Source organism: Jaculus jaculus, chromosome 7 (genome assembly GCF_020740685.1).
Source record: "Jaculus jaculus isolate mJacJac1 chromosome 7, mJacJac1.mat.Y.cur, whole genome shotgun sequence".
In the NCBI taxonomy this organism is placed as follows: Eukaryota; Metazoa; Chordata; class Mammalia; order Rodentia; family Dipodidae; genus Jaculus; species Jaculus jaculus.
Window position 1 is genome coordinate 67,749,302 of NC_059108.1, and position 72,089 is coordinate 67,821,390.

At 39.8% G+C, this 72,089-nt stretch overlaps 1 non-coding gene and 2 pseudogenes across 1 annotated transcript; 2 read left to right on the forward strand and 1 right to left on the reverse strand.

Annotated features, from left to right (window-relative positions):
• Positions 1–9,629: 9,629 nt before the first annotated feature.
• LOC123462379 lies at positions 9,630–9,820 on the forward strand. The gene has a single exon (XR_006638208.1). It is a non-coding gene; the product is annotated as a U2 spliceosomal RNA (small nuclear RNA).
• Positions 9,821–20,790: 10,970 nt separating this feature from the next.
• Positions 20,791–21,903, reverse strand: LOC101600447 (annotated as a pseudogene).
• A 10,615-nt stretch (positions 21,904–32,518) lies between these two features.
• Positions 32,519–33,195, forward strand: LOC101600745 (annotated as a pseudogene).
• The last annotated feature ends 38,894 nt before the right edge of the window (positions 33,196–72,089 follow it).

Genomic DNA, 72,089 nt, shown 5'->3' on the forward strand with positions numbered 1-72,089 from the left:
TTGGACAATGGAGCACTCAGGAGATGTAGATTGTTGCTAGAAAATTTTCAGTGCCAGAAATGTGATACATTCCAGAAAGTTGTTGGCCAGAGAGGTCCCTGATGCCACCATAACATTACATGCCATTGCTGAGGCCTCACCAGGAATAGATGGTAAGACCCTATTGCTGGAGACTCCACATATTTGGGCTGCAAGGACACTGAGAAAACCTGCTGGAAGTGAGCTGATAACCTCCTCCATGTAGACCAGCTGACAGAAACCTGGAAGAAGCCATTCTACATGCAGTTCAATGGGAGAAAGAGATATCACCAGTGAAGATACTCAACAGTGGACACTACAAGCCTTATAATTTGCCAGCCATGGCAAATGAGCCAATGGGTTCAATAGTGGCACGTCTATCATGGTCGAAACCAACTACCCTCTAATTAGAATGGAGGCCTGCTCCATGGGAGGAAACACATCCCTGATACTGAAAACTTAAAACAGGGGTAGTCATGAGCCCTAGGGGTGTAATATCTGCTGATGTCTGCATGAGTGTATATACTATGCTTATCAAACGGCCCAGTAAGCAGTTCTCTTAATATTCATACCCTTGTATTAATGCTACTCTCACTTTGGGTAGAGAATCTTCTCTTTTCAGATGGCAGTGACTTTGGAACAACTCAGAAGGTATCATGATGCTGGAAAGAAGTGACTAGAGTACTGAGTAGCATCTTGATCACAACTTCCAAAGCTCATGGTCTAATGCGGAAGAGGTGGCAGAAAGAATGTAAGAGCCAAAGGAAGGGTAGGACTCCTTACAACCTGGTCCCTCCAGACATAAAATGGCCTCGATATCCATGACCTCATAGTGCCTGACACTACCTACACAAGACCATCATAAAAGGAGGGAAAGCTCATGACATCAAAATAAAAGAGAGTGATTGAGATGGGGAGGGGATATGATGGAGAATGGAATTGCAAAGGGGGAGTGGGGGAGAGGGAGGATATTACCATGGGATATTTTTTATAATCATGGAAAATGTTTTAAAAATTTGAGAAAAAATAAAATTAAAAAAAAAGAACTTCAAGATCAGTTGTATCATTTCTTAAAATCAGAAATTATGAAAAATTCTTTTGGCAGTTTTACTTATACCAAGATACCCTGACATAACTTGAAATTATGCTACTTGAAAATGAAATTGCCAAAATAATTAATTTTGAAAAGCTAATAAGTTAACCTGCAGAACAGCAAGCCAGGCAAATGTCATCATTAATTAAGGTATCATAGTCACAAAGCAATATATTTTTACAAAATCTAATGATGCTAAAGTTCATTTAAAGTTTTTATATTTATGATGTCACTTGTGTAATAGTGTTAAATATTTTATAAGCAATAAAATTTTTGTGGAGAGTTTTATATTGTATTACTTAAATGTAATTTTCCACTTCTAAATGGTATTTGAAATTTTCATTTTGCAGAGACTAACAAATTTTTTTATTTAAATTTTTTATTTTTATTCATTTATTCGAGAACGACAGGCATAGAGAGAAAGAGGCAGATAGAGAGAGAGGAGAATGGGTGCACCAGAGCCTCCAGCCACTGCAAATGAACTCCAGATGCATGCACCCCCTTGTGCATCTGGCTAACGTGGGTCCTGGGGAATTGAGCCTTGAACCGGGGTCCTTAGTCTTCACAGGCAAGTGCTTAAGCACTAAGCCATCTATCCAGCCCAGACTAACAAATATTATAGCATGCCTTTTGGGGAATATTGAACCCCTAGACTATAGGTAGGAAGGAGCTTGATGTCAGAAAGCAATAAATATGTTTAAGAATGTACATTTTACTTTATATATTAGTAATTCATCCACCTGACCCAGCTTCTCCAAGTTGCTGTTGTTGTTTTCTCTCTCCCTTCTTTCTCTCCTTTCTTCCTTTCATTTATTGGATGGTATGAATATGTGAAGTGTATGGTGATTGCATGTGTATGTGCTGGTGCCAAGCTTTGCGCACTTATCTGGAGCAGATAGAGGAAAATATCAGGTAGCCCCCTCCATCACACACTCACCCATCTGTGTTTCTTCCCATACATGGTCTTAAATAAACATTTTTAAATGTAATATACAGAATACATAAAGGACTCAAATAATTAAACACTAAAAATGTACAAACAAAAGTTAGCAAATTAAATGAACAGATGGTTCTTCAAAACATGAAATACAAATGGAAAGAAGAAGGAAAATTCATATCGCAGCCCACATTAAAATTCTATCTAAGTCCAGTAAACAGCTATTATCAGTGAATAAAATTAAAACAACAAAGGTGCTGAGGCTAGAGAAGACATGCATTTGTGCAGCTACTGTGGAATAAGTATGGAGTTCTTTTAAAAACAAGGAACAAATCTTCCATATAATATGTGTATACCATCTCTGGGAATGTATCCAAAGCAGAACTTAGCATACTACACAGAGATTTGCACATGCATATTTATTGTAGCACAATAGTCAAGGTATGGAATCATCCTGAGTGTTCATTAACAGATGAAATGACAAAGAATGTATTGAATGAACACTCCAATCTTTAATTTTGCTATGAAGTAGAATAAAATAATCCCAGTTGTAGGAAAAGGGATAGAAATAGAGATCATCCTACTAACTAAAGAAAGTCAGACTTGGAAATAATATCTTAAACTGCCTTACAGACCTAGATTTTATGTGTGGGCATTCATGTATGCATGATATGACATGAAAGTAGAAAGGAGACTTTTTGAAAAAAGGAAGAGGAATAGTGGGAGGGAGGAAAGGGTAATGAGGATTATATTGACTTGAATGAAAATTTCATTGAACCCATCACTTTGTACATGCATATATATATGCTAATAACATTTTTAAAGTAGTGAACCATTGATTGCACATTCACTTTAAGAAAGGCAAAAACCATATTTATGATTAACATAAGACAATTAACTAGTGAGTTAATAGAAATGGAACAAAACTATTTTTCCTCACTTTCTCCTTAGTGTTCTGTCCCTGTCTCATTCCTGTAGGACCATGTTGCTCAGCCTCATGGAAAGCCTACTACTTTGAGCTCTGAAATTTGAGTCTGGAAAGGATATGGTCCAATTAGTTTAATAATCTTTATACACAGACTCAATTTGTATAAACATTGGACCCTTTGGGCAGGAAAGAAGAATCAAGAAGACATTCTATTCCACCAACAACTCAGTCCTCCATTCACTGGCTGCTGTGTTGATGTGCCAAAGGGCTAGTACCATCTCAATACACATATGTGACTTCTAAAAACTTTCCTAAAATTAGTAATTGTCTCAGAAAGTCATCCCTTAAAGGCAACATACCAATATAGTGAGTATCATACAATCATTGTCAGCAAAATAACTATCAAAACTGAAGGTCTAAAGGGAACATTGCTTGCAACTGAGGGCCCAAGAAAGTACCAAAAGCAATTCTTTTCCTGGATGTCATAATTCAAAGGAGCAAATATTTACCTAATGTATCATCTACAAGATAGGGGGAATTAAACCAATGAATGAACTTAGGATTCTCTTAATTAAGAAATAAAGAATATTATATAAATAGAATATATATACATATGCATATACAGAATGAATATATGTTAATATATATGCAAAAACATACTCATATATGTTTATATATGAGGTTGAGATTTATCATTACAGCTATTTTCAGGTATTTAAAGGAGAGTTTATGATGTGAATTGCCATGCATGGTGGTGCATGCATTAAATCCCAGCACTTGAAAGGCTGAGGTAGAAGGATCACTGTGAGTTCAAGGCCAGCCTGAGACTATATAGTGAAGTCCAGGTCAACCTGAGGTAGAGCAAAACCATACCTTGAAAAACCAAAACCGAAACCAAACAAACAAGAATGTGAATGAAAGATTACATTTACTCTTCAGACTCTGGGATTCTTGTAGGTACAATTCACTGGAAAGTGGCTTCCACTTCTGGAAATGATGTCACCTGAATTGACAGAAATCTCAAAATTGATTTCCATAGTGGTTGCACAAGTTTACATTACCATGACCAATGGATGGATTCCTCTTTTCCCACATCCTCACCAACATTTGTTGTAAGATTATTTAATGAATGCCATCCATATTGGAGTAAGGTGGAATCTCATCATGGTTGTTTTAATTTGCATTTCTCTAATGGTTAGGGATGCTGAACATTTCCATAAATGTGTATTAGCCATTTATAATTCTTCCTCTGAGAACTTAATATTCAGTTCCCTGCCCCATTTTTAGAGCAGTTTTTTTTAATTTAGTTTTTTTCACTTATTTATAGATGATAGATATTAGGCTTCTATTAGTGGTATAGTTGGTGAAGATTTTCTCCCTTACAGTGGGTAATCTATTGGCTATGCTTACAGTGTGTTTGTCTGTGCAAAAGCTTTTAAGCTTGATGATATTCCATTGGTTGAGTGACTCTTTAATATTCTGGAATAATGGGGTTTTGTTCAGGAAGTCTTTCTCCATTACTATATCATGGAGAATGCCTCCTAGTTTTTCTTCCAGTAAGAAAAGAGTTTCTGATCTTATATTGAGGTCTTTAATACCTTTGGAAATGATTTTGTGTATGGAGAGACGAGTGGGCCAAGTTTCACTTTTCTGCATATGCTCATCCAATTCATTCAGCACCATTTGTTGGGGATGCTTTCTTTCCTCCAGTCTACATTATCAGCACCTTTGTCAAAGATCAAGTAGCTGTCGTTACTTGACCTAAGATTTGAGTCTTCAATCCTGTTCCATTGGTTTTTGTTTCTGTTCTTACTCCAGTAACACACTTTTCTTTTATTACTGTGGCTTTGTAATATAGCTTTAGATCCAGTATGGTAATACCTTCAGAGGTGTTTTGTTTTTGTTTTGCTGAGAATATGTTTGAATATCCTAGGCCTGTTGCCATTCCATATGAATTCTGAAATCATTTTTTTCTATCTATGGATAGCATGAAGCTGGAATTCTATTGGTATTGCTTTAAATCTGTATATTGCATTTAGTATAATTGCCATTTTCACAAATTTAATTCTACTTATGCAGGAGCATGGGAAATTTTCCATCTTTTCAAGACCTCCTCCTCAATTTATTTCTTGAGTTTTTTTATGTTTTCATTATATAGGTCATTCACATCCTTGGTTAGTGTTATTCCAAGGAATTTAATTTTGTTTAAATTTTATTTTTTATTGACAACTTCCATAATTGTAAACAGTATCCCATGGCAATTCCTTCCCTCCCCCCAGTTTCCCCTTTGAAACTCCACTCTCCATCATATATATCCCTTCCCCCTCTCAATCGGTATCTTTTATTTTGATGTCATGATCTTTCACCTCCTGTTATGATGGTCTTGTGTAGGTAGTGTCAGGAATTGTGAAGTCATTAATATGCAGGTCATTTTGTGTCTGGAGGACCATATTGTAAGAAGACCTACCCTCCCACTCGCTCTTACATTCTTTCTGCCACCTCTTCTGCAATGGACCCTGAGCCTTGGAAGGTGTGATAGAGATTTCAGTGCTGAACAATCCTCTGTCACTTCTTCTCAGCACCCTGGTGCCTTCTGAATCATCCCAACGTCACTGACATTTGAAAAGAGAAGCTTCTCTAACCAAAAGCGAGAGTATTATTAACATATGGGTAGGAACATTAAGAGAAATGCTTACTGGGCAATTTAGTGAGCATAGTATATACATTTAGACAGACAGCAGCAGCTGTTACACCCCTAAGGCTCATGAATAGCCCTGTTGTAGGTTTTCAGTATAAGTGATGTATTCCCTGCCATGGAGAAGGCCTCTAGTCAAATTAGAGCTAGTTTGTTTCCCCTATAACAGGCATGCTACTATTGCACCCATTGGCTCATTTGGCCTGAATTGCCAAATTTAAGGCTTGCAGTGTCCACTGTTGAGTATTTACACTAGTGATTTTTCTCTCTCCCCTTGAACTGGATGCAGCATCACTTGTTGCTATTGAAAATGAGAAGGCCTCACTGATTGCTTTCTCTGTATATTTGTCCTTTGCATATAGAAAGGCTACTGATTGGGCTGGAGAGATGGCTTAGTGGTTAAACGCTTGCTTGTGAAGCCTAAGAACCCTGGTTTGAGGCTCGACTCCCCAGGACCCACGTTAGCCATATGCACAAGGGGGAGCACACATCTGGAGTTCCTTTGCAGTGGCTGGAGGTCCTGCATGCCCATTCTCTCTCTCTCTCTCCCTCTCTCTATCTGCACCTTTCTCTCTGTCTGTCATTCTTAAATAAATAAATTAATTAATTTTAAAAAATTAAGAAAAAGAAAGGCTACTTATTGCTGTGCATTGATTTTGTATCCAGCTACTTTACTGAAAAAATTAACCATTTTTAGAAGTTTTTGAGATGGAGACTTTCAGGTCTCTTTTGTATAGCATCATGTCATCTGCAAAAGGGCTAACTTGACTTCTTTCTTTCTGATTCAAATCGCCTTCATTTCTTTCTTCTGTTTTATTGCTTGGGCCAGTACTTCTCATACTATTTTGAAAGAGCAGTGGTGTCAGTGGATGCCCTGTTGTTGGGAGCTAGGAAACAAACCTCGGCCATGTTAACAGAGACTGCCATATAGCAAGTTAAGCTTTTACTTCCTCACCTAATTGTCAACTACCACAAACAAAGACTGCCATATAGCAAATTAAATTTCTACTTCCTCGCCTAATATTCACCTACCAGAAACAATGGGATTTTACACCTGGCTAAACACTCCCCCATCCTGCTGGTAGCTAATGAAGAAACAAAGGCATTGTGGTTTAACCAGTAACTCTGTGATCTTTGCCCTAACTATGTCCCCTTCCCCCTACAACTCCTTGCCCTGACCATGTCCTGTTCCCCCTACAGCCCTATATAAACCTACATGTAAGAATAAACTCTCGAGGCTGTGACTAACACCTATCATGGTCTCCTTCTTGTGTCTGTTTGCCTTCTTTCACCGAGGTTAGCTTCTCCTTCAGTCCTTGTTCAACTCCCCACTGGCTGGGGCAAGTGGCACACAAGAATGTGGAGCCCGGGGTAGAAGCGTGACCTGGGCGTTGCTCAAGTGGACGACCATCCCAGCCATTAGACCACTGCTGCGGACTGACTCTCAGGGAGATCAGGACCGAGGGAGAACAAGGGCGAAGGCTCAAGGAGAACTCAGGATTCGGTGAGGAAATGACAGACAGACACACTCTAAGTTGAATATGCTGCTGCGATTTACTAAAGTTTTCATCAAGGTTTCATACAGATTGAACAAGTGATCTCAAGAATTATTAATCTAAACAATCTTAAGTATTGTTCTACTCTAAGCATACGTGCAGTGTTTATCAGGCAGGAAATGTACCCATTTTCTGAGAAGCACGTCTCGCACCATTGACCACAACATTATATGAACAGAAACTAGGGTAAAAGGTGTAAGGTGAATAACAGGTTATTGATTTCTTATAAGCCGAGCACAGAGCCATCTCTTTCCACTTATTAGATTATTTATATAATCCTCATATTCATTATAAAAGTGTTTCTATCCAAAAGACCACCAATATTTTAAGGCTGGTTTAATGCTTTCCAGGAATTCTTTTCTTTCTTATCTAGAGTATAAGCACCAAGGCTTACATGTCCTTGCTAAGTGTTCCATAAATGGAAGAGAATGCCATAGCCTCCTTTTTTCTTCATAATTCACCCATCTATTACCGAATTCATCATATCCTCCCTCATAGGGGAGTGGAACTAAGTAGATTCCAGCTCTAGGAGTCCACCATCTGCCCTTGATCAAGTACTGAACATATCCCCCAGGAAGTTTCCTGGTGGGAATGCCTAAGTTTTACAACTCCTTTTCTGCAGAACTGTCATGCTTCTTATGAACACTACCGATCAACATTTCTACTTTCATATTCTCAGGCTCAGTATCGTTCTCAAACATCATAAGCTGTTTTTGTTCTACACCATCAAAAAATTGTCCTAAAGTTAATTTTTTATTCTTAGTAGAGTTATACATTCCCTCCATTGCCCTAATCATAGGAGGGGCACATTCAATGCTTAGATTGTTTCTTGTACTCTGATTGAGTGCATGATTACTAATAAGTGTTGAATTAGCTGTTCTTAGACAAACAGCTAGAAGAAAGCAGGAAAGAAACAGAGCGCAGAAAACAGCACATTGGTGCCAGCAATTGGGTCTTTGTGACTTCTTATGGGCAGCAGGAACCATTACAGTAACTGACTGCCAAGGGGTCACTGGGGGCATTCCTCCGAGGAGTACTGGCCCTCAGTCCTCAGCTCTCTTCCAGTGTAGAGGCATCTTTGCTACACAGGCGAGGTCTCCGTTGATGTAGCAGACCACCACCCAACCGGAGGGGTGAGTGAAGGTCTGCATAGAGGTCACTACAGGCAATACACCTGTAAAAAAGACCCGCACCACAATCGATGCAGAAAAGCCCACCTATGAAACTGATCCATTTGAGGTAAGCGACAAATTTTAGGCAATTAATGTAAAGACTATCGAGACAATGTTTTTTCAAGGCACAAGAACTGCGGGACTTCCTTTTTGCACTTCTTTTCCTACTTTTAGTTTTGGTTGGTGTCATTGTGTGGAATTGCAACATAGCGACAGGGCAACTGAAGCCTCTTGGCCAGGGCTACCCTCTGGCATTGGCTGAAGGCCCCTAGCTCCCTGTGCGAATCCCAACAGCCTGTTTGGGTGTTAGCACAGACCTCCTATCTAGCCTCTCTTCCTATGAACAAAACTAGGTATGCAACAGCCAGTAAATACTCTTAGAGCAGCTGCCAGTTCTCAAAATTGTGGTCAGGCCCATCGGAGAACCCTCCCATGCTGGTTCTCCAACCTGGAATGTTGTCCTCTGGTCTTGCCGTTTCTCCTCTTTCCTTTTCTATCATGGGACAGACCCTAAGTAAGCATAAATTGTTGAAAGGCTTAAAACTTCTCTCAAGGCACAAGGAACACAGGTTAAAGAAAAAAAAAAAAGATTTAACAAAGAGTAAAAAGTAGCTAATTGCCATAGTAAAAGATATTTTAAAACACAAAGAATTGAGATTGCTTCAAATTCTTTTTGATTTTATCAGGAGGATATGTTCTTTCTATATGTGTGTGTGTATATGTGTTTATGTGTGCTCATTGTGCTTGCTAGTCATGTCATGTTTGTGACTGTTTGTAACTAAAGAGATGAGACAGATGCAGGTCACATTCCTTTCTCCTCTAGAAAATCATTTCAAGGAAATCAAAGACCTAAGCATAGAAATTAAAAAGGAAAGGTTAAATGTCTTTTACAGGGGTGAATTTGCCAGATATTTGTTCTAGATCAAGTTCACCTTACATAGAGGATTATTAAAAACAACAAAACTTCCTCTAAAAAGGTAACTTATAATTTGCCAGATATTTTCAAAAAGATTGTAATGTCCTGTTACTTAAAGGAGGAGGCAACTGATCTGACTTCTGAGCCAGCCTGCCTCAAGATAACAACACAATTTGCCTTAGCTACTCCTAATAAAATCATTCCCAAGTGTGTTATTGGTATTAATGATATAAAATTGTATTAAGACTGCTTTCTTTTTAGTAATAGGATTAATCAATTTGGTGTAATTTTTTAATAGCCTTATAAGAAAGATCATCACTTCCCGGCCTTTGGGCTAAGATCAAGTGTAGTATCTGTTCTTATCAGTTTAATATCTGATACATCCTCTATCTGAGGACAATATATTAAATGGATTTTTGTAGCTTAGAGTTGGAATAGGAGCTTGCTCTGTCCACTCCACGCCTTGCCCTGGTATTGCAGTACTTCCAGGAATAGTGCACACCTTCTGGGGAATAAAAAAAAAAAAAAAAAGATAATTAATAATGGGGTGAGATGAATTGATTGAAGGAACTGGAAAAGAATTTTTCAATGTTGGGACATAGAATGCTCATTAAAAATGCTTTTTGAGTGGTACTGAGAATGTTAAAGTATGTGGATAAATATGTGCGTATGTAGGAAAGAATTTTCAGGCTAAACCTAAATGCCATGCCTAAAGTTAGAGATTCTTCAACTGTTTACAGACTCTTAAGGATACTCTAAAAGTTTTATATAGGGACATAGTCTTAATCTAAATTCATCTTACATTAGACACAGGTGATGCCTATGTTAGGTGGGTCACAAAGTCATAAGTACAGATGTAATTGGAGGTTTAACCAGGTTAAACATACACAAAAGTCTATCACCTTGTGTTTTGCAAATGGGTAAATTTGCTATGTAAAAACAAACAACTTCAGAATAGGAAAGAAATGTCAGGATGCTTATCTCTCTGCTCTGTAATTTCATTTTGCTCTTGTTTCCACCATATGCTACTTAAATTCATGGAAAGCTGGACTCTGAAATAAAAAACAAAACAAAACAAAAAAACACAGATGGAACCCCCTTTATCTCAAACCCCATGCAAGTTTAAACCATGTGTCCCCCAGACTCTGACTAGAGACAAAAATGGCCAATTGCCTCTGACAAGGAAAAAGGAATACAGCATATAACTGTGGTTCTCTTTAGTTCATCTCTTATGAACACCTAAAGTCACATCTGTTAGATAAAGTCTCTCACTAGACAAAATGTTAAATAGATAAACTGAGTCTTATGATAAGGCCTCACTCATTAACAGGTCACTGATGCTAATTTGTTATGATTTAAGGGTTATAAAACTGGCTTTAAGACTCTCTCAGTAAAGGTTCCTCTTTTCATCAAGGTTTTAACTATTCTAAAGATAAAGGCTCACATAGAAATGGTTAATTTCCAAAGGTGAAGTACTCATACCTAAAGACATTGTGACTTTACAGATAGATTCTGTATTATTTATGCTAATTTTATTAAATGGATATAACTAGGTTTAATCACTTAGGTTTAAGTGATTTAATTTCAGTAATAATAACTTTCATTTTCCTGGGATCTGTTGGAATAGCTTACTTAAACGTTATCAAATTAATGTCATGGGTAGAACATAAAATTGTTTTATGTTAATAAAAATTTCTGTGGTACATAAAAATCAGTAGCTATCAAGTTTAAGCCAAAATCATTTGTTGTCAATATGTTTTTTCTTTCAAAAATATATAAAGGGCTGTTTTGGCTCAAAAAAGACCAAATTCTACTGTATTGTATGTAAAGTAACTGTCTCAATTTTGGCACCATGATAACATTTTGTTAGATTTGGTTAACTTACATTCAAAAATTCTAACTATACCATACAGTCATCTTGATTTTGATGCTACTAAGGCTGCTAATGATTTATTTACTACAATTAAGTCTGTGTTGCCTGGTTGGGACTCTCTAATTCCTGGATAGGCAGCTTTACAGCTGTGGGAGTTTGCCTTCTGCTTCTCTTATGCCTATTGCCTCCTTTCTTCGAGTGTTTAATAAAGTCTATTGTAAATGTTCACACAGAGGTATAAGCTATACACTATAGGACAGGCCCTTGGCTCTCTCAGACTTTATCCTAGTTCTCTCTGAATTTTGTCCAGCTGATGGCCAGAGATGGATAAGAAGGGAGAAGGAGAATCTAAAACAGAGAAACCTACTGGGTCAAAAAAAACACTGAGGATAAGGTAATCACTGTGATGGGCTAAGCAAACAATGGTACTTTGAGACTTTTAAAATGATAGGTTTATCTAAACAGGTGGTCGGAGGCCAGAAGCCCCTGCAGTGGAGTGTTTCTGGAATGCCCTTGAAATGGAGATTGCTCTAGAACCTTAGAAAAATTAATAAGGCCATGGTACCTATGGGAGCCCTACAACCAGGCCTCACCACTCCAGTAGCAGGATATTGTAAAATCATTATTGACCTAAAAGATTACTTTTTCCCTTATACCCTGAGAATTGTCAGCATTTTACATTTAGTTTACCTGTGGTAAATTTTAGAGGTCCTAAAGTGAGTGTGATATGGGCACCAACGTGGGTGCGAGGCAAAGCAAGGGAAGGTCCCTTTCTGACTGCTTCTGAATTCCCTGAGAGGTATACCTGGCTAGCATGGAGGTTGGTACCATAACTGTTATCACTAAGGCCTTGCCTTGCTCTCCAGCCACATAGGCCCTGCCTCCCCTCCCCAAAACGTACCAAGAGCCAAAGATTGTGGGAAAAAGACATGCCATGGGAGGAGTCGGGTCCCTACTCCCCCATTTGGCTAATGCCCACCACTGCAAAGCGGGCCTAACCCCCTTTTTGTATAAAAGAAGGGAAGAGATGTTGGGAGCTATGAACCAAACCTTGGCCATGTTAACAGAGACTGCCATATAGCAAGTTAAGTTTTTACTTCCTCACCTAATAGTCAACTACCACAAACAAAGACTGCCATATAGCATGTTAAGTTTCTACTTCCTCACCTAATATTCAACTACCAGAAACAATGGGATCATACACCTGGCTAAACACTCCCCCATCCTACAGGTAGCTGATGAAGAAACAAAGGCATTGTGGTTTAACCAGTAACTCTGTGATCTTTGCCCTAACCATGTCCCCTTCCCCCTACAATTCCTTGCCCTGACCATGTCCCCTTCCCCCTACAACCCTATATAAACATACATGTATGTACACTTGGCTGAATACTCCCCCATGCTGTTGGTAGCTGAGAAGAAACAAAGGCATTGCAACCCACCACTGAATAGTGGGCCTCCCCATCTTTTGTGTAAAAGAAGGGAGGAGATGTCGGGAGCCATAGAGCAAAAGCCTCTCCATTTTGCCTAGGCCTGCTCATAAACTGACTCATTACTCAGAAAGCTGGTCCATCCAGCTTTCTGTTAGGTACTTCTGGAACTGGTCAGCAGGCTGCTTACAGAATCTTATCTTTTGCTAAAGGCCAGTTTATGGTCAGGATGTGAAGCCTGGTGCAGTCAGAATATTAAGCCAGTGAGGCAAGATTAGATGAACAGCTAATTACATCCCCTCTAGGTTTCCTGACAACTCCTTGTCCTGGCCACATCCCCTTTGCCTACAACTCCTTGCCCTGACCATGTCCCCTTCCCCCTACAACTCCATATAAACCTACATGTAAGAATAAACTCTCGAGGCCATGACAAGCATCTAGCATGGTCTCCTTATTGTGTCTGTTTGCCTTCTTTCATTCAAGTTATTTTTCCCCTTGCTTCTTTGTTCGACTCCCTGCTGGCTGGGACATGATCTGATATGACAAAGGAAGTTATCTAAATTTTCCTGAGTTTATGGAGTCATGCCTTATGGCATAATATATGGTCCATTTTGGAGAAGGTTCTATGGGCTGTTGAGAAGAATGTGTGTTCTGTAGAGTTCAGGTTGAAAGTTTTATAGATGTCTGTTATATGTAGTTGATCTATGGTATTATTAAGCTCTGTTATTTTCCTGTTGATTTTCTTCTTGTGTGATCTATTAATGATGGTAGAGTATTGAAGTCTTTGACTATGAAGATGTTAGCATTTGTTTCTGTTTTGTTGTCAAGTAGGTTATGTTTTATAAAGTGTGGTGCATCTGTGTTTGGTGTATATAGATGTATGATTGTATGTTCTCATGTTGGATCATTCCCTTGATGCGTAAGAAGTGGCTTTCTTTGTCCTTTTTGATGATTAATTTTTTGAAGTCTATTTTATCAGATATTAGTATAGTAACACCCACTTGTTTCTTATTTCCATTTGCTTGAAAGATCATTTTCCATCCTTTCACCTGAGGAAGTGTCTTTCTGTAGTGTTGAGGTAGGTTTCTTGAAGCTAGCATTTTTTTTTTATATACTCTGTTAACTTGTGGCTTTTAGTGGGTGAGCTAAAACCATTAATATTTAGGTTTATAACTGTAAGGTTTTATTTATTCCCTGCCATGATGAGGTGTTTTATGGGGTTTGGTATTTTCTTATATTTTGTACTATGTAGATCTTGGTTTATTTTGCTTATTGTGATCTTCTTGTTGGCTCTTGAGATTGGTTGTTTGACTGTTTTGGGTGGAGTATACCCTGAAGTATTCTCTATAGGCTTAGCTTTGTGTTCATAAAATCATATAGTTGACTCTTTTCATGGAATGTTTTCCTTTTCCCATCTATTATGAGGGATAATTTTGTTGGGTACAGTAGCTTGGGTTGGAAGACAATTTTTTCAAATGTGAAGTGCTCCATTTCAGGCCCTTCTGGCTTTCAGGGTTTCCATTGAGAAATCTGAGGTAATTTTGATGGGATTGCCTTTGTTTGTAGTGAGTTGTTTCTCTCTTACTGCTTTTATCACTCTGTTTTACTTGTTATGAGTTTTAACTATGATGTGCCTTGGAGAGTTTCATTTTTGGTCATGCCTGTTTGGAATTCTGTGGGCTTCTTGTGCTTTGATGGGCTTCTCTTTTGAGAGATTGGGAAAAATTTCTTCAATAATTTTGTTGAATAGGTTTCTTCTATTTCTGGTATACCCATGATTCGGATGTTTAGTCATATCAGGATATCCTACAGTTCCTTCATATTCTCTTTGCATGTTTTCTTGAACCCAGCAAAGTTTTTGGACTCCCAATCAATATCTCTTGTCTTCAGATCAGAGGTTCTGTCTTCCACATGAGTAACTCTGTTAGTGAGGTGTTGTAGAGAGGTTTTTATAAACTCTATTTAATTTTCATTTTCTGTTCTGTTATTTTGAATAGTGTCCATATCTTTTTTGAGGTACAGTTTCAGTGTAAGTTCTGATTTTTCTTTATGCTTCCTGGAATTCATTCTTGCATTTGATCAAGCCTTCATTAAGCTTAATCTGGCACCAAGTTCTGGGGGCTAAACTTGACCAACGAAAATGTTTAAATCCTATGAAAGACCTTCCTCCCAGGAGGGGTCCTGACTGTTTGTGAAAAAAAATAGGTCTGAGCCCTAGGCAAGAGATAAGAAGTCAGATCATCTTCAATTTCTAGGAAGCGCAAACTTTCCTGCACTTTTCACCTTCTCTCATTAGAACACACTCTAACTACTGCTAGAGGGCATGGGCAATGATGTCAGATCATGAACTATTTCCTGCTGAATGGGGCACAAAGTTGTTTGAGGCAGTTAGAGAGTCTCTCTCATATAGGGGAACTACTCTATAGGAGCCAGAAAGTATATTGATGGAGTGCAGGAAGATAGTCTTAGAGGATAGTGTTGGGGAGATAGAATAAAAGTAAGGAGTTAATGGTAAGTGAGCTCACAACAAACTGGTCATCTTTAGGGTTGTCCTTCTTGTGGACTTGTAGGCCTTGGGGAATATTTGAGGGAACCCAGATAGAGTTGGATTGTTTCAGGACCATCTGAGCATGAGCTGGCTGAGATTTTCTTCCAGAACTGTTCATTGAATGGCTTGTAAAGCACATGAAATATTAGCAGAGTTATCAGGAACATATACACAACATTTAACTTTGATAATGGTGAATATACCATATTTTGTATAGTACCTTTGTATAGTACCATAGTGTGCCTTTTAAAATTTGTCCTGGTGGTGTCCAGGGCCAAAGGTTTGTACCATAGAACCATTGAGTGTCATTAAAGTCTGTAAAAATATATTTGTCTTAGAACTTACTTAAGAATGTCCTGGCACAAGTTTGAAAAGATTTACCATTGTTTCTAGTAAAAATAAGTCTTTGGGATTAAGTAACCCTTGGTCAAAGTCACCCATATATATTTCCTAGATTTGAAAATAACCCTTTTGACATCTATGGTTGCTTTTTCCTTATTTAATTAGAATGATTAGAGATAGGGATAACATGTCAAGGCCGTGTTTGTTTCCCCTCTTGAAAAGCTCTTGTTGTGTTACTTAACAGGCCATTCATATCTTTGAGGTGTCCCTTTATCTTTGGCTATACTTTTCTCTCTTTGAGTATTTAAGACCAAGCAGATAGCCAAATTTTAATCAAGGATTAATTTTTGAGGTCAGTAATGTCTCTCCAAAGAGATTTTAGGGACCCATGAGTAGCCCTATAGCTTCTCCAATACTTGTGTTTTCTGTCTGTTAGAATGAGTCAGGGTCATGCTGGCCAAGTAGTTTTCTCTTCTTTGGGAAGCCAGGAGGATTGGTTGCTTCTCGATTGTGAAATCTCTATTTCAGATTGTACACTTATTGTTTGTTTTTGGAACCTTGTACCCTCCCTGATCAGGAAGACAGATGACTTACCAGGGGGCAGTGTAGAAGTGTTTTGTCATCTCCAGCAGCCTCATGACCTGGGATCATAGGCCCCCTTCTTTTACCAAAAGTAAGTCTAATCCTCTTTTATTTTGTCCCTTTCATGTTCACAGCCATTACTGTGGTTAGCATGACTTGGTGGGGGGCCCTTCCAATGTTCCAATACATCCCAGACTGAAAAGGATAGGGACAAACAGGGTGTGTCTAAAAAGCAGCCTTGACTGCTGAAACAGTGGACTACTGGACTCTTTTGATAGAACAGAAGAAGCCTTTCATTAGTAAAGTCAGTTATCTGTTCAAGATCCATCCAGGGCAGCAATGGGGGAGGGCACTTCCATACATAATTTTAAAGGGAGTAATTTTTTTTACAGAAGGGGTACATCTGGCCTTTAAGAGGGCAAAGGGATGGAGGCCCATTCATCATTTGCTGGTTCCTAGGATTAATTTAGTTAAAGCCTCCTTCAAGGTCCAATTTATCCTTTTTACCTGTCCTGCACTTTGGGGATGATAGACACAATGTAATTTCAAATTAATCCCCAGAGTTTTAGTCAACTTTTATTGAGTTTTGACATAAAAGCAGGGGAATTGTCTCCTGTAACACTTTCTTAGTCACTGTTTGGGCTATCTCAGACTTGGTTGGGAAAGTTTTTATCTATCATAAAAAGCTATCAACATAAACAAGTAAATACCTATATTTATATTGATCTGGTTTTACCTCTATGAAATTAATTTCCCAATAGCTACCTGGCTCTGTTCTCTCTCTCTCTCATCCCCATTGGTGGTACCTTACCAGAGGAGGCATGTGTCTGTTGTCAGGCCTAATAGTGGGTAGTGATGTCCTTGAAGATTGAGTCCATGCTGGCGAAGAAAAATTCTTTCCTTATCAGCTCAACTAGGTTGTTGTTTTCTATGTGAATTTCTTTATGTAGTTGTTTAGTCAGTCTCTGCCCTAGGGCTTGAGGCAGCAACCATATTTGTGGGGGTCTGTTCCTTTATCAAATGAGAGGTGAGCTGTAGGTTTTGTTTTGTGTAGACATTCACTGATGCCTCATCAGTTTCTGGCAGCAGGGAGGCTGGGTTCAAATCCTAAATTTGGTGAAACTGTATCCTTGGTTGATCTAAGAGCAAGGCCTGATAGTGGGTTATGTGAGAATTGGAGAGCCATCGGTCTGGGGGCTCTTTAAAAGAGTCTCTGTCATATATGGAGCCATAATGAGTAAAGTCTGGCCCAAAGTTAATTTGTCAGTGTCCACTGTCATAATAGCAGCAGCTGTAATAGCCCAGGGACAAGAGGGGGAACCAGCAGCTACTGGGTCTAGCTTCTTAGACAAGTAGGCCTCTAGGCAATGTCATGGCCTCAGTCTTTGAGTTAGGATGCCCCTGGTTGTACTCTTCTTTTCATACAAGTGGGAGGCTTTGTTTAAGTCTGGAAGCACAAGGGCAGGGGCTGATGTCAGAGCTGACTTTAGTTTTCTTGAATGCTTGTTTCTCACTTTCAGTCCAATTAAGATCCTTTAAAAAAAAAATTATTTTGGTCCTCTAGTGGCCTTATATAGAGGCTTGGCTAATTCAGCAAACATTGGGATCCAAATTTTGCAATATCCTAAAGCTCCAAGGAATTCTTGGATCTGTCTCTTAGTGGGGATCTGAGTGATGATATGAATCCCAGAGGCAACAGCATACTTTTACCTTCTTGGATTTCATATCCCAAGTAGGTTGCCTTATGCACACACAGTTGAGACTTCCTGGTGGATACGTAATAGCCCAGAGGTTTTAAGTCATCAAGGAGTTGCACTGTGGCAGAGGGGCATTCCTTCTCCATTTTTACAGTTGGGAGTAGGTCATCAACATATTGTAAGAGAGTGGCCTCTTGTGATTCTTTCTGAAAGGGCTACAAATCTCTATGAAGAGTCTCATCAAAGAAGGTGGGGGAATTTTTAAATCCCTGTGGAAGCCTAGTCCAGCTTAGTTGCCCACTGGTGTCTTGTTCCAAGTCTGCCTATTCAACGGAAAAAAAAAAGAAAAGAAAAAGAAAAAAAACAGGTTGATTTCCCTTTGCCAATGGGATACTAAAGAAAGCATCTTTTAGGTTCAGCACAGTATATATTTGCCTTTCCGGTGGAATCATACTGAGCAAAGTATAAGGGCTGCCACGTGGGGCCTTGTGCCTTCTGGAAGGTAGCCATCATAACCTTAACCATTTTCTTAGCCTGTCTATCTTCTGGAGTGTCTCTATTATTATATACCCTGGCAGAAATCTGTATTAACTCTGAAAGAAGTTTACCCTCAAGGCCTTCTATTTTCTGAATCTCCTTTTTCTAATATCTGGTGCAGACTGAGTTATAAAAGCAATGTTAATATTTTGCCTATTCTCAGGGGCCTCAGGATCTGGTGGAGGAGGTATGTTTTATTTCTTTCTGCAGCCATTCTAGGAAAGCAGCAGGGGATTCTGTGGGCCTTTGGGTCACTTCATTCTACTTAGACAAGTTTGTAGGTCACCATGCAAGTGGCAGCCTGGAGACCACCCATAAGAGTCTGACAAAAAAGGTTAAGGGACACCCTACCTTCAGTGGTGTTGGGATCCCAGTCCAGTCACAAGAAAGGGAAGACACCATCAATAACATTAGGGTCCTCTTTGAGGTGGCAGTCGGCTCCCAACACTAGTTCCTTGGCTTCCCTTCTTATTCTTTCATGTTCCTCTGTGGGGAAGAGGGTCTGTAAGAGTTGCTAACAGTCCTTCCATGTGGACTGATAGGTATCAAAGACTGTCCCAAGAAGGGATATCACAGAACCTTCTTTGAATCATATTTAGGTGTAATAATAAGAATGGGGGTACTAGGGAATCAAACCTAGGTCTTTAGGCTTCCCAGATAAGCACTTTAACTATTAAGCCATCATTTACTTGATGCCCCCTTTTTGTCATCTCCTTATACCCTAATATACATTTTAGGTAAGTCTGATGTTTGCCTTATGTAAGGAGTTTGTAACTTGATCAAGTACATTCACTTAGTTTACCTATATAACCTGTTGCCTACTAAGAGATTTCATCTAACAGATGTGGTCTTCAGAAGAGAGGAACTATAAAGAGAAACAAAGTTATATGCTGTTTGTCATTCCCTTTGCTTTATCACAGACAAATGGACATTTTGTCTCTGGACAGGGTCTGGGGGACACATGGTTTAAATTTTCATGGGGTCTGAGATAAAGGGATGTAATCCCTTTTTCCAGAATCCAGCTTGCCATGACTTTAGATAGCATATAATAGTAAGTAAGAGCAAAAGGAAATGACAGAGCAGAGAGCTAAGCATCCTGACATCCCTTGTCTTATTCTGAAGGCTTTTTTTTTTTTTTTTTTTTTTACTTTAGGAAATTTATTTTGTCCATTTGGATAGGGTCTTGTCTATGACTAACCTGGTTAGACATCTAAAGAATATGAATTACATCTGTGCTTATGACTTTGTTACCCACCTTGCACAGGACATCATCTGTGTTTAATGTAAGCTCAATTTACATTAAGTCTATGTCCCTATATAAAACTGTTAGAGCATCCTTGAAAGTTTGTAAACAGTTGAAAATTCTTTAACTTCAGGCATGGTGTTTAGGTTTAGCCTGAAAAGTACCTTTTTCTTCCTTCTAAAAGGAAATTTTTTTTTTTTTTGCTTTAAAAAATTTAATATATCAAAAGGCCTGCTTTAGTGACATGCTAAAATCCCACCAAAAAATAACCTCAACACCCCATTGTCAGTAACAAAGTTGACCAGCCAACTCATACTTCTAAACCCATGTGTGGACAAGTGCGTGTGTCTCTTCTAGAGTTAGACACGGGGCTCAGAGACTTCAAGTAATGTGTACCTATTGCCTGCAAAAAATGGGCAGGGAAATCCTGGTAGAATGAGGAACAGTCCCAAATAACCAATTTTTCTAGTACTATGTTCCCCACTGCTACTTCCTTTACTTACAAAGGGGACTCTTGAACCAAATAATTTACCTCACATTTGGCACCCAGTGACCAGGATGTTTGTTTTCTTTAGAAAAACACACATATCCACAACCCTTATATAATTTTTTTGTTTTTACATTTAAATATAAAAATACTATTTTTGCTTTCTGTTATAAATGGAGGACCAAGCAGTAAAGAACTTTTCTTCTCTTAAGGTAGGACAGCCATCTGTTGTCGCTGAGCTGCTGTTTGTGAAGGGTGTGGGTGGCTCCAAGCAAGAGAAACACAAGAGGTAAACTAACCCCCAGTTCTTGCTCTTCTCCTAATCTCCACTAGTGAGAGTTGGTTTAATCTTAAGAATTGAAGGAGACATGCCATCCTAAGTAGTCAGGCCTGCCCTTTCAGCTGTCCTTTAGAGGAAGATCTCCTCTCCTTCAAACACTGCTTTGTGTGGAAGTGACATCTACCAGACAAGATCACCTCCAGAGAGAAGCAGTCACCACCTTTCCCTGTGCCCACCCACACATTAGAAAGGAAGAAAACGGAGGCTGGGTACATGGGAGATTAAGAACTTGATCCCTCTATGCTGACCAAGGAAAAGCAAGGTTCACTGGGCATGAGGAATAAAAAGACCTTGAAATCCCACTTTTGAGTAGTGAGGATAATTAAGACACCAGGGAGAGGGAGAGTTGCAGTGGGTTGAAGAGCTGGGAAGGGCTCAGTCGCTGGAAGCATCATCCCCTTAGTTTTTGTACTGGAAGGGCTCGTCGCCAGTCTTGTTGAGAAGACCTGTACGGATGATGGCCTCTGTCACTGCAAAGGGGTCACAGTTGGCAGAAGGGCACTGGTCTTCGAAGTAACCCCTCTTCTCCTGGCCGACAGACCGGGGAATGCGGATGCTGGCGCTGCAGTTGGCAACACCGGCGGAAAAGTCATTGATGTTGGAGGTCTAGTGGAAGCCAGTCAGGCGGCGGGCATTGTCCAGGCCTCCCTTGGGATCGTAGGCTCGGATGTGGTACTGGTGCTGCTTGCTGAGTTTCTCAATGGCCTCCTCAATGTACTTCAGGCCATTCTCCTCCCGCATGCCTTTGTGCTGAAGTTGGTATGGCAGCTTGTGCCGTTCCAGTTCCCAGGAATGGGCTTAGGGTCAAAGGTTGCTATCACACCAAAGTCTTCACATACACGATGTAAGATAAAGCAGGCCACCAACAGGTGATCTCCCATGAGGATTCCTTCACAGGGTCCAATTTGGAATTCCCACTGGGCAGGCATGACCTCGGCATTTGTTCCTGTGATCTTGACTCCAGCATACAAGCAGGCCCGGTAGTGAGCCTCCACGATGTCTCTGCCATAGGCTTTGTCAGCTCCCACACCACAGTAATACGGGCTTTGGGTCCCAGGGAAGCCATTGGAAGGCCAACCAAAGGGCTGCCCATCCGTCCCCATGAGAGTGTATTCCTGATCCATTCCAAACTAGGGGTGCTGGTTGCTGACCATGTCCATGATCCACTTACAGGTGTGTCTCAAATTGGTCTCAGCAGGCTTCCGATTATACTTGAAAACTTCACAGAACACCAGCTTGTTGGGATCCTTGTGGAAAGGGTCACAGAACATGGCAACTGGGAGGAGGTACGTGTCACTGCTGGAGCCTTCAGACTGGAAAGTGCTGGAGCCATCAAAATTCCATTCCCGCAACTCTTCTACACACTTGGGCTCACAGTCCAGGGTGTGGGTCTTGCAGCGCAGCCTTTCTCCGGTACCATCGATCCAGACATACATGGCTTGGACTTTCTCGCCCTGAGGCAGGGCCATGTACATCTGCTTGATGCCTTTGTTCAAGTTGGAACTTGCTGAGGTGGCCGTGGTGGAAGGCATTCTGGGCGGCCACGGGCCGGCGGGAAGAAAGGTGGGCAGGCAGCGAGAGCAAGGTGGAGAGAGAGCCCGGAGAGGAGATCGGTGTACGGTTCAGACGCTGCACTCGGCTCCCATTCTCGGCTCTGCCAGGAAATAAATTTTATGCAAAATTTGGTCTTTTTATATCTCTGACATCTTTTCTATGTTGGGAGCTATGAACCAAACCTCGGCCATGTTGACAGAAACTGCCATATAGCAAGTTAACTTTCTATTTCCTCATCTAATGATCTATTACCAGAAATGAAGGAGCCATTACGCCTGGGTGACAGCCTCTCCTGGTGCTGCAGGTAATTGATGAAGAAACAAAGAAATTGCAGTTAGCCAGTAACCCTGTGATCTCTGGCCTGATTATGACTTCTTCCCCCTACAACCCTATAAAAACCTATGTGTAAAAATAAACTTCGAGACCTTGACAAATACCTAGCTTGGTCTCCTTCTTGTGCCTGTTTGCCTCCCCCATTCAGGTTAGCTTCTCCCCGAGTCCTTGTTCAACTCCCCGCTGGCTGGGACATTTCTACATACACATATCTTTATCCACATACTCTAACATTCTGATCTAAATTCCACTCAAAAAAGCATTTTTAACTAGTGTTCTGTGTCCAACATTGAAAAATACCTTCCAGTTCCTTTAATCATCTCATCTTAACACATATAAGGCTATTTAAGAAAAACTACACCAAATTGTTGAATCTTGTTACCCAATGACAAAGAAGCAAGTAGTCTGGCTTCTGAATTAACCATCTTATTATTGGAAATTTTTAGAGAAAAAGCCTTTCTTAGATCACTCAAAAAAATCTTTACCAGACAATCAGACTTGTTTTATAATAGCAGTATATATACACCTACAGATTTTATGTAACCCATTTACTTGAGATAGCTTCTATAAATGCCATGAAATATATGAATACAAGGCAAAACATGATAACCATTTTTTGTGATAACCTTTATCAATACCTCTAACATATCTGGAAATGCATTTATCAGGAGTAACTAAGACAAATTTAGAACTCAGGTTTGCTCCTCCTTTTAAGAAACAGGACATTACAATCTTTTAAAATACCTTGAAAATCATAAGTCACCACTACAGAAGGAACTTGGTTGTTTTTAATAATCTGCTATGTAAGTTGAAGTTGACCTAGAACATAAACTCAGTAATTATATTTATGAGATCATGTAACAAAATATGGCTTTGTTTACATAAAATTTTAGCTCACCATAGGCCTTAGTTAAATCTGACATTTAAAGATAAAAACCCAAAAACCTTGAAATAAATCAAATGTCAACAAAAACTCTAGGGGAGACCTGTTGGACTATTTGGATTAATAAAGAAATCAAAAGGTATCTATCAACAATGCCTTATTTGTTTAAAGCCCAAACAAAAGAGGAAATATTAGGCACAGTTCAAATTAAAATTATGTACTTATTTTTATCAAACAATTTAAAAGTCACATGGTTTAAAATGTGGAGTCCGGCTATCTATCACATTGTAACTTCCTGTCTCAGCTAGGATAATAGGCTTAGGTCATATTATTGTTTATCTTCTTTTCTCTCTCTCTTAAGATATTTAAAGTGCTTTTTAACCAGTTTTAGAGATTTTTCAACAGAATGATTTTGACCCACATTTTCAAAGACGAGGACAAGACAAACTAACACAACACCAAACACAAACATGCTAGCAATAATGGCTCTCCTGACATTGCCACGTGTCTGCCAAATGAAAACTGAACCAGAAACAGATGAGCTGTCAAACCAAAACTGAACCAGAAACAGATGTGATATCAGTCCAAAATTGAACCAGAAACAGACCTCCATTCAAAAATCTCTGAATGGAGCCAGAGTGGGTCAAGGACGGCCCTTTGATCCCTCATCCAGGGGTATTAATACTGTGTCCAGCTTCCTTCTTGGACCCAGAAAAGCATGCAAAGCCAAGAAAACCAGAAAAAAAAGGAAAAACAAAAAGAAGAGTGGAAAAAGAACCTCTGGAGGTTTCTTACCCAGTAAAGGAGGGGGCTGGCAGTCCAAGGCAAAAGTTGTCCATCAGTGGCTTGCTACTAACTCCAAAACCAGGAACATGCAGATGGATGTAGATATGGTTCTTGGGCCAAGACTAGGGGTCCTTCCCCAGTTCAGTTGCTGCAGAGTTGGGGAGGAGTTCTTGAAATGTGGATCCAGGGTGAGACCCCAAGATGTTATGGGGTCCAGTGTCTCACAAGTAAGACCATTGATCCATGGAATGTGAGGAAAAGTCTTATTGGGTTTAAAAAAAAAAAGAAAGAAAAAAATTCTGATCTACTATGTCTACACCCCAGAGGTAATCTCTGGGGCTGCAGCAGACCTGAATTACTCAGAGTATCAGCTTTTATTGGAAATAATTGCATGATGTTAGAAAAAAAACAAAAAAAACAGGCTGGGAGTTAAACCATAAACCACAATTTACATGTGACAGTTACAGACATAAAAGTTAGAAAAAAGGAACTTATAAACAGATCTGTTGGTCAGTTACAGGAAGTGCTGCCTGGGGGGTGCGAGGTAGGCCTGTGACCAGGAGTGGCTTATCCTAAGGAGTTTGCTCAACAGGAGATGCTATTCATCCCAGCAGAGCCTCTTGTTTACCTGCCATTAGCAGAGCCTCCTGTTGCCTACCATCATCATAGCCTCCTACAAGGAGATGACTTCTATTTTTCTCTAGGCTAGGTATAAAGAAATGTACAGAGATATAACATTTTCTCTCTTTACAGTACTTATCTATGTTTAACTTGAAAATTAGCTTTTTGTTCCTTATAAAAGGAAATTAATTTTATGCAAAATTTGCTCTTTTCAGATCTCCTATATCTATCCTTTCTACACACACACACACACACACACACACACACATTCATCCACATACTTCAACATTCTGAAAAAAAAAGACATTTTTAGCAAGCATTCTATGTCCATCACTGAAAAGTTCCTTCAATCATTTCATCTCAAGCCATAATTAACCATCTTTCTTATAAGGCTACTAAGAAAATCTATACAAATTGATTAATCTTATACCCTCTGACAAAGAAGCAAGTAGTCTAGATTCAAAGAGTTTACTATCTTACAATTGGAAATTTGTAGAGGAATGGCCTTAGCAGAAAAACTTACAACTTTTTTAGTATTTATGTCACCCCAAATCTCTACCTGACAACCAGACTTGTTTTACAATACATATATTATATGTATGTATATTTATAATACATATATTATAAATATATTATATATACCTACAGATTTTCCATAACCCATTGATTTGAGATATCTTCTATAAATAAACTCCGTGAAATACATCTTTAAGTTATAATTTATGAATGCAGGCAATACATGAATTGATTCATTCAATTCAGCTAACAAACATGGTTGAGCAGATATCTCTGTAGTGAAGCATGGAGCATTTAGAGTAAATGCCCAATAAGCAAATAACTAAGTCTGTTGATAGTTCTATTTTCATCTTTTTCATGAATCTCTATATTGATTTCCATAGTGGATATACAGGTTTGTATTAGCTCCAGCAGTGAAAGAAGATTCCTCTTTCCCCACATCCTCACCAGCATTTGTGGTTGTTTGATTTTTTTTTTCAATGATTGCTACCCTTACAGGAATAAGGTGGAATCTCATAGTTACTTTAATTTGCATTTCCCTTATGGTTAGGAGTGTTAAATGTTTTCTTAAGTGAGTGTTAGCCATTTGTATTTCTTCCTTTTGCTTTGTATTTCTTCCTTTGATAACTCCTTATTCAGTTCTCTAAATTATTTTTGAGTGGGTTGTTTAATTTTTTATGTTTAGTTTTTATAAGTTAATTATAGATTCTATATATTAGGCCTCTGCCCATGGTATAGCTGGCAAAAATTGTCTCATGGAATGAAGCTTTTTACCTTCATGAGATCCCATTGGTTGAGAGATTGTTTAATATCCTGGGATACTGAGGTATTATGCAGTAAGTCCTTCCCAACTCCTATATCATGGAGAGTTTCTCCTATTTTTTTCTTACAGTACTTGAAGAGTTTATGTCTTATATTACAGCCACTATTGCACTCGTTGGTTCATTTTCCCTGGCTGGCAAAACTTGAGGCTTGCAATTGCACTTTCACCACTGATGGCTTCTGTCTCTCATAAGGCTGCATGAAGTGCAGTTTTTTCCATCAGCTGATCTACTGGGAGAAGGTTTTCAACTCATCCCCAGTGTGCTATCTCAGTGGCCTTGCAACCAAGGCCTGTAGAATCTTCAGCAAGAGGTCTTATCATCTATTCCTGGTAGGAAATCAAGATCCTTGGAAATAGCCTGTGATGTTTTGAGGGCATCAGGGACCTCCCTGGCCAACAATTCATTGTGAATTGGAATGATTCCCTGATTTCATTCTCCACATGTTTTTTGTTAGTACATAGAAAAGCTACTGATTGCTGAATATTTATTTTGTATCCTGCTACATTTTTTATTAGTACTGCTTTGTAATATAGCTTTAGATCAGGTATGGTGGTACCTACAGAACTGTTTCTTTTGCTAAGGATATGTTTAGATATCTGAGGCCAGATGCCATTCTGTATGAATTTTGAGATCATTTTTTCTATCCCTGTGAAGAATGATGCTGGAATTTTTTTTTGTTATCCCATTAAATCTATATATTGCTTTTGGTAGTATAGCCATTTTAAAAAATATTAATCGTACTTTTTTGGAGTATGGTAGGTCTTTCCATCTGCTGAAGTCCTCATAAATTTTGTTCTTGAGGTTTATATTTTTATGTTTTCATGTATAGGTCTGGGAATCCTCTTGGACTTTTCTTTTTAAGAAGGTTTTTAATTATATTTTCAATCTCAATGAATGTGATAAAGTTGGTTCAGGAGATTAATCTGATCTGAGTTTAGTTTTTGTAGGTGGTATGTGTCTAGGAATTCATCTATTACTTCCAAATTATCCAGTTTTGTGGAGTAGAAGTTTTGAAAGTATGTCCTGATGATTCTTTCAATTTGATTGATGTCTGTTGTGACCTCTCCCTTTTCATGTCTCATTTTGTTAATTTGAGACTTCTCCTCTTTTGTTTAATCAAATTGGCATGTCTGTTATGGGGACTAGTCTCTAATTGGACTGGAGCCCTGCTCCATGAGAGGGACTACATGTCAAGTACGTAAAACCTAATCAACAGCCTATCATGGGGGAGGCCACGTGCAATTAGGGGTAAAATGACTGCTCTTGTGTGGCTATAAGCATATATCATGCTCACCAACATGCCCTGTAAGCACTGGTCTTAATCCTTTTGTTTATTTTTTTGTTGGCATGTAGAGATTTTGTGTTGATAATTCTGGGCTTTTTCAAATACAACTTGTTGTTGTTTATCTTCCCACTACCCCTGTTCACTTCTTTCAAGAATGTCCCCCCCCACCAGTATCTTCCTCCCTTCTGTTCTTTTTTACTTTTATTTTTTTACTTTTTACTGATGGTTTCTATACTTACAAATAATAAACCATGATAATTCCCTCCCCCATTTTTCCCTTCACAAATATACACTCCATCATATCCCTTCCCATCCTCCATTAGTCTCCCTTTTATTTTGATATCATCATGTTTTCCTCATGTTATGAGGGTCTTGTGAAGATACTATTAGGCATTGTGATGTCATGGATATCAAGACCAATTTCTCTCTGGTTGATTGCATTGTAAGCAGTCCTACCCTTCCATCAGCTTTCACATTCTTTCTACTGCTTCTTCTGCAATGTCAAAGAACCAGCTTTTCATTTCATTGATTTTCTAAATGGCTTTCTTAGTTTCCAATTAATGATTATTTCTTTCTGTCTGGAGCTCTTAAGTTTGGATTTTTCTTGTTTTTCCAATGCCTTTAGGGAGATGGTTATGTTATTAATTTGGAAACTCTCCATCTTTGTTATGAAAGCATTTAATGCTATAAATTTTCCCCTCAGAACTTCCTTCATTGTGTCCCATAAGCTTTGGTAAGTAGTGTTTTCATTGTCATTCAATTCTATAATTTTTTGCTTTAATTTCTTTTTTGATTTCTTCCACAACCTATTTATTGTTTTAAAATGTGTTGTTTAGTCTCTAGTAGCTGGTGGAGTTCCTTGGTGCCTCTTGTTAATTTTTAGCTTTAAAGCATTGTAATCTTATATGATGCAGGAAGTTATGCCAATTTTCCTGAATTGACAGAGACATGCTTTATGGACTAAGATATAATCTATTTTGGAGAAGGTTCTGTGGGATGCAAAGAAGAATGTGTATTCTGCAGAATTGGGGTGGAAAGTTCTGTAAATACCTGTTAGGTCTATGGTGTTATTGAGCTCTATTATTTCTCTGTTAATTTTCTGCTTGGATGAGCTCTCTGTTGATGATAGTGGAATATGGAAATCCCCCAACTATGATGGTAGTTGGAATTTATTTCTGTTTTGTGGTCAAGTAGGTTTTGTTTTATAGACTTGGGTGCACCTGTGTTTTGTGTGTACAGATTTATGATTGTGATGTCCTCATGATGGATCATACTTTTGATGAGTAAGAAGTGGCTATCTTTGTCCTTTTTGATGACTTTTGGTTTGGAGTCTATTTTATCAGATATTAATATAACTACACCTACTTGCTTCTTATTTCCATTTGCTTGGAATATCATTTTAAATCCTTTCACCATGATGAGGTGTTAGTCTTTAGTGATGATGTGGGTTTCTTGAATACATAAAATTGAAGGGTCCATTTTTTCTGATCCATTCTGGTTGCTTATGATTTTTGATGGATGAGTTAAAGCCATTAAAATTTAAGGTTATTACTGTCATGCTTGATTTAATCCCTACCATATGGGGTGCTTTATGAGGTTTGGTGCTTTCTTGTTCATTGTACCTTTTGAGCCTGCTCCAGTTTTGGTTATTGGGATCTTCTTGCAGGCTCTTGAAATTGGTTGTTTGACACTTCTGTGTGGTGCTTTCCCTGAATTACTCTTTGTAGGATTGGTTTTGTGTTCAAAACTCTATGATTATAGAGTTGACTTTTTTTCATGGAAAATTTTCCTTTCACTATCTATTATGAGGGATAATTTTGATGGGTACAGTAGTTTGGGTTGGAAGCCATAGTTTTCTAAAACTATGCAGTATTCCAGGCCCTTCTGGCTTTCAGTGTTTCCACTGAGAAATTTGAAATAATTCTGATGGAATTACTTTCGTATGTAATGAGTTGTTTCTTATTGCTTTTAGCAATCTCTCTTTCTTTACATTATTAGGAGTTTTAACTATAATGTACCTACAAGAGTTTCTTCTTTGGTCCTGTCTGTTTGGTATTCTGTGGGCTTCTTGTATCTGGATAGGCTTCTCTTTTGTAAGACTGGGAAAATTTTCTTCAATAATTTTGTTGAATATGATCTCTATGTTTCTGGCCTGAATTTCTTCCCCTTATGGTATACCCATGAGTCAGATGTTTGATCATTTTAGGGTATCTCCCAGTTCTCTTGTAATCTGTTCACTTCATGTTTTGTACTTAGCAAAGTTTTTGGGCTCACAATCAATTTCTTCTGACTTGTCTTCTAGCTCAGAGGTTCTGTCTTCCACATGAATCACTCTATCACTAAGTGATTCTAGAGAGCTTTGTAAAAGCTGTGTTTGATTTTTGTTTTCTGTTGTGTTATTTTTCATTAAGTCCATCTCTTTTTTGAAGTACAATTTCAGTTTGAGGTCTGATTTTTCTGATGCTTCCTGGAATTCATTCTTGGATTTGATCAAGTCTTCATTACTCTTAGTGAGCTGGTTATTGAAATTCTCTATTTGTTGACTCACCTTCAATTCCTTTACCTCTCTTTTGGGACCTTTCTGGTTTTCTTCAATTAACTTAAGTCCAGTAACAAAATTTGAGTGCTCTAAGAGATGATTCTGCTCAACTTCATTTATGCAATTGTTGGGTTTTTTGGTGATTTGATTCCAGCCAGGTCAGCCATTATCTTGATCAGGGTGACATGTGTTGTTGTGTTATCATTTTGGGTTTCAATTTCTGATGTTTTCTCTATGATTTCATTGGATTCTCCATTGTGGGGCTAAGCATCCTTGGTAGAGATGTCTGTTTTCTGACTTTTTTTTGCATTGTGTTCAACCCATCTTGGGATCAAAGTCTTACTTTGTTGAGGAGAAGGTATTTGTCTTCGTAGGATATTCAGTGAGTATTCTGTTTTAAATGTGACATGAGATTGAAATAGAGTGGGTTTATAACTACAGATATGCGGATTGTGGAGATTGCAAGTACATCACAGCTACCTGGGGAACTGGGAGGTAGGGAACTCAGAGCTCTGGCCTATTCACTCCACTTGTGTGTACTATTCAGCACAGGGAAACCGGAGTTTGGGGAACCATGAGCTGGGGACCCAGGGGCAAGAGGTCAATGCCCACAGTGTCCTGTGTACCCTCTGGCTCAGGGGAACAGGGATTTGGAGACTCACAGACCTGGCAGTCAGGAAGCCAGACCAAGAGACCTGCTTCCATAGCATATTAGCAGGGACCAGGCCATCCCAATCCAGCAGCAGGGGTACTACTGAGACCAGGGAACTGGGAGGTGGGGAGCAAACCAGGAGCTCTGGCCTATTCACTCTGTGTTTACATCCTCCAGAGCATGGGATGCAGGATTTGGCTACCCAGGGGCAGGTCATTCAGGAATGCAGGGCAAGGGGTTTGCTTCTTTAACATGTATTCAGGGTGCAGGCAGCCCCAAACTAGGAGCAGGGGTACCAGGGCCAGGGAACTGGAAAGTGGAGGATGAACTGGGAGCTCTTGCCCACTCACTCTCAAGTTTTTTTTTTTTTTTTTTTTGGTTTTTCGAGGTAGGGTCTCACTCTTCTAGCCCAGGCTGACCTGGAATTCACTATGGAGTCTTAGGGTGGCCTCTAACTCACAGTGATCCTCCTACCTCTGCCTCCTGAGGGCTGGGACTAAAGGCATGCCACCACGCCTGGCTTCAAGTTTTTTACATTACTTTCATTGTACATATTTAAGATGCCCAACATAGTATTTTTGTATACCCTTACATACTTAAAATGGGAATGTGGCCTGGGAAACAAGGCACATAGCCTTATACTGTTTTTTGTTTGCAAAACACAGGAGCTTCACCATGTGCAGCAATGCTCAACTGCACTCCATGGATTCCTAAAGGGAGATAGTAATGTTGCCATTGAAGTCTAGGATTTTACTTTATTGGTTTATTTTTATTTCTTAAAATATATTTATTTATTTGAGAGAGAGAGAATGGGCATGACAGGGCTTCTAGCCACTGCAAATATGCATTCGACCCCTTGTGCATCTGGTTTATGTGGGTCCTGGAGAGTCAAACCAGGATCTTTTGGCTTTATGTGTGAGTGCCCCAGGGGTTTAGGGTCAGGAGCTAGGGTAGTTGAGAAGATAGGGATAAAAAGGGACCTTGATTAATTAACATGTGTGAAGAGTGAATAAAGTCTGTCAACTGAATTAACGTAATCTGCCTCTTGACTAAGCTTAGCCCTTGTGACAAACACACAGGTGTGAAGACATAGGATTATTAAATCTTACATTGTGTCCATGATCATTATGCATAAAATTTTTATTAGTTATTTCTTTTGGGGGGAGAGTCTCACACTAACCTAGATTAACTTGGAACTCACTCTGTAGTCCAGAGTAGCCTCAAGTTCATAGTGATCCTTTTACCTCTGCCTCCTGAGTGATAGTATTAAAGGCATGCACCACCATGTCCAGCTCAAAATATTTTAATAGGTGCAAACTTCCCAGTTCCCTTACAGATGCAGTGACTGAGAATATAGCAGTTGTATTGATTTTTCCTTTCAATATACTTCCATTCCTTTTCAGATTTTATGGCTATCTGATGAAAGGTGGATTACTTTTAAGAGCATTTGGGTTGAATGTGAAGGTCAGCCAGGTGACAGAGGAATTTCATATGACACATACCAACCTGTTTCAGCAGGAAACTCTGTGTGCTGTTCCAGTGCAGAAGCAGCACACAGCCAAGTGACCTTCCTCACCCCATCAGACTCACCTCACAGAGTCAGCTATCCCTGACATTGAAGAGAAATGGATTTCTTAGAGGTTGCTGAAGACGGCTATCTATGGCTTCAGTGTGGCTAGGTACTGATGGTCCCAGTGGGAAGATTTCTCATGTGACCTAAATAATGGGGTACAGGTAATATTTTATGGGGACTTTGGAAAGGAAAGGTAACATCTTCTAAAAATGCTGTTTGTATGCCTCACGCAACTTACTACTAAATGTACAAAACCTTTGAGGTACCTGTAAAGCAGTAAGCAATAACTATGCCACAGAACAATTAGACTGTCTTGAAATTTTCCCCAAGCAAACATTTTCAGGACATAAACAGAATACAGCCAGGTTATTTGAGAGAATAGAATAGAATAGTCTATAGCCTGGTTCCTAATAAGGTTTTCATTCCAGGGCTCTTCCTTCCTTAAGAAGCTGTGGACAGTTCACAGTGGGGATCTTGGCTGCACCATAGAATCAACTAGGAGTGGCTAACACTTGTCTAAGATCAAAATCAATTATGGGTGGGGGGCAATGTCTGTGAAAAATGTCCCAAATTTCAGATCAAATGCAACTGGTTATTGACAAGTTACCAGAAAAAAAGTAGCAAATGGTTCTAGATAGTGATTCTTTAACATATGAAGAACTTCTTGGGAGATTAGCTGAACTTAATGATGTAACTGCTAAGGTGGCTGCTGGCCAGGAAAAACATTTCTTTGAGGTATAACCTGGGTCAGATTTCTCTGTCTTTTGGAAAGTGGTTGAACATGTGGTCTGTACCAAAATTAACAAAAGCTGTGGCATTGTGAAAACATCACGGATTATGAATTTATACCAGTTTATTGATCTATATAAAGATATCACAAGTCAAACAGCAAAAATGTTGGCTTAGAGTGCCAGTTCTGAGGAACCTGATGACAACGCATTCTTTTGTCACATCTTGTCATGCCATTCTGTGGATGGGCAGGGTGAAGCAGCTGACCCATGAGAAGGAGTACTGTGTCTGTATGGATAGGTGAACTGACCTCACCCTGCCTTGTGCTCACAGTTTTTGTCAGAAGTTTTTGATAAATGGAGTGATCAACACAGGAATTGCCCCATTTGTTGCCTACAGATGACTGGAGAAATGAATCGTGGGTGGTGTCAGAGGTACCCACCAAAGATGACATGGCAAACTGTATGCTGAACATGGATGATGAGGTAGGCTAGCCACACAGGCCATGACTTGGTGGGGAAGAATTTCATCTGATACTGTGGGCTATGATTATTGTAGTCATAGGGAAGGAATGGAGGGAAGTTGTGGCACACACACAGGAAAAACCACTTTTATTTTTGCTATTCTTACAATATGTACCATTTTAAAATAAAAATAAATTTCCCAAGTCTCCTATTTATGGTAAACTAAAATTTGCTGTTTTAGGTCATATTGTCCTGTTGTAATGTGTATTAGAATTAACTGCTCTTGAATTCTTTGCTAGCAGATAATAGCAATATTTCCAGAAACTTGATAGGGAAAGGATGTCTTTTTGGTTAGTTTTAAAATAAGTTTTTAATGTTTAAATGTTGTATTCATCTACAAAAAAAAAAAAAAGATTTGAATGAATAAAAATGTAGACTACATCAAAGTGAGTCTTACTAATGCAAGGCTTTCTTCTGGGGCCTTGAGGTGCATGTTCTGCCCCCTGGTGGTTAACCTTTAACCGTGTTTATTTGAAATGATCCACAGTCCTCTTCGTAACTTCATGTAACTTCAGCAGTGTGTTTTGAAACTAAAATTGGGACTTTTTTATTGCTAATTGACTTCTGCTATAATAATGTTCTTGGCTATTATAGAAAGATGTTTCCAAAGCTGGATAACTTAGTGGGATTTTAGTGATGCTTAAGCTGCCTGGATTTCCAGAAGGGAAATCTTCATGACAGGCTGCATTCTGTATTTATGGATCCCAGTGAGACGTCTTGTATTGGTTCAGAGTGCTTGCATCTTAAGGTAAAGTCATCTTTCCAAGGCTTCAAATTCAGAAAATTTCTTAGTTTCATAGAGAAAATATGGTAAAGTTTTTGTACCATATATATGCAAAGCAACCCTCAAAACTAGAACACCTTTGGCTGGCTTACTGTTTCACTAGACTTCCCTTACAAGTTGCTGAAAAGAATATAGTAACAGTGGGATTATAACCTTCAGTAGCACCTTCAGCTATTTTTAACATTGCAGCTTGTAATAAAACTAGGGCATGGGGTCTCCTTTTAGCATTTTAGATTCCTATGTAAATTTTCTGACCTATTACTGGTAAGTTGCAGATGTTATCATTTTCCTAGTTAACAAGTATATTTCATAAGTGTAAAGGTGTACATTTTAGTTTGCTGTTTACTGATGGAAGAAATTTGTGAATATTAAAATTTTAATAAGAATGCAAATGAAGTCCATTTCAAATAAAAATATACAACTGAATTTTGCCCCCAAAATACTGAAGACAAATATATTGGCATCCATGATGGGAAATTAAGTTCTCACTACTGGGGTTCATTCAGCAGAGTACTGGACCTCTGCCATCAACTTGGCAACTTGGCTATGCACCAGATGGTTTGGGACCTTGAAGAAGTCTTTGACTCTGGTTGTGGTTCCTGCTTGATAAACTGTTTATGGTTTGCACACCATTGGAGCACCAGAACTTTGCTTCAAGTAAATTATTAGAGTCTGTGTGCACACAAGTGCTTGCATACACGCTATCCCATTATATAAAAATCACATTGTATTAATAAAAACTTCCTTATGTAAAGTTGATATAGCATAATGGCTATTCTTCAATGAATGAAAACTTGATAATGCACAAGAGATGAACAGCATGTGAAATTTATATTAATAAAAAATTTGTGAGATGGAATTTTTTATGTATATTTTTCTTTTTATTTATTTATTTGCAAGCAGAGAGAGAGAGAGATAGAAGAAGGACAGACAGAGAGAGAATGGATACATCAGGGCCTCCAGCCATTGCAGATGAACTCCAGATGCATGTGCCCCTTGGGCATCTGGCTTACATGGGTCCTGGGGAATTGAACCTGGGTCCTTTGCTTCACAAGCAAACATCTTAAATGCTAGGCCATTTCTCCAGCCCATGGAAATTTTTTTTAACATAAAACAACACATTTTATTCAGTCCTGGGTATGTGGCTTAGTTGGTAGAGTGTTGTCCAACATGCATGAAGTCCTAGGTTTGAGCCCAGTACCACATAAACAAGACATAGTAATACATACCTCTTATGCCAGTAGTTAGAAAGTAGAGGCCAGATGAGAAGAAGTTCAAGGTCATCATCAACTACATAAGGAGTCTAGGCTTCATGAAACCTTGTCAGAAAAAATTTAATTCCAATCACATTTGCAGATTACTGAATCTCTTATATTGCTTCTTGATATTTCATGAGACATTTTGAAATCTTTGGGATAAGTAAGCCTCTGAAGTGTTTTCTAGGTCTCAAATTTTTAAATTGCCCTTTTGAGTTAGACTTGCTGAGTTTAATTCAGATTGCTTAATTCCAAAATGTTTGTTGAACATGAACAATGTAGTTTTATATGTTTCAGGATCTTTCCAGGTAAAAACAAGCTTTTATTATTGACCAGTACAGAATTCTTTAAAGACATCTAAAGGAATTAGTAAGCAATACTATGTTAGATACAGCCTTTTCCTTACAATATAAGATCCAACATACTAACTGATATAATGTGAAATATTTTTATTAGCCTTGTCAAGTATATGAGTAGAGTTCTTTGTTCATTCCATTAAAGTGGGTAAGAATTCTTTAGGTGGTATGGTGGCTTGATTGAGGTGTCCCCCATAAACTTAGGTGAATGCTAGGTTCCCAGCTGATTGAGATTTGAAGGCATTGTTATTGTTGGGGGCTGGCTTATAGGTATTATAGCCAGTGTCCCCTTGCAGTGTTTGGCACACTCCCCTGTTGCTATTGTCCACTTTATGTTGGCCAGGGGTGATATCCACCCTTTGCTCATGTCACCATTTTATTTGCCATCATGAAGCTTCCCCCTCAAGCCTGTAAGCCAAAATAAAGGTCTTCCCCTCGCCCCCCACAAGCTGCTTTCAGTTGGGTGATTTCTACCAGCAATGAGAACTTGACTACAACAGTAAAGTGGTACCGAGGAGTGGTATTGCTGCTAGACACCTGACTGTGTGGCTTTGGCCTTTTGGAGCTGACTTTTGAGAGGAATGTGGAAAGATTTGAAACCTTGGCCTAAGAGATGCCTTGTAGAATAGAACTGTAAGTACAGCTTGATGGACTATTCCGGTCAGAGTTGAAAGACCTGAATACAGTGAGAACTATGAACTGTGAGGTTTGGCTTATGAGGGTGAGAAAGAGCTTTGCCTGGACTGGGCTAGCAGTTGTGTGAGCAGCTTGCCATTATGCCCATGTCCTGAGGAACTTGTGCAGGGTTGCTTTGAGTAGAAACGGACTGATGTGAGAAGAGGGTTATGGCACAGAAAGAAATGTTTAAGCCAAAACTGATGCCTGTTTAGCTGCAATTGAGAGATTATAACCTTTAAGATTGGGCCAGCTGACCTTCACTGGGGCAACAGGAAGAATGTAGACTTTTTTGAAGGGGCCTGAATACTCAAGGAGTGTCCTGTTCTTCAAAATCTGCTTTATTCCCCCCTGGATTAACAAATTGGCACCCAACATGGTATTGTGAAGTATAAGAAATGCAGGAAAGAGAGGGTCATTGAGTTTGCAACATGGTCTTGTGCTTTGGAAATGGCCATGGGCAGTGTGAAGCAGGTTTGCTAGATACCTGCATGGAGACCCGATGGAGCCGTGCAGATGAATGGTTGGATTGCAGTGGAGACTCAGTGGAGATGCTGGGACCACAAGATGGCTGCTAAGAAAAGCAGCTGGCCCCAGATGAAGTTTTCTAGGACTGTTAGTAGCCTAGCTGGAGGAGTGGATTGAAACTCCAGAAACTTGTTTCTGGTTAGAATTATTGCATTTGGAGACTTGTCACTGGCTAGAATTGTTGGACTTGGAGCTACAGGGTTTCGTATTTTTCCCTGTTTAAATCATGTATTACTTGAGTATTTCTTTGCTATGCTCAATGCCATCTTTTGCAGTGTGAATGTTTATTCTGTGCCATTATGGGTTTGGTGAAGTGAATTTTTTGGTATTATGGCTCAGTTAAAAGACCTTGGTTAATCCCAGCACTCAGGAGGCTGAGGTAGGAGGATCGCCAAGTGTTCGAGGCCACGTTGCGACTGCATAGGTCAGCCTGAGCTAACATGAGACCCTACCTCAGAAAACAAAACAAAACAAAACAAAACAAAAAAAGACCTTAGATTATGGGATACATTAATATTATTGAAATTGATTAAAACTATGGGGACTTTTAAATTTCAGTGAATGTATTGCATTTTACATCATGTATGGTTGTCAGTTTATGGGGGCCAGGGGCAGAATGTGGTGGCTTGATTCAGGTGTCCCACATAAACTTAGGTGTTCTGAATGTTAGTTTCCCAGATGATGGAGATTTGGGAAATAATGGCTCATGGAGGCAGTGTTATTTTGGGGGGTGGGCTTGTAGGTATTACAGCCAGTTTCCCCTTGCCAGTATTGGGCACACTTCTCTGTTGCTATTGTTCTCCTTATGTTGGCCAGGGGGTGATGTCCACCTTCTGCTCATGTCGTCTTTTCCTTGCCATCGTGGAGCTTTCCCTTGAGCCTGTAAGCCAAAATAAAGTTTTTTCCCCTCACAAGCTGCTCTTGGTTGAGAGATTTCTACCAGCAATGCGAACCTGACTGCAACAGGTGGGAATGTTAAGTAGGTAGGTCCTACTGTCTTATCTAATCATAAAAGTTGTAAATTTTAAACAAATGTACGTTTTATATTCTGTACAGCTTTATCCTTTTAAATATGAATTAGTTAAGTGTACTTACTATGATAGAACATGTGTGCCTTGTAAAATATCTGTGAATTTAATGACTTAGTCATAATGTTTCTCATCCAATGTCTCCTATTTCTAGTAACAGCAGTCTCTTGCTTGAAGCAAAAGCTCCTTGAACTCACATATTCATCGTGATTTTTTAAACTTTTATTGATGGCCTCCACACATACACCATGATTATAGTCTCTTCTCAGCACTCCATTCCCACTTCTTCTCACTCCAATTAATCCATTTGTCATTCTAACTAGTCCCTCTTTTAATTGGACGTCATCATTTTTTTGTTGTTGTTGTTTTGTTTTGTTTTTCTAAGTAGGGTCTTGCTGTAGCCCTGTCTGACCTGGAATTCACTATGTAGTCTCAGGGTGGCCTTGAACTCATAGAGATACCTCTACCTCTGCTTCACAAGTGCTGGCATTAAAGGTGTGCACCACCACACCTGGCCTTGATGTCATTATTTTTTTTCCTCCTCTATTACTCAGATATTTCTTTAAATGTGGTTCATTGTTTCTCTTAATCAGTTCTCAGAACTCATATTTGTTCTGTGTATTTAGTGCTTTGACTATAATGATATGGAGAGTTTCTGTTCTGGTCCTTTCTATTTGGTAATCTGTAGCATCTTGTATATGGTGGACATCTTTTTTCTTTTCTAGACTTGGGAAGTTTTCTTTAATCTTATTGAAAATATTTTCTCTTCCTTTGACATGAAGATTTTCTATATCCCATATTCATAGTTTTGGTATTTTCATGGTGTCCTAAGTGTCTCTGATGTTCTGTCAATATATATATATTTTAATCTTGTCATTTACTTTGGTTACCTGATCTGTTTCCTTTACCTTGTCTTGAGTCCTAATATCTTATCTTCCACATGGTTTCTTCTACTGGTGAGGCTTCCCAAGGATACTTTGAACATTTTAAATTTCGGTTTTTTAATATTTTATTTTATTTATTTATTTGATAGAGAAAGAGGGAAAGAAAGAGAGAGAAAGAAAGGGCTTCCAGACACTACAGACAACTCCAGACATGTGCGCCCCCTTGTGCATCTGGCTAACGTGGGTTCAGAGGAATTGAACCTGGGTCCTTTGGCTTTGCAAGCAAATGCCTTAACTGTTAAGCCATCCCTCCAGCCCTCCATTTGTTTTTTTTTTTAATTTTTATTTACTTATTTGAGAGCGACAGACACAGAGAGAAGGACAGAGAGAGGGAGAGAGAGAGAATGGGCACGCCAGGGCTTCCAGCCTCTGCAAACGAACTCCAGACGCGTGCGCCCCCTTGTGCATCTGGCTAACGTGGGACCTGGGGAACCGAGCCTCGAACCGGGGTCCTTAGGCTTCACAGGCAAGTGCTTAACCGCTAAGCCATCTCTCCAGCCCTCCATTTGTTTTTTATTCATGTTTTCTATATCCTTATTGAGTTCCATTTTCATAGATGGGTTTTACTGTTTTATTTCATTTAGCTGATTTGTGCTCTCTGGGAGTTTATTCAGGCATTGGTTTGTGTTCTCTTTGAATTCAGGTAGGTGTTTATTGAGTTCTTTCAGTTGTGTGATATTTTTCTATTGGATTTCATTCAAGTATTTCTTAATTTCTTTTTTAAGTTTATTATATGTTTATTATAATCATGCTTTTGAATCCTTTGTCTGTCAGTGATATAGTATAAATATAACAATTTTTCTTTCATGACCACCTTGGGAATAAACCAGGTCAATAATTAGTAGTGAATTGATTAAAAACAATTGGTTATAATTGAATTGTTAAATCTTAGCTCTTATTCTAATATTCTTAGAATTCCTGGTTCTAGGGGATGAGAAAATGGCTTTGTGGTTAAAGGCACTTGTTTGGAAAGCCTACTGGCTTGGATTCCATCCCCAAGCTACACATGTAAGCTGAAGGAACAACATGGTCCCAACATCAGGTACTCATTTGCATTTGCAAGAAGCTCTGGCCTCTCTCTCTCTCTCTCTCTCTCTCTCTCTCTCACACACACACACACACACACACACACATACATGCAATTAAATAAATCTTAAAAATTTAAAAAGAACTTCTGGTGCTATATTCTTATTGTGAACTCAATCTACACTTATATTTCATGTGAACTCAATCTACACTTATATTTCATGTTGCTTATAATACAAAAGGTAGAGATAGGAGAATCATTCAGTGGTTAAGGCACTTGCTTTCAAAGCCTAATGATCTGGATTTGATTACCCAGTATCCACATAAAGCCAGATGCACAAAGAAGCACCTGATCTGGACTTTGTTTGCAATGACAATAGGCCCTGGATTACTCATTAATTCTCTCTCTCCCTATCTCTCTCCTTGCAAATAAATAAAAATACTGTTTAAAAGTTGTTTATCAGGCTAGAAGAATGGCTTAGTGGTTAAGGTGCTTGCCTGCAAAGCCAAAGTACCCAGATTTGATTACCTAGGATCCACATAAACCAGATGCACAAGGTGGTGCATGCATCTGGAGTTCATTTACAGTGGCTCGAAGCCCTGGCATGCCCATTCCCTTTCTCTCTCTTTCTCTCTCTCCCTCCTTCCCTCCATTTTTCTGTCTGTGAAATAAATAAATAAATAAATAAAAATTAAATATTTTAAAAAGTTATTCATCGTATCATAGATACCACATTTATAACTCTAAGACTTCAGCAGTACTATTGCAGAGTTTGACACCTGCATAGCTTTCAATTATGACTTTACATTATGTACACCTCTTCAGGTTCACACCATGCCATGAGTGGTTGCATGAGCCACAATCCCCGTAGGGTTGACCTGCATCCCCAATCAGGAAGGCCTCTTGAGAAAAGGGGAATGGAGAAGGGAAAGGATGGTACCAACATGGGCTGTTTACATACTAAATATGTCCATATCTAATAAAAATAAATAAAGACAGAAAAAAAGAAAAGAAAAACCTCATTCTGTGATTATCATTCCCTGTGTGACAATAATCTTTTGGAACGTACTGGTGAACATCATCAGCAGAAGAATGTATATGGAGAGAACAGTTGAGAAAAGATTCTACAGAAATTTTTTTTTTATCTAGATGTGTTGTGCATGTATGTATATGTATGTATGTATGTATGTATGTGCATGCCATAGTGCACATGCAGATGTTAGAGGACAACCTTAGGGTGTCAGTCATTTCCTTCCACCTTGTTTGAGACAAGCTTGTTGTCTTTTTGCTACTGAGTCAGCCAGTCTAGCTGGCCCCATGAGCTTTGAGATCCCCCTTGCTCTACCTCCCATTGCTGTAAGTGCATTGAGAATACAGACATGTGTAACACTTTGTATCCGTGTTTCTATGGGTGCTGGTGATCGAACTCAGGTTTTTTGTCTTATGGAGAAATCACCTTCAACTGCTGCTGACCCTCTTGCCCAGCCCCTGGAAATTTTAGATATTAAAATGATAACTGATATGAAACCAAATGTAATAAAGGATTCGCCTTTAATAAAGGATATGCCAATCACTTGATCCAGGCATCATTAATTTCCTAGAGAAGGAGGGATATTCCCTGATAATGTTTTGGGCATTCAACTTTGTGTGTATGTGTGTACATTTGTATGAGTTTTCCCATTCCAGTTGCTTGTATGGAGGTCAGAGGACAACCTTGAGGTGTTTCTCCTTTACTTCCATCTTCTTTTGAGACAAGGTCTTTCTTCTTTTGCCATTGCTACTTCTGACATTCTGGATCCCAGATGTAGGTGTTACTTTGTTCCTCGCTTCACAAAGGCACTGAGGAGAATTGAACTCTTGTTCACAGGCATGCAAACATGCATCTATAACTGCTAAGCTGTCTTTACATCTCTGGCTTTCAACTTTAATCACTACATTTCTCCAGCAACAAGAGTTACATTTATTTATTATACTAATACATATTGATCCTAGGATCCCTAGTAGGCAACTGCTGTCCTACTGAACAACATCCCCAACTATTGTTTGAAATTTCCTCACTCACCTGTATATAAAATTTTCATTTTGACTTGAAAAAAGTTTAATTGTTTCTCCTATAATTAATGTCTTAATTTTGAGGTAATTTTATAATTTACATACAGACATCCCTTTCACCAAAGGGCTTTCATTTATTCACTCATTGCTGCATCTAAAAAGTATTTATTAGCCATCTGTTGCATTTCTGATATTGTCATGTAGTACTGACAAGTTGACATTCTTTTAACTTAAGTATGAAACTTGTTTATGTTATCTTTTGTGGATCACTACATTGCCAAATTTGGCTAAGAAAGGTAAAATTAAATTCTTAAAAATCCTGTGGCATAGAGTTCCCCAGGTAAAAAAATTTTAAGAACTAAATAAGATAAGCTTATATAATCAGCAATGATCATTACAATTACAAAAGGCCATCCCAATCCTACCAGGTGTCTTGGAACAATAACAACAAAAAGCCAGAAGTGGAGCTATAGCACTGACTATTGAGGGAAGACAACCACAACCTCAAAGTTTACTTTTGCCCACAAGGAGGTGCATCTTCTTAGCACACACACTTTCTGTTTTAATTCTGAGCTCATATTCCCCCTTGCACTGTAACCTCAACTTTCTGTGGCACTAAGAAGTCAAGATTCATACACTTCCAGAGGCTCAGAAAATGAATTCCCTTGCAGGACCAGTGATTATATTGCTCTTAATGTTTGGTAAGTGAAATGGCACAAGAAGCTTCTGTCTCATTCCTTGATATTAATGCAAATTTTAACCACACTTTCCCTAAAATGCCAAGGTTATGATCAAAGTAACCAACACTGAGCTGTTCTTAATTTTTCTTTTTAGGAGGAAGCAATGGGAACTCAGTGACCCAGACAGAAGGCCAAGTGACTCTCCCTGAGAGAACTTCCTTAACTCTGAACTGTTCCTATGAAACTGCAGGTTACCCTACCCTATTCTGGTATGTCCAGTATCCTGATGAAATTCTACAGCTCCTCTTTAAAGTCTCGAAGGCCAGTGATACAGGAAAAAATAAAGGTTTTAAAGCCACATATGATGAAGAAAACACCTCCTTCCACTTGCGGAAAGCCTCAGTCCAAGAGTCAGACTCTGCTGTCTACTACTGTGCAATGGGTGACACAGTGGCAGAAACCCCAGGGGGAGCTCAGCACAAAGTATGAACAGCAGTAGCAAGGGCTCTGGCTGCTGAGTGTCTCTCTGGGATCACTGGCTTGGGAACCAGGGACTGATGTGGTATTGTTGACACCACATACCCTGGCACTGTTTCAGGGTAAAGGCATCCAAATTAATACTAAACACAGTAAGAGAAAAGACAGGAAACGCTAATCAGGATGGATCCTTGAACAATGAAATAGAAAACATACCAGTGTTTTTAAATATTCCTGAAATTTGAGATTTGTTTGTTTGCTTTGAGACAGGTCTCCCACTTACATAGATGAGATCAGCCTTGAACTCCTAATCCTCCTGCCTCTACCTCCAGAGGCCTACGGTTATAAGCATTAGGCAAAACATGAGATGAAGTTTTGATTTCAAAAATGTAAAATCTCTTGAATATAATTCTATGCCCCTGACCTTGACCCAGTATTCAGCAAATATTGTGTTTACTGACACAACTATATCATATGAATTTACAAATATTTCATATTTTCTAAAAAGCTGGTATGAGAAGGGGTTATTCTTTAGAGGAACTTCAGCCCAAGAAATAATAGGTTCTTAGAGAAAGAAATTTAAGACAGGAGGAGGTGTTAGGTTAACTTCCTCATCCACTTAAAAAATTAAAAGGCAGAAAGTATTTTAAAAATAATCTTTAAAGCCAGGCGTGGTGGTGCATGCCTTTAATCCCAGCACTGGGGAGGCAGAGGTACAAGGATTGCCATGAGTTCGAGGCCATCCTGAGACTCCATAGTGAATTCCAGGTCATCCTGGGCTACAGTGAGACCTTATCTCATAAAAACAAAAAAATTAAAAATAAATTTAAAAAATAAAGTTTATTTCAAAGTAAGATGTAAAAACAAAACAGAGAGAACTGACTTCATTTGGAAGAGGTAATTCCAGAGCTGGAAGATCTACTGTCCATGCCAGCCATAGGTTAATGAGTGGTAAAGTCAAGGTCTGGGGCTGTTGAAACTCGTGAATAGGCTGATCCTGTGGTAAATGAGTCAACTTGACCATGCTGCAAAATAGAAGACAAGAGCGGTAGAAGAAAGGAGGATGTCATTTAATGTCTCCCTGTCTTCTGTTTTCAAAGTATAACTTCATATTCTGTTGGTTTGGGGATTTTAGTCTTTAGTGAAAAAGTATTGTTCCATATTCTTGGATAGCTGGGATTCTTAGCTACTTGACTGACACAGAACAAAAATATTTACTGGTTATCCTGGGCAATTCTGATTCTCAAGAGAAAACTTCCTTTCTTCTACACAATGGAAGCAAGAAAATAGTCTGTTCTTAGCTTCTTCATTTGTGTGTGCTCAGTTTTAAATTTACTGGAAAACTTATGTAAAATCAAAGATCTCAAATCTGTCTGTAATAAAGTTTTAAACTACTCAGGCAGGGTAAAACTTAGCCAAGTTGACATTTGGGACATGGACATGGGGAATACGGCATAGGTACACATAAGAGAATACCTATGTGTCAATTACCTAGTGACCAATTGTAGACAAAGGCTACTTACATGTCATTAGCTTCCTGTCAATACATGCATATTTGTATATTCTTTCTATAATGTCTATTTTATTTTACATATAAGTTGATTTACATAAACTTATACATTATGTGTAGATGGTAGTGCTTTCATAAGGACCCTCACTGAATGTGAAGGATGACTAAACCAGGCATGAATGTAATGACATTTGCAACTTCTTATTCTAGAGAAAGGCTGAGATGTTTGTGCCTTGTGACAAAGAATATGCCCTCTTGAATGAAATAGATATAATGTAAGCTTTGCCAGTGAATAGTAAAAGAGTTATTCTTTTATTCTTGTACCCCTTTCTGCACCCAGCTTTTGCCAGTGGTTTGGAAATTAGACCTAGTAAAGAAGGCTTTGCAAGCATAAACCCTTAAGCACTAAGCCATCTTCCCAGCATCATTGCTTGGGGTTTCTGTACAGTGCTCTCTCAATAGCAGCTTCCAGCATGGGCAGCCTCTCCAGCATGCAGCTCCTGCAGTGCACCTGCACCAGGTTCCTGCAGTGGACAATGGCCTGTACTTTCCCCCAGCACCTCCATTGTGGGTTGTCCTCTACAGGAGTGCTTCCTGTGATACATCTCCCTTGGACAGCTTTCCTTATTACCCACAGTGATGGTTTCCTAGTAAGTCCTGGAGGCTCTAGTACCAGAGAGACATTTTGGGTACTGTTGACATAGTACCATGTGATTTCCCAGGTTCTGCTTATATAGTACCACAATGATTTCCCAGGTTCTGCTTATATAGTGCCATAGTGACTTGTTACCAGTGAGTCACAGCTATGCCTTTTTCAGAAAGAAGAGGGTCTCAGCCTCTTTCTAGCATACCCTATCCCAAACCTAGAGGTAGTAGCTATTCCTTACTTGTGTTTCCAAATGCTCCAGGGTTCTCTTCTTCTGTTCACTTCCTTATTACTGTAATCCCATGATACAGTTAATAATTTCATAGTAAAATTTCCCCATCCAAATTGTTATATGGTTTGGCTTTCCTAGGTTAACCAGACTTATGCATGCACTAAGAGTCCATCTAGTCACCATCTTCACTCCTGACTAAGAAATCAAAAAATGTTGCTTGTCACTCATGATTTGACTTAATCTTTTATTTCTTTCTTTCTCTATTTTTTATTAATTAGTTTTGTACTCAGTGAATACAGTCAAGTTGGTACCATTGTTAGGCTCGTCTATGTCCTACCCCCTCCCCCTGGCCCCTCCTTGTTGAGGCATATGTGTCATGCATTGTGGAGTGAGCCCACAGTTATGGGTAGGAGAAATGTCTCTGCGTATTATGGCCCAACCTGTGGCTCTTACATTCTTTCTGCCCCCTCTTCTGCAAAATTTCACTGTGACATGTTGGGTTCATTTTGGGTCTGCTTCAGTGATGAGGGGTTGGGAGCCTCTGTGTCCCTGGATATCTGATTTGGTAGGAGTTGATTGTTCTCTGTGTTGACCTCCTTCACCCTTGGGCTGGTATCCAGTTCACCAAGAAAACAGCACCCTTGCTTGTTTTGCCAATTATCCTTAGGTTCAGCTGGGGCCCTTTTGAGGTATGATGGGGTGGTTCTTTCCTTAGGATCTGTGTCTATCTGAGAAAGAGAAGCAGATTCTCCAATGGAGAGTGAAGTTAGCACCCGACAGAGATTTTCATAGGTGTAGGCCCTCTTGTAGCCCACAATCAGTGATAGCTTGATAATGGAGAGCAGGCTCATGTTTAGATATGGTTCTGACTTGTTTACCAGCTCCAGCTATGGGTCACGTTCCACTGAGCAGATCAGTTAGCCAAATCAAGAGTAGTTGGTTTTCCACCATGGCTGTGTGCCACTATTGCACTTGTGTGAGCATCACAACAGGTTATTTGCTGCTAAGTAGGTTAGACCATGAGTTGCTTAGACAGATATTATTTTTCCCCAGTCACCCATGTAGCACATTCTCACACTAGACATGCTGACTGTCTAGGGACTTACTCTCTTCCAGCTTCCAGCCATGTCATTCCATTTTATGTGTCAACATCATATGGTGTCTTCGTGAGTAGGGTCTTACCACTAGCCTTTGGTGGGTCATTAAATACTCTGACAGAAATCTGTCTTTCTTTTGCTGGTGAGGATGTGGAGAAATAGGAACCCTCATCCACTGTTGCTGGGAATGTAAGATGGTACGACCACTTTGGAAAGCAATATGGAGACTCCTAAAAAAGCTGACTATAGAGTTACCAACAGACCCAGTGATTCCCTTACTGGGCATGTACCCTAAAACCTTTAAACCTCAGACCAGAGATATTTGCTCAACCATGTTTATAGTGGCTCAATTCATAAAAGCTAAGAGCTGGAATCAATCCAGGTGTCCATCACTAGAAGAGTAGATAACTAAGATGTGGTATATATACACAGTGTAATTCTATACAGCAGTAAGAAAAAATGACACAATGAAATTTGAAGAAAGATGGTTGAACCTGGAAAATAGTGAAACAATGAAATTTGAAGAAAGACGATTAAACCTGGAAAAGATCATTCTCAATGAACTTACCCAATCACAGAAAGATAATCACTGCATAGTCTCACTCATCTACAGCACCTAACCTGAATCTGCCCAAGATGCCAACAAACCCAGAAAGCATCTCAAGGACTAGACAGTAGGGTAGGTGGGGAGAGAGGGGAGAGCAAGGGAAGGGGGGGACACATTTCTAGACCCAAACAGTAATGGTACCTTAAAATTATATATTCTAAAAGGCAGACAAAATGGTTGAACCTTCACCAGGCCCTTAGAGGGAACACCTGAGCCACAAGGCACTGGAAGGGATATGATGAAGACTGACCTTAATCTTCTACAGCTTCTCTCTTTTGCTCTCTCTTTCTCTTTCCTTCTATTTCTCTCTCTCTCTTCTCTAACTCTTCAACTTTTTTTTATTTTTATTTTTTATTTTTGTAATTTTTGTTTATTTATTTGAGAGAGACAGAGAGGGACAGAAAGAGGCAGATAAGGAGAGAGAGAGAGAATGGGCAAGCCAGGGCCTCCAGCCACTGCAAACGAACTCCAGACGCATGCGCCCCCTTGTGCATCTGGCTAACGTGGGTCCTGGGGAGTTGAGCCTCGAACCGGGGTCCTTAGGCTTCACAGGCAAGCGCTTAACCGCTAAGCCATCTCTCCAGCCCTAACTCTTCAATTTTTTATGCTCTTTTAGATTAGTTATCTTATTCTTCCTTCTCTTAGTGGGCACTGACCTGTAACTCCCAGTACCAGCAGGAGGCTATCATCCACAATGAGCTTTTGATCTTTTCTTTACTTATGTGATTATGATCCAACTATGAGATACTTCTAAAATAAAAATTACATTAAGAAGAATTTGGTGCTAAAGAGATGGCTCAACAGTTAAAGTTTCTTATTTTCAAATCCTAATGGCCTAGTTTTGATTCACCAGTACCCACATAAAGCCAGATACACAAAGTGGCACATGCATGTGGAGTTTGTTTACAGTAGAAAGAGGCCTTGGTGTGCACATACTCACTTTCTTTCTTTGTCTCTTTCTATCTCTCCCTCTTTCTCTGTGTCTGTCTTTCTCAAATAAATAAATAGAAATTTTAAAAGAATTTAAATATATTATGGCAGGTTTTAGTCAGTGACATTAATTTTGATTTTTCAAATTTTGTTCATAGCAGCATTTTATACTGCCTCATTAGTTGAAGAAAATCATAATCATTTTAAAATATTTTTGCTTACAGCATAAATAGCATTTTCCCATGCTCATTCAGCAATGTTTTTTCTATGGACACATACCAACCCCTAATCTGTAACAGATTAAAAACTGTTTTAAAAATTCATAAGATGCTTCCAAAAACTTTAAATTCATTCATTTATTAGTTTTTGAGATATGGTCTTATTCTAGCCCAGAACTCACTCTAAACAATCCTCCTATTTCTGTTTCCCTAGTGTTAGCATTAAAGGCATCTGCCACCATGCCCAGCCCAACATAGGTTTTTCTTTTTTAAATATATTCATTTATTGCTAGCTGAGAAAGACAGAGAGAGAGAGAGAAAGAGAGAGAGAGGCAGGGCATCTAATCCACTGAACATGAGCTCCAGATGCGTGTACCACTTTGTGCATCTGGCTCTATGTAGGTACTGGAAATTGAACATGGCTCATTAGGCTTTGTAGGCAAGTGTCTTTACCACTGAGCCATCTTTCCAGACCTCATCACGTTTTTTATAAAACAAAAAAATATTTAAAATGTACCTAATCTTCCACCAACACCTTTACCCCAACCCTTGATGCCCCTCTACTTTAGTCTCATTTTTTCCATATTCCCTATTCTGTAACTTAAGTGGCTTATAAAAATGCTTTTAGCTTAATACTTTATATAAAATATAAACCACATAAAAACTGATGTTGTTATACATATGTCATTAATACTATTGCAGATATGTCTATATTTGTCTTCTTCATTAGACAGAAAAATACAGTATACTATCCATTTATATGGCATCATTATTTCTTCAATAAGACTTCGACAAATAATAATGGATTTATTTTGCATTAGACAAAGATAATAAATGGTGCAAGATGAGAATAATCAACATACTTTAAAATTAAATTTCCATGAAATGACATTTTTAAAGTGGTTAATTTTTAACACCCATTTATTTAATCAGTCTTTAGTTTTTGTTTTTATTTATTTTTGTTTGTCTGACCTTTTGCATTCCTTTCATGAGGAAATATGGATGGAATAGGATGGGTTTGTCTGACAGCTGTTTAGGAGTTAAAATGCAGGAAGTACCTTTTATTGATGGCATCAGTCCTCAAGGAGACACTGTAGGTTCCCCAGAAATGATTTTCTGAAGCTCTCAGATGGTTGAAAGGGGAGACTGGAGAATATGCCAGTCAGTTACTCAAGTCACAGAAAACAAGGTGGGAATGGGAAGTAGTGTTTGTGTAGAGTTCATCTCAGGTCTTCAGCTCCTGATGTTACATATGACAAGGTGGTGTTGGTTCTCCATATCCTGGAGCTCAAATGTTTAAAATCCCATTTCCTGGGTGGTTAGTTGACAGAGAATTTGAATATTATGGAATATTATGGGAAGTGAAGCTCAATAAAATCATATTTATTCCATTTACAATTTTTCAGTTTTATGACTAAACTCTCCCAATTTCATTGACTTAGAAATTATTCCCAAATCCCAGGTATATACCTTTCCTTCTATATTTTTTCTTGAAATTAGAAGGAACAAATTTTATTATATAATATGCATATATATTGTATAATAAACTTATGTTATATAATACATAATAAAATTATATATTTATATATAGATTTATATATCAAGATATCAAGCACATGGGCCCAGCATGGAGTGAGTAGGCTAGATCCCTGCTTCCTGGTTCCTCTCAGTTCCCTGGTACTGGTCCCTTGCACCAGACAGTGTAAGGACAGGCAGTTGTGGCATGGAGTGTGTAGGCCAGAATCCTGCTTCCTGGCTTCTCCGAGTTTCCTGGTGTGGGTTCCCTGCACCAAAGGCTGTGTGATTGGGCATGGTGTGGAGTGAATAGGACAGATCCCTGCTTCCCAGCTCCTCCCAGTTACCTGGAGGCCTGGTCCCTGTGTGGGCTGTGGAATCAGGCCTTTTGCTCTGGTATCCTCACTGGCCACTAGGTACCAACATCTCTGTTCAACTTAGAGAGTTCATGGGCCAAAGGACAAAACCTTTCTTCCTCCCCAATGAAATAAAGAGTCTCCTTAAAATGGGTAGACAACAACACAAAAAAGCCAATGAAAGTCAGAAAACTGACAGATCTCCAACAAGGATGCCTAGTACTACAATGGAAGCCTCCAATAAAATCATAGAGAAATCAACAGAAATTCAATCTCAAAATAAAAACACGATAACCAATGAGACCCTGATCAAAACAATTACTGAACTGGAAGTAAACCATCAAAGAACCACCAAACATAAAAATAAAATTGAACAGAATCATTTCTTACAGCGTTGAGCTTTTGACAGTAAGCTTAACTTGATTGAAGAAAACTTTAAGGCCCTTAATAGAGATATGAATGAATTGAAGGTGAGTCAAGAAATGGAAGATCTCAACAACTGATTAATTAAGCTTAATGAAGATTTGATTAAATGTAAGGATGAATTCCTGGAAGCATCTACAAAATCAGAACTCAAACTGAAGTCATACCTCAATAGCAGAGATGGACATGGTACAAAATGACACAACATAAAAAAAAAAATCAAATACAACTTATAAAAATCTCTCTATAACCCCTAACTGAGTTACTAATGTGGAACACAGACCCTCTAACCTGGAAGACAAGACAGAAGAAATTGGTGGGGAGGCCAGAAACTTTGCTAGGTTAAAAAAAAAAAAAAAGAAGTGAACAGAATATGATAGAATTATAGGATACCCTAAAATTAGCTAACTTTAGGTTCATGGGTATACCAGAAGGAGAGAAAATCTAGGCCAGAGACAGAGAACATATCCAACAAAATTATTGAAGAAAACTTTCCAAGTCTCTCAAAAGAGAGGCCTATACAACAGCCCCACAGAACACCAAACAGACATGACCAAAAAAGAAATTCTCCAAGGCACATCATAGTTAAAACTCTTAACAATGAAAACAAAGACAGTGTTAAGAGCAGCAAGAGAGAAACAACTCACAACATATAAAGGAAGTCCCATCAGAATTTTTCAAAAGAGACAATGAAAGCCAGAAGGGCCTAGAATGGAGCACTTCAAAGTCTAATTGGCTTCCAACCCAATCTACTCTACTCAGCAAAAGTATCCCTCATAATAGATGGTGAAGGAAAACATTCCATGAAAAAGTCAACTCTATCGTTATATGAACACAAAGCCAAACCTACAGGGAATAATTCATGGAATAGTCCACACAGAATGGTCAAAGAACCAATCTCAAGAGCCAATAAGAAGATCACAATAACCAAAACTAGACCATGATATACATAATACAAAGCACAAGAAAGCACCAAATCCCATAAAACTTCATCATGGCAGGGATTAATTCAAATCTCACAATAGGGCTGGAGAGATGGCTTAGCGGTTAAGTGCTCGCCTATGAAGCCTAAGGACCCCGGTTTGAGGCTCGGTTCCCCAGGTCCCACGTTAGCCAGATGCACAAGGGGGTGCATGCGTCTGGAGTTTGTTTGCAGAGGCTGCAAGCCCTGGCGCGTCCATTCTCTCTCTCTCCCTCTATCTGTCTTTCTCTCTGTGCCTGTTGCTCTCAAATAAATAAATAAATAAAACAAATCTCACAATAATAATCTTGAGTAGTAATGGTCTTAACTCATCCATCAAAAGGCACAAGTTATCAGAGTGGATCAAAAAACTGCACCCTTCTTTCTGCTGTCTTCAAGAAAACCACCTCACCATGAAAGGTAGACACCTCCTTAGGGTGAAAGTATGAAAAATGATATTCTAAGAAAATAGAAATAAAAAAGTAGTTGTTGCTATTAATATCTGAAAAAATAGACTTCAAACCAAAAGTAATTAAAAAGGACAAAGAAGGCCACTTCTTACTCGTCAAGGGAAAGATACAACATGAGCACATCACAATCATAATACATACATATATATATATATGCCTCAAACACAGGTGTACCACAGTTTATTAAACAAAATCTACTTGACAACAAAACAGAAGTAAATACCAACACTACATAATCAGAGACCTCAATATTCCACTATTATCATTAGCTAGATCATTCAAGCAGAAAATAAACAGGGAATAATAGAGTTCAACAACATCATAGATCAACTGGACCTAACAGACATGCACAGAACTTTCCACCCCAACTCTATAGAATACACATTCTCAGCAACTCATGGAACCTTCTCCAAAAATACTAGGCCATAAAGCATCCCTCCATAAAGTCAGGAAAATTGAAGTAACTTCCTACATCAGATCAGATCACAATGTTTTAAAGCTAGAAATTAACAAGAAGAGACACACCAAGAACTCCACCAGCTCCCAGAGACAAAACACTCCTTTAAACAATGAATGGGTCATAAAAGAAATTGTAAAATTACTAGTACTGAATGACAATGAAAACACAACCTAACAAAAATTATGGAATACAATAAAGCAGTCATAAGGGAAAAATTCAAGCATTAAATTGCCTTCATTACAAAGACAGAGAGATACCAAATTAATAACCTTACTGTCCACCTAAAGGCACTGGAAAAACAAGAGGAATTCAACCCAAAGGGCCCCAGATGCAAAGAAATAATCAAGAATAGAGTAGAAATTAATAAATTGGAAACAATATTTAAAATGAAGAAATGAAGAGCTGTTTTTTTTTTCTAAAAATAAACAAGATTGACAAACCTGTGGCCAATTTCATCAAGTAAACAAATGAGAAGTCTCAACCTAACAAAATCAGAAATGAAAAAGGGGAGATGACAGCAGACATCAATGAAACTTGAAGACTCATAGGGACATACTTCCAAAACCTTCCTCCACAAAATTGAATGCTCTGGAAGAAATGTATGAATTCCTACACACACCACCTACCAAAATTAAACTCAGAGGAGATTAATCTCCTAAACAATCCAATCACATCCATGGAGATTGTAAAGGTTATCAAAAACCTCCCTAAAATGAAAAGTCCAGGACTGGATGACTTCTCAGACAAATTCTATCAAACTTTCACTGAAGAACTGAAACCAACTTTTCTCAAACTGTTTTGCATAATCGGAGACCAAGGAATCCTCCTCAACTCCTTCTATGAAGCTAGCATTACTCTAATACCAAAACCAGACAGAGATGGAACAAGAAAAAAAACTATAGGCCTATATCCCTGATGAATTTAGATGCATAGATACTGACCAAAATCCTCACAAACTGAATTCAACAACACATCAAAAGCATTATCCACCTTGTCCACGTACGCTTCATCCGGAGGATGCAGGGATGATTCAACATATAAAAACTGGTCAACATAATACACCACATAAATAAACTTGACCATAAAAACCACATAACCATCTCAATTGACACAGAGAAGGCCTTTGACAAAATACAACACAAATTCATGATAACAATGCTGGAAAGAATAGACATGGAGGGTTTATATCTCAACACAATAAAAGCAAATATGTATGTATATATATATGTGTGTGTGTGTGTGTGTGTGTGTGTGTGTGTGTGTATGTGTATGTATGTATATGTATGTATATGTATGTATATATATATATATATATATATATATATATATATATATATATATCTCATCACTTAAAGCTCAAGTAGTACTTAATGGGGAAAGAATCAAGGAGCTCCCACTGAGATCAGGAACAAGATAAGAGGGCTCTCTCTCACCACTGCTCTTCAATATAGTACTAGAAGTACTAGCCCCAGCAATAAAATAGGAAAAAGAAATAAGAGATTCAGATTGGAAAGAAAGAAGTCAAGTTAGCCCTATTTTCAGATGACATAATCCTGTACATAAGTGACCTGCAAGTCTCCATCTTTGTTGGGCCTTGAGAGGCCCGGACATGAGGCCTAGTGGAACTTCCTGAGCCTAACTGCCTCCGCCCAGCTATGACTCAGCAGGGGGCCAAATGGCCTCTGGCCTGCCACTTCCACACAGGAAGTTAGAGTCCCCGCTTGTGGGTGCTTAGAACCAATCATCTCAGAGGTCTCGGTATGCTATTGGCCCTTACATCACCCCACCCTAAAGTCTCCGCCTTCATTCTCAACATTATATAAACACCCACCTGTAAAAATAAAGTGAGTTCCTGCTTGGAAAAGACTCCTGACTCGGTGTGGTTTTTCTCTGGTGGCCAGGAGAGGTTTCTGGGTCATCCAATGCTCATCATCCTCCCTCAACCCCTAGGGAGGAACCAGCAGGCCTGGTTCTTCCCTTGGCACTACCTGAGCGGGAAGGAGCTCAGCATTTGGTGCCCAACATGGGGCTCTGGGACCCTGACAGACTAGTGCACCCCATGAGAGGCAGTCGTTGAGGAGGTAATCAGTGTGCGAGTGAGCGTACCCTCATAAGTTATGAGGCAGTCTTCATATTTAGTGCATGAAACTTTGCTTCTATAACCTATACTTACTTGTCGACATCTCTTCCTTCCCTTTCTCTTTGTTTACCTATATTTTGGATCCTTGTGGTTGTATTATACTCATGTGTATGTGGGTTGCTATTGCCCTAGTTTTATGGACATCTCTCTCTCAACTTTATAATAAGGGACAATCTACGTCTAAATCCAATCCTGCCTTAAAATCTCTAAGGGCACTCCTAAAGAGTAGAGGACTTAATTTGACTGGTAATCAGGCTCAACAGACCTGGGATTGCCTTCTCAAGCTGGCGCCATGGCCTTAAGAAGGAAATCTCTTTGTTTGGGTCACGTGCGATAGGGTAGAGGCCCTTGTTTGTCAGGCACATGTGGAGAAGGGTCAAATACTCCCCTCAGGGGTCCTCCCTACAATCTCGGCCTCAAGGACTTCTTCCCTCCAAGTTTAACCAAACATAAACAAAAGACAGAAGGAAAAGATAATATACAGCCTGATCTGGCTACTCCTCCTGGAGATACAGCTATAAAAACCCCAAAAGAGGATACATCTTTATACTCCTCACTTGATCCCTTTGAGAGTGCTCCCTGGCCTTCCGGTGGACCTCCTCCATTGACTAACCCTTTCTGGACCCCCTCGGCCCCTCCTTCATATTCATCTGCCAAGCCCAGAAAATAAAGCTACTTTTTTATTTCCTGTCAATCTAAATCCTGGGGGCAGTCGCCCTGCTGCTTGATATCCATGGGAATCTCAAGACCTTAAAAAGCTTAAAAAGGTGGTCTCGGAGGATGGACCCAACTCTCCTATGGCTGAGACCCTATTACAGGGACTTGCCCATCAGCCTTGTATAACCCAAAATTGGAAAAATCTAGTCAGGGCTGTCTTGTCGGGTCCCATATACCTTAAGTGTTGTACCTATTTTAGAGATGAGTGCCATGCACAGACAGAACGAAAGCAAAATCAACAGCCCCCTGTGCCAATAACTTTTGGGATGCTCTCCGGTATCTCTGATCAATATGCTACAGGCACTCAATAGGCACCTATACCTGACCCATATAGGGACCAGGTCAGGGCACTGGGCTTAGTGTCACGGAAAAAGCTTGATGAGGGACCCTCTGAAACCCCCCTTATGAATATTACTCAAAAACCATCTGAGGACTTGGCTACATTTATGGATAGGGTGGAAAAAGGTCTCCAAAGAAAATTTCCCCCAGGGGCATTACAAGATCAGTTTACTAAAATGTTGGTCTGGGAAGGGATGATGGCCAATCACTGCCTTGCCTGTGCAGGTCTCAAGGACCACTCCATGAGTAGATGGATTGTAGCCACCAAGGATGTTGGCACTATCTCCCATCAGGCTAGGGCCATGGCTGCCGCCCTTCAAGAAAATAAACAGAGAGATTTAACTGATACAACCTGCGCATTACAGTTAAATCCTAAAAACTCAACATGTTTTGGGTGTGGGGACATGGGCCACTTTAAAAAGGAGTGCCCCAACAAGACAAAGCCTCCCCTGCCCTCTGGGGGGATGACAAACACCCCTTACACCCACAGCCCTAAATGTAATAAGGGGTTTCATTGGGCTAGGGACTGCCGATCGAAGTTTAACATACAGGGAAAGCCTTTAAACTCCTCCTGAGGCTCCCCCCAGCCCCATTAAATAAGGGGAAAGAATCTATCAAAGCCCATTGGACTGTCCCCCTGGTCCCTGGCCTTAGACCCAAAATTATTTTAAATATTGGCAATAAAAAATTCAAACTTCTCAGGCTGGAGAGATGGCTTAGCGGTTAAACGCTTGCCTGTGAAGCCTAATGACCCCAGTTCGAGGCTCAGTTCGCCAGGTCCCACGTTAGCCAGATGCACAAGGGGGCACACGCATCTGGAGTTCGTTTGTAGAGGCTGGAAGCCCTGGCGCACCCATTCTCTCTCTCTCTCTCCCTCTATCTGTTCCTCTCTCTGTGTCTGTCACTCTCAAATAAATAAATAAAAAATTTTTAAAAAAATTCAAATTTCTCATCGACACTGGAGTGGACCAAACAGTCCTGAGAAAGCAGAAAGTGCCCCCCTCCTGGCAGCTTGTGGCCGGCCCTCCCCTACTGGGAGTTGGTGGGCTATCCACCTCCTGGGAGATTGCCACGTGGCTCCATTGGACTGACCCAGGTGGAGACAAGGGAAAAGTTTGCCCTCTTATGGTAACTGGGCTCACTACTAACTTACTGGGGCAAGACATCCTTGGAGATGCCAAGGCTTTCATCACTACTAACCATAAGGCCTTTTATAATGGTTTGTTAAATAAAAATAAAATATCAACAACAGTTTGAGGAAGAGAGAGAATGTCATCCCAATTACTCCAAAGAACACCCTCAATTCTAAGGGCCACTGCCCATCCCCCCCATTTAAAATCCAGTGGAGACCAGGGGACCCTATATGGGTTGAGCAGTGGCCTCTCCTTTCTTCTAAGTTACACCAACTGCACATACTTATTGATCAACAGTTGGAGGCCAGACATATCCATCCCTCCACTAGTCCCTGGAACTCTCCTGTCTTTGTCATAAAAAAGTCTAATAGTTCCTGGATATTTTTACATGATTTAAGAAAGATCAATGAATGCATGATCCCCTTCGGAACCCCCCTGAGGGGACTCCCATGGATCCCAGCTATTCCCAATATATACCATATTACTATCATTGACATTAAAGATTGCTTCTTCTCGGGCTGGAGAGATGGCTTAGCGGTTAAGCGCTTGCCTGTGAAGCCTAAGGACCCCGGTTCGAGGCTCGGTTCCTCAGGTCCCACGTTAGCCAGATGCACAAGGGGGCGCACGCGTCTGGAGTTCGTTTGCAGAGGCTGGAAGCCCTGGCGCGCCCATTCTCTCTCTCTCCCTCTATCTGTCTTTCTCTCTGTGTCTGTCGCTCTCAAATAAATAAATAAAAATGAAAAAAAAAAAAAAGATTGCTTCTTCTCTATCCCTCTCCATCCAGGAGACATGGAAAAATTTGTTTTCTCTGTGCCCACTGTTAATTTTTGTGGCCCAGATAGGAGATTTGAATGGACTGTCTTACCTCAGGGCAAGGCTAATAGCCCACCCATTTGTCAATATTACCTGTCATCCATTTTCTCTTCTCTTACCAATCTCCCCAATACCCTGTTTTATATCTACATGGATGATATTATTCTTGGGTGCCTAGATTCCTTCACACTCCAAGACCTTACCCACCAATGTCTAACTATCCTTCATACTCACAGCTTTAAAGTAACTCCTGAGAAAGTTCAAACCGTGCCTCCCTTTAAGATCTTGGGCTCGACCCTTACCCTACATACAGTTTCATCCGTTAAACCACAACTTTATATTCAGGATTCTTACACCTTGCCTCAACTCCGGAAGCTCCTGGGAGAAATTAACAGGATGAGACTTTGGATACCCATAACTACGGAAGAGCTGTCCCCTTTGTTTGAACTCCTAAAGGATCTTAACTTCTCCTCTCAGGTAATTTTGTCCCCTTATCATCAACAAATTTTTCATAAGGTACAACAGGCTATAAATACTGCGACCTTAAAGAGGTTCAATCTTAATTTGGCCATCTCCCTCTACATTTTCCCTGGGGAAACATTATGCACCACACTGTTGGCCCAGGAAGGAGAGCCCATCCAATGGATCCACCTCTTGATTGGTGGGACCCCTAGAGTTTATGCTAGAAGCAACCAGGTTGCTGATTGCATTATCAAGGGCAGAGACACCTCTGTCCGGTTGTTTGGCACGGAACCTCACCTTATTGTCACTCACTTTAAGATAACTGATTTCACCTGGCTTCAGAGAAATAATAACAGAGTTGCTACGGCTCTTAAGGGGTTCCTACGTAAAATTGATTGCCATTATGGCCCCCCACAAATGGATGAGTTCTTTCTCCAGGTTAGAATGGAAGCCCCCCCAGGCTTTTCCTGTCTCAACTTAACCCTGACTTTCTTACCATGTTTACTGATGGAGGGCATCTGGAGGCTTCCCTAGTCATTTACCCTCCCTTAAAACAGAAAAAAGAGCCTATCCCTATAAAGTCAGTCTCTCATGAGGTTGAGGGGACAGCACAATTCAAAGAACTATTTGCTGTCATTCTAGCTTTGGACACTATTCAAGAGCCATTTAACCTATTTTCTGACAGTCTTTATGTTGTTAATTTATTACCCAATCTGGTTGAGGCCCATATTAGACTGGATTCCAACCCTATATCTCCTTTGAGGATTCAAGCTCGTTCCCTACTCAAAGAATTAATCTCATTTTTCTTCAACATCTCAGGAGTCATCAAAACTTACTGGGATTTCTCTCTCAAGGAAACAATTTGACTGATAAAAATGGCTTCTATGCCTCAATGTAATACTATTACAGAAGCTACACACTTCCACTTATTGACCCATGTCAACTGGAGAGGTCTCAAGCACAGGTTTCCACAGGTACCAGTCAAGAACCTTAAAAAAATTGTCCGGGCTTGTAAGTTCTGTCAGCCTTTCCTCCAAGTAACCCCCCTTCAAAATACAGGAAACAATCCTCAAGGGTTCCGCCCTAATAATTTTTGGCAAATTGATGTCACACACTATTCTCCATTTGGAAAGCTTAAATATATTTTTCTTTCAGTCGATACATTCTCCCATGCCTGCTGGGCATTGGCACATGCCGAGGAAAAATCTAAACATGCCATTAGTCATATGTTTCAATGTTTTGTCACTCTTGGGCTGCCTGATCAAATTAAAACAGATAATGGCCCCTGTTTCATAAGCAAGGCCTTTATAGATTTTCCCCAGACCTGGAAATTCTCACATTCCACAGGCATCCCATACAACCCCCAGGGCCAAGCTATAGTTGGAAGATATAATCAGACTCTCAAGTCTCAATTACAAAAACAAAAGGGGGAATCCTTACCCCCACATGACCAACTAAAAAAGGCATTATTTACCCTAAAAATTTTAAACTTTTCTAAAGAAAATAAACAATTATTGCCTTTTCAAAAACATTGGTCCTCATCCGTTACCTACAGTTCTATCTGGGTAAGATAGAGAGACCCATTGACTGGGGCCTGGAGAGGGCCTGATCCACTCCTCACAGCAGGGAGAGGGTTTGGATGTGTCTTCCCTCAAGATGAAAAAAGACCCATTTGGGTACCAACAAGAGACCTAAAATATTTGTCCTAACAAGGGGACACTGACAATCATTTCTCTAGGGAGTGTCCCACCCCTGAGGACTGTTCCTATAATGGTCCTTTACCCTGCTAAACTAAATAACTCCCTCCCTTGCAGAGGATTGCTGGCTTTGCCTCCGATCTGGGCCTCTCCAGCTACTTGCAGTACAGTTGTCCATATGACCTTAAAAAACTGCTCAGCCGGGCTGGAGAGATGGCTTAGTGGTTAAGCGCTTGCCTGTGAGGCCTAAGGACCCCGGTTCAAGGCTCGGTTCCCCAGGTCCCACGTTAGCCAGATGCACAAAGGGGCGCATGCGTCTGGAGTTCGTTTGCAGAGGCTGGAAGCCCTGGTGCGCCCATTCTCTCTCTCTCCCTCTCTCTGTCTTTCTCTCTGTGTCTATCGCTTTCAAATAAATAAATAAATAAATAAATAAAAATTAAAAAAAAAAATTTAAAAAAAAAACTGCTCAGCCACCTTCCCCATCCCCGTCCAGCTTTTCCCAATGTTTCCTCTGGGCATTTGGGCCCCGCCTTCCCTTAATAATTTTGGTATAGATGCAGGATACATTTATCCTTCCTTCACAACTGAGCCCAATGCTCAACGCTGCCCGCCTTCTAAAATGGCTCATGTTTGCGGACCGGGACAGCCTATTACTTTCTGCCCACCAATTGGATGAGCCTTTGCACCCCAGCCACCTTAATCCCAGATGTAGATATCATTCCTGGAAGCTAGATACCCTGGCTGTGGTAGTACTACAAAACAGGAGAGGACTAAACCTACTAACGGCCGAAAAGGGAGGCGTATGTTTGTTTTTACAGGAAAAATGCCGCTTTTATGCCAATAAATCGGAAATCATCCAGGACAGGATTAAGAAGCTCCAGGAAGACTTAGAGAGGAGACAATGGGACCTCCAGGATAACCCGCTGCAGACGGGCTTACATGACTTCTTACCCTACCTCCTCCCTCTATCTGGACCCCTCCCCCTCCTTCTCCTTCTCACTGTTGGGCCTTGTGTAATTAACAAAATTACACAATTTATTCACCAGCGGCTAGAGACAATAAAACTTCATCAGGCTGAAATACATTATCACGAGTTGGCAACTCAGAAATTAAGTTCCTCAGATGACCCACTGCCACCTCCCCTGCCCTCCATGTGACCACTGACAGGTAAGATCCCCAGAGGGGGACAACCTAAGACAGGGTCATGGTGACTAATGCTCTTACAAAAACAAAAGGGGGAGATGTTGGGCCTTCAGAGGCCCAGACATGAGGCCTAGTGGAACTTCCTGAGCCTAACTTCCTCTGCCCAGCTATGACTCAGCAGGGGGCCAAATGGCCTCTGGCCTGCCACTTCTGCACAGGAAGTTAGAGTCCCTGCTCATGCATGCTTAGAACCAATCATCTCAGAGGTCTCGGTATGCTATTGGCCCTTACATCACCCCACCCTAAAGTCTCCGCCTTTGTTCTCAACATTATATAAACACCCGCCTGTAACAATAAAGTGAGTTCCTACTTCGAAAAGACTCCCAGCTCAGTATGGTTTTTCTCTGGTGGCCAGGAGAGGTTTCTGGGTCATCCGATGCTCATCATCCTCCCTCAACCCCTAGGTAGGTACCAGCAGGCCTGGTTCTTCCCTCAGCACTACCTGAGCGGGAAGGAGCACAGCACATCTCAAAACCTCTAAAGGTGATTAATTAATTCATTCAGTAAAGTGGCAGGTTACAAAACCCAGTGCACAATTAAATAGCTTTTCTATATGCAAAGGAAAAACATACAGAGAAAGAAATCAATGAGGGTGACCCATTTTCAATAGCAACAAAAAATAAATACTTTGTAATAACACTAACCAAGGATGTGAAAAAGTATATATAATGAAAACATTAAAAAAAAAAAAACTCAAGGAAAAAATTGAGAACTTGAGAAGATGGAAAACCTCCCATGTTCTTGGATAGATAGAATTAATGTTATGAAAATGGCAATTCTACCAAAAGCAATATACATATTTTATGCAATACCAATAAAAGTACCAGCCTCATTCCTCATAGATATAGAAAAAGGGATCTCAAAATTCATATAGAATGGCAGGAGACATTGGATATCCAAACAAATCCTTAGCAAAAACAAAATCCCTCTGGAGATATCACCATACCCAATATAAAGCAATATTACAAAGCCATAGTAACAAAAAAGCATGACAGCATGGTTGTGGCATAAAAACATAGACCAATGGAACAGAATTGAAGACCCAGACCTTAGGTCAAGTAACTACAGATACTTGACCTTTGACAAAATTTCCAATAATGCATACTGCAGAAAAGGCAGCATCTTCAACAAATGGTGTATGACAAATTGGATGATCATATGTTGAAAAATGAAATGAAGCCAGGCATGTTGGTGCACACCTTTAATCCCAGCACTTGGAAGGCAGAGGTAGGAGGATCACCATGAGTTTGAGGCCATCCTGAGAATATAGAGTGAATTCTAGGTCAGCCTGGACTAGAGTGAGACCCTACCTTAAAAAAAAAAAGGGAAGAAGAAAAATGAAATTAGACCCACTCATTTCTCCATACACAAAAATCAAGTCCAAGTGGATTAAAGACTTCAATATAAGACCTGAAACACATCAACTATCAGAAGAAAAAGTAGGAGGCACAGTCCATGATATAGGATTGGGTAAAACTTCCTGAAAAAAACCACAGTAGCTCAGGAAATTAAACAAGCACTCAACCAATGGGATTTCATGAAGCTAAAAAGCTGCACAAACATTCCATAAGCAGAAACAATAGACTGCCTACTGAATATAGGTAGAAAATCTTTGTCACCTGTACCACTGACTAAATCTAATATCTAGAATCTACAAAGAACTTTACCAATAAAACTTTCATTGTCTTTATCATAAGACCTTTAAAAAAAACTAAACAATAAAAGATAAAATAACCCACTCCAAAAGTGAGGCAGAAAACTAAATAGGGAATTCTCAGAGAAATAATTACAAATGGATAACACACACTTAAGAAAATGTTCAACATCCCTGACCATTAGGTAAATGCAAATTAAAATAACTATTAGATTCTACCTTACACAGTAAGGATAGCAAACATTAAAGAAACCAATGAAAAAAGTGTTGGTGAGTGTGTAGAGAAATAGGAACACTCATTCACTGTTGGTGGGAATGTAAGCTAGTACAACCCCTATGGAAATCAATATGGAAACTCCTGAAAAGGATGAATATAGAGTTATCAACAGACCCTATTATTCTCTTGCTGGGCATTTACCCTAAAAGCTCTGCACCTCAGTTCAGAGATATTTGCTCAACCATATTTATAGCTGCTCAATCCATAATACCTAAGAACTGCAACCAACCTGGGTGTTCATCATTGGATGAATGGATAGCCAAGATATGGTATATCTACAAGATGCAATTCTACTCAGCAGGAAGAAAAAATGGCAAAATGAAATTTGTAGAAAAATGGTCAAACTTGGAATAAATTATACTAAACAAACTCACAGTTACAGAACGACAATTGTTGCATGGTTTCACTCATCTACGGTTCCTAACCTGGATTAGCCAGAGTTGTTGACATATGTGAAAGGCATCTCAAGGCTGGGACAATAGGGAGAGTAGGGCTTATGGGGAAGGGGAAGGGTGGCAGAGGTGGGGGGACAGACAAAACTGAACCCAAATTGAACTGGTACAACAAAAATCTAGGAGTTAAATTAAAGGGGGAACCCTCAAAAGGACCTTAGGTGGAACACCTGAATTGAAGGGCCCTGGAGATAGTGAGATGAAGCCTAACTTTAAATTTTGCCTGTTTATGATTTTGTTTCTGTGTTTTTCTTTTACTTTTCTTTTGGAACTGACTGTAATTCCCTGTACCAGGATGTGACTAACATCCACAATGAGCTATTGATTGAAGAGACCTACAAGGTATTCCAAAACAAACAAGACAGGCTTCTGTCAGAATACTTGATATCCCACCAGAAGTTAATGATAAGACCCCACTGCTGAAGACATGATACACTGTTGTCACAGACCATGGACAGACCTGGTTGGAATCCAGAAGAGAGCCAGTCGCCAGACAGTTATCCCATCTAGTGCTGGAAAGTGCTATGTGAGCTAATGGGAGAACATGAGCCAACATCTGTCCAAGTAACTCAAAGCCTAAGCTACTCAGAAGCAAACAACCTGATGTGATTCTTACAAAGTGCAATAGTGGAGGGTAACCAACTGCTCTTGGATTGGCTAATTAATCGCCTCTGTGGAAAGGAAACTATATATGGAAGTAGAAAACAAGTCAGAATTATATCCATAACTATTTTGCTTTCCAATGCCAAGCTCCCACTAATCTTGGGCTATAAGAGGGTCTATACCCTTTAAATTCTCTCTAAATTAATAATGGTTATCTCACTTAATTGGTGCTGACTTCATTCTCCATTGGAGAATTTGCTTCTCTTTTTCAGATGGGAGAAGACCTGAGGAGATAAATGATGCAGTGCACTTCATTCCAGTCCCAGCTGAAACCACAGAGGAACTGGAGAAATGAGCAAGAGTGCTATTTGGTCAGTGAACCTGATATCAGCACAAGGGTGAAGGAGATGGACGCTGAGACACTCAACACCTACTGAAGCAGAGATCCAGAGGTTTCTAAGAAGCCAACCCTGAAGTAGACTTAAAATGCACACGTCTCAAGGAATTTTGTGGAAAGGCGCAGAAACATTATTAAGAGCCACCAGAGATTGATCACCAGAGGTTGAGGGCCACTTTGGAAATGGGGTAGAGATTGGGAAATGATGGTCACAACATGTGTTGTTTACGTACTAAGCATGCCCATATCTAATAAAGATAAATTTAAAAAAATGAAGAAAACAAAAGACGATGCTATTGTTGATCACCAGAGGTTGGGACATTATGCATAGAGATATTGCCTCTCCCCCATAATGGACTATTACCCCCAAAATGCATGACCCACAATTCCCATGGGGATGACCAGTATCCCCAGTGAGGAGGACCACTTTGGAAATGGGATAGAGATTGGGAAATGATGGTCACAACATGTGTTGTTTACATACTAAGTATGTCCATATCTAATAAAAATAAATTTAAAAAATGAAGAAAACAAAGACGATGCTATTGTTGATCAGCTATGTATGCCCTCATCAGTCAGTGGTGTTTCTGCATTCAGGGTGAAGATCAAAGACCCTGGGGAGAAAGAAAGAGATAACTTAGGGTGAATAACATATCAACATCCCAGTTTTCTTTTATCCAACCAGAACTGTGTCGAAGACATTTTCTATGTAGATGGTATCCCCTAATTAAAAAAAAAAAAAACTGTTTGCTTCTTAGAACACATTGAATGTTATTAAATAGCTTTCATTTTTATATGTTTAATATTTTAATAATTTCACATTTTAACTAATTTCTCAAATTCTATGACAAATTCTATTACTTAGGCAATGGGGTTAATTTTCTTATGCTTCCTCAAAGCTAACATAACTCAGTTGAGAACTTGGTTCTTTCCTCCATCCAGTACTTTCAAATATTTTCTCACAGCATTCTCTTACATAGGAACAACTATTTTTTTGTACTCAGTGAATACAGTCAAGCTGGTACCATTGTTAGCCTCCTCCTTGTGCTCCCCCCTCCACAAAGGCCATCCTTGTTGGGGTATATGGGTCGTGAATCATGGGGTTAGCCATCAGTTTTACATAGGAGGAAATGTCTCTGTGTATCATGACCCAATGTGTGGCTCTGACATTCTTTCCACCTCCTCTTCCACAAACTTCCCTGAGCCATGTTGGGTCCATTTTAGGTCTGCTTCAGTGTTGAGATCTTGGGAGCATCTGTGTCTCTGGATATCTGGTTTGGTAGGGGTTGATTGTTCTCTGTGTCTATCTCCCTCACCATTGTGCTGGATCCCCATTTGGCAAGAAAACAGCATTCTTGCATGTTTCCCCAATTGTTCTTAGTTTCAGCTCAGGCCCTTTTGAGGTATGATGGAGTGGTTCTCCTCTTAGGATCTGCATCTATCTGAAAAAGTGGAGCATATTCTCCAATGGAGAGTACAGTTAGCACCAGATAAATGTGATAACCATTATTTTTTAGAGACAGTTTAATAGGTGTAGGCCCGCTTGTAGCCCATGATTGGTGGTAGCTTGATAATGGAGAGCAGGCTCATTTTTGGATCTGGTTCTGACTTGTTTCCCAGCACCAGCTATGGGTTCCTTTTCACTGAGCAGATCAGTTAGCCAAATCAAGAGCAGTTGATTTCCCACTGTGGCTGTGCACCACTGTCGCACTTGTGTGAGCAACACATCAGGTTGTTTTCTGCTAAGTAAGTTAAACCATATGTTGCTTGGACAGACATTGGTCATTTTCTCTGAGTCACTCATGTAGCACCTTCTGGCACTAGACATGCTAACTCTCTCAATGTTACTCCATGTATACATACCAACAGCATATGGTGTCTTCAGCAGTAGGGTCTTACCACTAACACATGGTGTGTTATCAAGTACTCTGACAGAAATCTGTCGTCATTTGGGAAACCTTGTAGGTCTCTCTGATCAAAAGCTCATTGTGGATGATATCCACCTGCTGGTACTTGGAGTTACAGGTCAGCACCCAAGAAGACAAGGAAGAAAAGGTAAGTGATATAAAAGAGACAGAGAGATGAGAGAGGGAGAGAGAAGAGGGGAAGAGAGAAACAGAAGCAGGAGGAGATAAAGGTCAGTTTTTGACATACCCTCTCCAGTGCTTTGTGAATCAGGTGTTCCCTCTAAGAGCCTGGTGAAAATTCAACCATTTAGTCTGTCTTTTAGGATGTAGACTTTTATGGTACCATTGCCATTTGGGTCCAGTTTCGTGTCACCTACCCCCTCCCTTACCCTCCCCTCCCTCCACACTCTCCCTATTGTCCGGTCCTCGAGATGCTTGCTAGGTATGTTGGCAACTTGGGTAGATTCAGGTTAGGAACTGTAGATGAATGAGACTATGCAGTGCTTATCTTTCTGTGATTGGGTGAGTTCACTGGGAATGATCTGTTCCAGGTTTGACCATTTTTCTTCAAATTTTATTGTGTCATCTTTCCTTACTGCTATGTTGAATTCCATCATGTAGATATACCACATCTTAGTTATTCATTTGTCTAATTATGTACGTCTGGGTTAATTCCAGCTCTTAGGTATTACAAATTGAGCAGCTATCAACATGTTTGAGCAAATCTCTCTGAAATGAGGCATGGAGCTTTTAGGGTACATGCCCAGTAAGGGAATAACTGGGTCTGTTGGTAATTCTATAGTCAGCTGTTCTAGGAGTCTCCATATTGCTTTCCAAAGTGGTTGTACCATCTTGCATTCCTACCAATAGTGGATGAGGGAGGAACAACTATTTTTTTTAATTTTTTATTTATTTTTATTTATTTGTTTGAGAGCAACAGACATAGAGAGAGAAAGAGACAGATAGAGAGAGAGCAGAAAAGTTTGCACTTGCTAAAAATCCAAGACCATCTGACTTCTTATCTCTCTTGCTTAGCTCTGTAGAACTGTTTTTCCATAAACAGCCAGGACCCCTCCTAGGAGGGAGGTCTTTTATAGGACTTAAACATTGTGGTTGGTCAAGTTTAGCCCCCAGAACTTGGTGCCGGAGCAAATCTCTTCCTGAGACAGCCCCTAGTGTTATCCAACCAGCTGGCCTTTTGGTTTACCTGGAACAAAAGACAGCCCACCACTGTAAGGTTATAAATACCTTTGCAAGGGGAGGATAAGTCTTTTGCTCTCTGATCACTTGGGAACTTCCAGCTGTGGATAAGTTTTTCCCTTGGCTGGGCCTGGGAGGGACTTGGCCTGAGACCTAGCCCAGGCCCAGTAGGGAGGGCCCCCTAGCCCTTACTCTCTGCATGGGTTCTTTATTCCCTCCATCTCCCCACATGGAAGGAGCTCCTTAAACTTTCTTTCCTCTTTCCAGGATTTTCCCCTAGATCTTTATCTAGTCACATGGACTCCTGAGCTACACATGGCCCACATGGGCTTTTGGACTCCACGTGGTGTACTTCTCTTCTCCTCTCTTTATCTACCAGCCTTGTCCTTTATCCACTCCTTTGTAAAATCTGAATAAAATGTGGTATTTTATAAATAAAAATATATTTAGTTATTTGAGTGCCAGAGAGAGAGAGAGAGGAAGAGAGAGGCCAAGAAAGCCACTGCAAACAAACTCCAGACACATGTGCCATCTTGTACATCTGGCTTTATGTGGTGTGGTGGTTTGCTCAGGTGTCCCCCACAAACTTAGGTGTTCTGAATGCTAGGTTCCCAGCTGATGGATATTTTGGAATTAACACCTCCTGAAGGGAGTGTATTGTTGGGGACGGGCTTATGGGCATTATAGCCAGTTTCCCCATGCCAGTGTTTGGTACAATCTCCTGTTGCACCTTATGTTGGCCAGGAGGTGATGTCCACCCTCTTCTCATGTCATCGTTTTCTCTGTCAGCATGGAGCATCTCCTGGAGCCTGTACGCCAAAATGAACACTTTTTATCCCCCCAAAGCTGCTCTTGGTTGTGTGATTTCTACCAGCAATATAAGCCTGACTGCAACATGTGGGTACTAAGGTGCAGGCAAGCACCTTAACAACTAAGCCATCTCTCCAGCCTAGAATAATTCTTTTATCTTCATATTTGGAACCATTATCCTCTATGCCACCCCTTAATCTGTCTGCACCCCCAAGTATGGAGTAATTTCCATACAGTATTTTGGATCACAGTGGGTGGAGTTTCTTAAGATAAAAAGAGTGCTCAGATGTGACTGTTCCTCAGAGTGTCAGGGAATCCTGTTGATTATAAGTACCAGGTTGTTTAAGTTCTACATTGTACACCCTCCAGAGCTGGGGAGAAAATACCAGGGGCCATAGAGAGACCAGGAGCTGTGTTGGGGCTTCTGTGGCTACAGCTTGGCTGAGAGTTGGGGCTTGCCAACATGGGGTTAGGACCTGACAGTGGGGGGAGAAAAGGGAGATTGACACAAAACTTCCAGACTGTCTTTCATCCTCCCCAATGTCTCTGGACTATTTCACAGAATCAAATACTGCGTTATAAATTGACCAGCCTCCAATGTTTCTTTGTCTTTCTGAACAGTGGTCTGAGGAATGCAGGTGGCATAGAGTCCTTCAGCACTGATTCTCCTAGAGGGAACCAGTCCCATCCTGAGGTGCAATTTTTCTACTACTATGAACAATGTGCAGTGGGTTCAATAGAAACCCGAGTCAGCCTCATCAGTTTATTTTACATGGCTCCAGGGACAATGGAAGATGGAAGGTTAAAGTATATGTCTAACTCAAAGGAAAGGTACAGCTCAGCTCCCTTCACATCAGAACCACATAGCTTGAAGACTCAGGTAACAACTTCTGTGCAGCAGAAGCACAGTGCTCCCAGGGAACCTGCAACCTGTCCCCAAACTACAGCTGGAATTCAGCCTCAGCCCTGCCACAGGGAAGACTTGTGCAACAGCATTTACACAGCTTTGGGCTTCTGATCCATGATGTACCACTTCCATCTCTGGCAGTATCAGACAGTCCAGAATTGTTCCTTTACTTGTTTTATATGCTTTTCTTCAAAAAAAATCTACTTCAGGAAAAATGTTCTCATATTAACTGTGGAAATAACTAAGAAAGCTGACAGGGCACAACTTAATGCTAAGTGGATCTCCTGGCAGTGTGAAGTGCATATAAATTGCTGTGCCATAAAGGCTTTAAAAACACTCATTAGTCAACAAGTAGAAGAGATAACCTAGTGTTTTCTTTAATTTAAGATCTCAATTTATAGTACATGAGACAAGAGACTGTGTAGTTATTCTAGCTCTCTCCTTTAATCTTCACACACACACACACACACACACACACACACACACACACACGGGGGCAGGGAGGAGAAATGTGTGTAATATTTGCATTAATGTTTTCATTCCTGGAAACCATGAGAATTATAGTATATACTCTGCCTGGTGGGGCAGCTCTTACCCCTATAATCCCAATACTCTGGGAGGCTGAGATAGCAGGATCACTATGACTTCAAGGCAAGTCTGGGGCTACAGAGTAATAATATCCAGGTCAGCCTGGGATATCTGTGTCCCTCCCTTAAAAATAAACTGAACCAGTAAAAAACAACAACAGAAAATCTGCTTGATGCCAAAAGTGCTGAACACTCTAGGCAGATAATTTATGTACATGGTGACTCTAATTTCTGATTTAGTGCACAAAAATGTGAATTGTATAGGAAAAGTGACTCCTCTAAGCTTACATGGTTATAATTAGAAAAGCCAGCGATATGAGAACTTGCAGTGGCTTTGAGAGTGATAAATCCTTTCTTGGTTCTTGAGTGGTAAATATCTCAGGAGCTAGAGTGTCAGACATTCATGGTTATACAATGTTTCTAGTGAATTAGTGGTCTTTGTGTTATTGTCTTATGAATTTCAGTGAATTAAACCCATATATCAGAGGACAAAGTTTAGAAAGATCTTATTATAGAGATTATAGAGCTTATGAAGATGTGAGGGTCTAAAGGAAGGAACAAATACAGAAATTCTGCCAAATAGGAGCAGTAGCAGGAGTGTGGTTCTTAAAAAGTGGGAAATCCCACCTAGAGACTCAGAGTGGAAGCTTTTATGGGCTGGATGTGGCTGAACTAACAGAAAGGCCAGGTTTATAGGTAGGATATCAGGCTTCCTGGGACAGGGAAAAATCTTCCCAGTAATTTAAGAGCCCAGGAAAAGGGAAACTCCTTTAAAGAGGAGATAAGGAAAGGACAAACTCATCTGTGGAGGACTACTTTATGGAGAAGAGATATGTATGACACATATTATCTTCCACAGGCTCAAGGACATTCCTTGCTTTTACTTTCAGGATCCAGTCACCCCAAAACTTCCTCAGTTTTCCCTGTAAAGGAGCAATCCTAACTTACATCAAGGAACTGGAGTGTTGACCAATTTGGCTTCTTCTAGCTAAGTTAGGTCATTAAGTGTAGCCATTGAAATACCTCTCCAGTGAGTCTATCTAAGGGACCCCAGAAGTTAATTTGCATAGTGCAGAAAAACAGCTCTGGATAAAGATGCTGGGGAAAAGAATGAAACAAGAAGAGTCAAGGGAAAGTGGACACTGAGCAAATTCGTTCCCATTCCTGTAGACTTTTAAGTTTTGGAAGAAAATCAAGGGAAACCAAGTATATGGAGTTAGATTGTCACAGCACTTTCTGAGGGTGGACTGACTTTAAACAAGAGGAAATTAAGTTAACACATCAGCTGAACACATGAGGTCCAAAACTGAATAGAATTATTACCAGAAATTATAGGCATAATTCCTTTTCACCATGAAGGTCCAGAAATCCATTTCTAAAGCTGCTAATCAAATGACTCCTCATGGCTTTATAAGGCCTTCATGTAAGAACTTCAATAAATCCACTCCACATCACCCATTGACCATGTCCAAAAAACAAACCACATTGCAAATTCAATGACCCCTTCATGTTTGTATTTGTTATACCCAGTGGCTACCAAATTGTTAAGCAAGGGGGGAATAAAGTCATCTTTGAAGAATAGGACACTCCTTCAGCATTCAGGCCTGCTACTTTCAAAAATAATCATCATTCTTTATAATGTCCCAATGTAGAACAACTGGCCCAGTCTCAATGGTGGTGATCTTTCAAACAATTGTAGCTAAATGGGCATTATCTCCAGACTGAAAGTTTATTTAATTCTGTACCATATGTATCTGCTCACACCACTCCCATTTCTGTGCAATGCAAACCTGCACAAGTTCTCAGAACATGGACATAACAGCAAGCCTCTCACACAAGCTGCCTTGAGCCTAGTCTGGACAACTTTTTCTTCCCCTCACAGGCCTACACAGTCCCCAATTATTTCTGAATTTAGGTTTGTCACCTCTGACTAGAATGGTCCATTAAACTCCATTTATACATTTCTTAGAGCTAGATTTAAAATCTTTCCTCATCCTTCTTGCAAATAAGTTCCAAAAAGCCAAAAGCCACACAGGTATTTTTCTAGCAATGACTTTTCTGTTGCAATTACCTTCTCATTGCTGTGACAAAATCCTGTGTATGGGAGAAGAGGGTTTATTTCAGGCTTACAGATTCCAGGGGGAAGCTTTATCCTGGCAGATGTAGCTGGCTCATTTCTTCATGAAGACAGAGAACAAATAGCCAGAACCAGCAGTCAGAGCCGACCTGAACACAGCTTAGGGCTGGAGTCAAGATTCACCCCCAAGTGACACACCTCTTCCAGCAGTGTTCTGCCTGGTAGAGATAAGTAGGAGGTGTGACCAAAAGTACCTGAGATAAGACCCTACT